Raw genomic sequence first — 72089 nt, 5'->3', positions numbered from 1 at the left:
GCTAGGGAGGATAGCTCTATTCTTTGAGTCACTTGGTATTTATATCTGCTGATCACTATGAGGAACTTGAAAGATGAAAGAACCAAGATTTTTCTCTCAACTACGAGGGGAGGTAAGGAACTGCCATCTAGCTCTGCACTTGATTCACCTTCTGTTTTGAGTAAACTTGCGACACCTACTGCTGCTATTGATTCCGATAGGTCGCATGTTATTGATGCCGCTCGGAATTAGATCATAAGGGAATTTCTATCTACACTGGCACTATAATATCAGATTGGGGGGAGATCGGAATTAGCAATTGATAAAAAAGAAAGGATATGGGCTCGCGTGGAGCTGGCCATGTTTGAAGTCATTACCCTTAACCGTAAGGAGGGGGATGCCTAAGGCTAGGCTTGCGACTGGAGTGAAGTCGTAACAAGGTAGCCGTACTGGAAGGTGCGGCTGGATCACCTCTGCTATGCATGATATTTATGATGAAACTACTTCTATGCTTGATACTACTGTGCCAAGAAAGCTAAAGTTATCAAACCGGCAGAAGACCCGAGAAATCTTGCACCTGAACCGGCAACATCAACTCCTCCCGCTCAATCTGTAGTGCCAGAAGATCCGGCTGTTCATGCTCAATCAAACCCTCCTGAACCGTCAGCTGATGATACCATTGTTAATCCCTCTACTGTCAGACCATCCGGTTCAGCTAACCCGCCAACGTCCTCTGATCATGACGTTCTGATCACTGGCAGCAGATTTGTTATGCCGGGTAATCCGACTGTGCTAGCCAAGCATTCTGCCAAACAGGAGACCTTAGAAAGGTAGAAAGTACAGTTTGACATCTCTCAGTACACTCATCTGAATGCCAATGACATACTTTCAGGCTATCTCAGTCATGTGCATTCCAGCCATTAGTCGGAAATTGAGATGGTCAAGCAACTGGAGCTAAAATATGAGGTATGTTTTCCGGCTTACTTATACTCTGCCAGCCCCCAAGTCTTCAGATGATGACCCTGAATGATCTGTAGACTTTATGACATAGGTTGATGCTTTGTCACTAAGATTTTTCAAAGTCCAATAGAGTAGCGTAAACTTCACCTGTAGTCCCCAAGGGTCGGCTCAATTTATCATAAATGAACCGGTACTTAACTTCATAACTATCTTTTGCTAGTCCCAATAAGTATTGCAATCCTGCTCAATCTTGATAAACTTTCTGAATATCATGAATTAGCCCCCAAGTGCCAAGTGTTTTTACTTTGTAGAACACTTGGAACTTGAAACATATAAGAGTCATAAAAAATTGCTTTGGCAGACATTAGCCCCCAAGTGTCAAGTGGTATTGCGGTGCAAAGTACTTGAGACTTGAACCCTTATAACTTTTAGTTTAAACCTTGACACACCTGTATATGTTTTGTAGAATGCCTTATCTGAATTGGGCTCCCAATTAACTGATGCAAAGACCCGGCTAGCGGATCAAGAGGCAGACATCAAGTCTGCTGACTCTAAACTCCAATTGAGTCTCTCTGAGACAGAAAAATGGAAAACCAGCTTGACTGCAAAGAAGAAATCTTGGGCCGAAGAAAAGACACTGCTGATACAACGTGCTGAAACAGCTGAGGCGGCTCTTGAGGAGGTTACTACAGAGCTCACCGGCTTAAAGAAACGGGTGTCTCAAATGGTCTCCGCCATCTTTGGTAAGTCATCTATATTAATCACTTATACCTTCTTTTGACCCAGAATATAAGCCGCCTGCTGAGCCTTTATTTAAAAAACACTCGTAGGTCCACGAAGCAAAAATCTGAGCCAAGACAGTGTGACCAAATTGAAGGCAGTGTGTACTTTAGTGGAGCAATTGTATACTGGCACTCAACGAGCACTTGCCACCATCTCCCCTGCCAACCAAGGACCCAACCGGTTGAGCGATGTCTTGAAGAAGTTATCAATCTTACCCGCCAGGTTTCAAGAAGTCAAACGATCTTGTGCAAGAGTCGGAGCCCTGACTGCCCTGAGCCGCTCCAAAGCCTGGGTGCCAGATCTAGACCCGGTGGATGTGGCTAAGGGGTACTGTCGGTGTCAAAAACGGCGGATCTCGGGTAGGGGGTCCCGAACTGTGCGTCTAGGCCGGATGGTAACAGGAGACAGGGGACACGATGTTTTACCCAGGTTTAGGCCCTCTCGATGGAGGTAAAATGCTACGTCCTACTTGATTAATATTGATGATATGGGTAGTACAAGAGTAGATCTACCACGAGATCAAGGAGGCTAAACCCTAGAAGCTAGCCTATGGTATGATTGTTGTATATGGAGTTGATTGTCGATGTCCTACGGACTACAACCCTCCGGTTTATATAGACACCGGATAGGGTTAGGGTTACATAGAGTCGGTTACAATGGTAGGAGATCTTGAATATCCGCATCGCCAAGCTTGCCTTCCACGCCAAGGAAAGTCCCATCCGGACACGGGACAGTCTTCAATCTTGTATCTTCATAGTCCTGGAGTCCGGCTGAAGGTATAGTCCGGCTACCCGAACACCCCCTAATCCAGGACTCCCTCAGTAGCCCTTGAACCAGGCTTCAATGACGACGAGTCCGGCATGCAAATTGTCTTCGGCATTGCAAGGCGGGTTCCTCCTCCAAATCCTTCATAGAAGATTGTAAACACCAAGAGTAGTGTCCGGCTGTGCAAAATAAGCTTCCACATATTGCCCTAGAGAGAATAATATTAACACAAATCAAATCTGCTGACGTATTCCGCAGTGCGTCATCACACCACGGCCAAGTCCTTTACTCAAATCGTTTTTCACTTTTCCACCTCAGCGTGTTTTGCGAGGCGGTTTCCTTGGCACGTCTTGTTAAAGCAGAGATCGTGTACCCCCTTTTGCGGGATTCTCATCAATACGGACGTGGGTAACCCAATCATGCCACTTATCGCGGCGCTTGGGAGACAAGCGAGTTTTACTAGGCAGGTGGGGACGCACAACCGCATCCGCCCATATAAGGGGACAACGATCCACCTTTTTACCTACACCTTCTTCTTCCTTTGCCTATCCATCTCCTGCGCACCCGAGCTCCATCGCCCAAGCCCGCACTTCCCACCTCAACCTTCTCTAGCAATGTCCGGAGCGGGAGGCAAGTGGATGGTCTCCTCCGTCACGGAGGGCCATGTCAAAAAGCTAAGGAAGGTCGGATACTTGTCCAAGGACATCGCGCACCGGCTTCCCGAGGAGGGGCAGCTTCTCCCCACCCCAAGGCCCCATGAGAGGGTAGTATTCCTTCCCCACTTCCTCCGCGGACTGGGTTTTCCACTCCACCCATTTGTCCGGGGGCTCATGTTCTACTACGGCATGGACTTCCACGATCTGGCCCCGAACTTCGTCCTCAACATCTCGGCGTTTATCGTAGTGTGCGAGGGTTTTCTCCGCGTCCACCCTCATTTCGGCCTCTGGCTCAAGACCTTCAACGCCAAGCCCAAGGTGGTGCGCGGCAGCCAGGCGGAGTGCGGAGGCGCCATGGCGGGCAAGATGGCCAACATCCTATGGTTCGAGGGCTCTTTTGTGGAGACCCTGAAGGGATGGCAATCCGGGTGGTTTTACATCACCGAGCCACGCGATCCGAAATGGACCGCAGCCCCCGAGTTCCGATCCGGACCCCCCACGCGGCTTATGTCCTGGAAAGAGACGGGCCTGTCGTGGGGTGACGAAAAAGAGGTGACCGGATTGCAAACATGCATCCAGTCCCTGGTGAACAAACCAATCCGGCTTGTTAATGTAATCCAGGTTATGCTCGTCCGCCGGATCCTCCCATGCCAACAACGGGGTTTTAATCTGTGGGAGTTCGACCTAAAGCAGCATCAAACCCTCAGCAGGCTCTTTGACACGACGTACGAAGACGCCTGGAAGATGCTATTCAAGGGCGCCGAGGCTCCCGCATCCGCTTCCGAGGACCACGGATATAGCTCGCAGCATCACGCTAGCGAGGTAAGCCATCTACACCTTTTACAGGATGTTAAGCTTTTTTCATAGTTTGACTCTATGCGGGATCTAAACTCCCTTACCTTTGACAGGCTTGGCGGGCGATGTCCGGACCGATTAACTGTCCGGCTCCGCTGCCCGAAGACCCAGCTCTAGCTCTACTAGTGAAGCTGCTGGCTCCTGCACCTTATGTGGTGCCGGAGAATAAGGCCAAGAAGAAGAAGACCACGGGGACTCGAAAGAGTGCCTGCAACGTGGTAGTGTCATCGTCTGATGCGTCCGAGACGCCCTCCTCCCGTGAAAACGAGGAGGAGGAAGAAGAAAACTCTCCCCCCCAGCGGAGGGAGGAGAGAAGAGGAAGGCCGCCCCAACGGGGGAGGCAGAGGGGTCTAGGAAAAGGAAGACCCCTCCGCCGGACTACGCCCCCGACGCTGAAGAGGGCGAAGAGGAGTGGCCAGACAGGGCCAAGCGTCCGGCGAAATCGTAAGTTTGGATATCAGAGTAACTCATGATGTTCCTTTGTTGCACAGCTTTCCCTAATGTCGAATGTAATTATGCAGTCCGCCCCGGGCCGGACTCGACGAGTCGTCGAGCGGCTCCCTGAATTCATCGGACGTGAACTCAGTTCCGCCCGTTGTCTCCCCCCGCACCGCAGACAACGCCGAAGTGGCGTCGCGACGAGCTTCGGGGCGGGAGGAGGTGGTCCTGCAGGAGCCGCAAGGCGACCTCCCGGGCCCCAGGAGTAAAGGGGACAAGACCCCCCAGGGCTCCAAGTCCGGCTTTGAGCCAGACACCGCACCGGAATCTACAACAGTTCCGGACCGTGGTAGGCGAACTCCTTCCAAGAGGAGTAAGCCCTCTGAGCCGGCAGCCTCCGTCCAACCGGAGGTGCCGGACAATCTGCTGGAGGTGCTTGACGGTGCCTCCATCGACGAGGAGCACTGTACTATTATGAGTACGGTGATCCAGAAGGTTCAGTCCGCCAAGAGCGGACTGAGTGAAGCTTGCGCTAGCCTTCTAACAGGCTTCGAGGTAAGTAAAAAATATGTAAAAATATAACCGCATAGACAGTAACCCCCGATGCTCTGTTTGGCGTTCGGAAAGAAAAGCCGAATAGAGGATCTAATAAATTTCGCAGGAGTCTAACAACAACGAGTCAATATGCGTATGCAGGCTTCGCTGCTAGCCACCGCCGCTCTAACTGCGGAGGTGGGTGCCCTGAAACAGGGCCTCGAGCGGACCGAGCAAGAGCTCGGCCTTGCAAAAAGGCAGCTCGAGGAGAAAGAAGGTAAGAAATACCTTACAGAAAAAGTGCCTATAAAAAGACGTGATTGCAAAAAATAACAGGATTGTACTGCTTATTGTAGGGGCCACGACTGAGGTGGCGACCCTCAAGCAGGCACTGTCCGAGGCCGAAAAGAAAACGGCCGCGGAGTGCACCGAGCGAGAGAAGCTTGAGGCCCAGGTCGGCGAGGTGCAGCGGGAGCTTCAGGCTCTCATGAAAAAACATGAGAGTTTGGAGCTTGAGTCCAAGACGCAAGCGTCCGAGCTCGCGGCAGCCCTTGAGAGTGCCAAGTCTGCCAAGGCCGAGGCCCAAAAGACCCTCCAAGAGTTGGAGGAGATGAAAAAGATAGCGGTGGGTAAGGCATTCTTTATGCAAAGCAGAAGTATAAAAGTAAAGTACTTGTTACTTACCCGAATCCGGAGCTCTCCAGGGGCATTCGCAGATCTTCCCCGCAGCGTATCCGACGCCGCCGCATTCTACCGAGCTGAAGAGGGCAGCTCGACAGAGAAGGTGTTCTGGTCTCAGTATGTTGAGGCCGGACACCCTGTGCCCTTGAGCGACCAGCTGAAACAGCTGGTCGAGCTCCACAAGGCGGCCGAACAGGCCATGAAGGGCTTCATAGTTTGGCTGTGGCCCGGAGAGGCCCTACCTGGGAGCTACTTCGGGCTGGTGTGGCGACTGGTGGAGGCCTGTCCAAGGCTCGAGGTCATCAAGCACTCCGTCTGCATCGAAGGTGCCCGTAGGGCCCTTGCCCGTGCAAAGCTGCACTGGGGTAAGCTGGACGGTGAGAAGCTTGTGAGGGACGGGCCGCCGCTGAGGAAGGAGCATCGCAAGCCCGAGAACTACTATAAGGATGTTCTTGCGGGTGCCCGCCTTGTGGCGGATGAATGTACCAAGGATGTAATTTTTGAATGAACTCGCTCGTGTTTATCCTGTGCGCTGAAAACTTGTCCATATGCGACAAGCAATGCTTGTTGAATTTAAAATATTACTTTCTGTGCGGCCATTTATCAAAAAATTGAGAGATGGCCAGTCGTCGGCTTCTGCCCCCTAGCCACTAGTGCCGGGGTGTTCGGGATAAACCTGAGCGCTCTTTTTCCCATAGTTGGGTCCTTCGAGGGAGGCGCTCACCACAACGAACCAGGCAATCGGACTATAATGCTTGAACACTCTCACTTAGCCATAGAACTCTATAACTTTAAATTTCGGCGAAGCCCCTAGTTCGGAAGACCGAGTTCGGGGCGCTATCCACGCCTTGGCCGGACAAAGCCAGCTCCTCGCTCGAAGTGGCATAAGCCTTTAGGGACTCGAAAAAACCTCTCGAACAGCGACCGGTCTCTCGCCACATCATGACAGTCAGTTTTAGCTTTCTCCACTGAGGTGCTTAACCCAGCTCAACCGGGGCACAATCGCAGTGGTTCTCCTAGTGCTACCTTAGCCGATATAGCGGAACGTAAGGCACCAAAACATAGGAGCCGGGTAAACCCAACTATTGACCCAAATCATGATTCGGAGCCGATGCATATAGTGCTATAAGTTCGGGGTGCCGCACTTGTGAAAGTGTACAGACTTCTCACGCCATATTTGTGGGTACTAAAGCCCCTGGCGTATTTTGCCGTACCACAGTGTACAGGTGCAACATGTCATAAACATATATATGAAAAGATGATAATGCAAAAAATAGACAGGAAGCTATGCATTGTTTATAGAGAGGCTATGTATCAAAGCCGAACGATACAAATAGTGTGGTAAGCAAAAGATATTGGACTATTTAGTATGTCCTGACCAGGGGCAGGCCGCGGAATTGTATTTAAAACAGGTATACCGCTCGTAATAGAGACCACCTGGGAGTTCCATAATGCGGCATGGCTTGTCTGCTTCCATGGATCTTGCATCGTTTGTGCGGCAGTCGAATTGCCGAACAAGTCGTCCAAAGTATGGAGTCCTGAAAGTAAGAAAAAATTAAAAAAAGAATCCGGCAGCCCCTAGTACGTTTTAAGCCGTATTTTGGGCATGCCGTTATTGTGCCCCTTCCCATGTGCCCATGGTATTTCAAGGGCGTAGTTATGTACATGAGGTACTGGTTTCGCTATGTCGTGAGAGCTGGGGTTGGGGCCGTATTGCTACGCTTGTTCGAAGTGTGCCAGGCGGTCCTGCTGTGGGTTACTCCGGGCGCGCTTGGCAGTGTCTGGCTTTTTAACGGCCGGACTGGAGAGAGCGTTCGGTGTTTCCATTGACCGTGATTACTCCTCGAGGGCCTGGCATCTTGAGCTTGAGATATGCGTAGTGCGGCACCACATTGAACTTTGCGAATGCGGTTCGTCCGAGCAGGGCGTGATAGCCACTGCGAAATGGGACTATATGGAAGATTAACTCTTCGCTTCGAAAATTGTCCGGGGATCCGAAGACCACGTCAAGTGTTACTGAGCCTGTACAGTTGGCTTCTACACCTGGTATAACGCCTTTAAAGGTTGTTTTTGTGGGTTTAATCCGTGAGGGATCTATGCCCATTTTCCGCACTGTATCCTGATAAAGCAGGTTCAGGCTACTGCCGCCGTCCATGAGGACTCTTGTGAGATGAAATCCATCGATGATTGGGTCGAGAACCAATGCGGCGAAGCCGCCATGATGGATGCTAGTGGGATGGTCCCTTCGATCAAAAGTGATCGGGCAGGAGGACCACGGGTTGAACTTTGGGGCGACTGGCTCCATCGCGTATACATCCCGTAGCGCACGCTTCTGCTCCCGCTTGGGAATGTGGGTTGCGTATATCATGCTCACCGTCCGCACTTGTGGGGGAAAGCCCTTCTGTCCATTATTGTTCGGCGGCTTGGGCTCCTCCTCATCGTCGTTGTGCAGTCCCTTGTCTCTGTTTTCGGCCCTTAACTTGCCTGCCTGCGTGAACACCCAACAATCCCTGTTACTGTGATTGGCTGGCCTTTCGGGGGTGCCATGTATCAGGCACAAGCGATCGAGTATTCGGTCCAAACTGCATGGGCCCTGAGTATTCTTTTTGAATGGCTTTTTCCGCTGACCGGATTTATAGCCTTTGAATCCGGCATTGACTGCCGTTTCTTCATTGCTGTCGCTGCTAACATGGCGTCTTTGCTTATTCCGACGTGTCCTGCCACTTTTGTCCTTGGTATCCGAATTACCAGGGTTCTTTGATAAGTTGTTACTGCAAGCTAGCCAGCTATCTTCTCCCGCGCAAAAGTGGGTCATGAGTGTCGTGAGGGCTGCCATAGATTTCGGCTTTTCCTGTCCCAGGTGCCGGGCAAGCCATTCGTTGCGGATGTTACGCTTGAAGGCTGCTAGGGCCTCTGCGTCCAGACAGTCGACTATCTGATTTTTCTTTGTTAGGAACCGTGTCCAGAATTGTCTGCCCGATTCCTCTGGCTGCTGAATTATGTGGCTTAAGTCGTCGGCATCCGGTGGTCGCACGTAAGTGCCCTGGAAGTTGTCGAGGAATGCGGCTTCCAGGTCCTCCCAAGAACCGATTGAGTCTGCTGGCAAGCTGTTAAGCCAATGCCGGGCCGGTCCTTTAAGTTCGAGCGGGAGGTATTTGATGGCGTGTAGATCATCGTCGCGTGCCATGTGGATGTGAAGGAGATAATCCTCGATCCATACCGCTGGGTCTGTTGTGCCATCGTATGATTCGATGTTTACGGGTTTGAAACCCTCTGGGATTTTATGATCCATTACTTCATTCGTGAAGCATAGCGGGTGTGCGGCGCCTCTGTACTGGGCTATATCACGACGCAGCTCGGAAGAGCTATGTCTGTTGTATTCGGCCCGGCCGGATTTGTTGTATCCGGAGTGAAGATCATCGTCACGTGCCGTAGGGCGCCTGCGCGATCCGTAGATCGATCTTGTTTGTCTTGCCTTATCCTCCAGTATGTCTCGCAGGTCGGGCGCATTTTCCCGTGCCTTATTTGAGCGGCGTCGGGGCATGGCTTGGGTGGAGGGCCGAGAGGCCTCTCTGTCGCGGCCGCGACGTGGCTGGTCAGCCATGTCATGCGCTGGTGATGTAGGTGCTTCCTCCTCTGATCGGGGTAGCGGCCTGCGCTTCGGGTAATTCTTGGAGGGGCATTCGAGTTCATACTCTTCGGCCGCAAGGACTTCAGTCCATCTGTCAGCTAGCAAATCTTGGGCAGCTCTAAGTTGTTGCTGCTTTTTCTTGAGGCTGCTTGCCGTGGCTAAAAGCCTGCGTTTGAAACGCTCTTGTTCGGCGGGGTCTGATGGTATGACGAATTCGTCGTAATCGAGGCTTGCCTCGTCTTCGGAGGGAGGCATATAGTTATCATCCTCGACCTCTCGGTCTGAAGCTCTCTCATGAGGGCTGGCTTTTCCATCTTCCTGTGCTGAATCTTGCTGAGGTGGGTGTTCTTCGGTACTATCCGGGGTAGTATTATCTCCCGTGCCGGAATCACCGTTTTTGCTTTGGCGGGATTTATAGCGGCGCCACTAATGCCGGCGCTTTGGCTGTTTCTTGGGGGTGTCATCCCCCACTGTTCCATCGCCATCTCCGTCTTTTGGAGTATCCACCATATATATGTCATATGACGAGGTGGCCTTCCAGCTCCCTACAGGTGCTGGTTCCTGTTCGTCTCCTACATCGTCGTCCATACCGTCGATGTCTTCAGAGTCGAAGTCAAGCATGTCGGTTAAATCGTCGATAGTGGCTACAAAGTGGGTGGTGGGTGGGCTTTGAATTTCTTCATCGTCCGTATCCCATCCTCGCTGACCATAATCCGGCCAGCGCTCTCCTCATAAAGAGAGGGACTTAAGAGAATTCAAGATGACGCCAAAAGGCGAGTGCTGAAAGATGTCTGCGGCGGTGAACTCCATTATCGGCGCCCAATCGGATTCGATTGGCAGGGGCGCGGGGGGTTCGGAGTCCGGGGAGGAGTCCGGATCCTCGGAGTCATGGGTCATGCAGAGTGCGGGGCTAGCGTTCGGCTCGATCGCCTTTGAGATCGCAGCCCCCGAGGTGACGTCCAACCGCTCGTCCTCGATTGGCGCAATAGGCTCCCAGTTAGGGGTCGGAACCGATGCGTGTGCGGCCTCCAGGGCACTGCCGGAGGCAGAGCTAGATCATGCCCCTTGAGATAGTGCGGCGCGCTTGGCCGTGGCTTGAACCCGTCGAAGATCAAGTCTCCGCGGATGTCAGCCGTGTAGTTTAAGCTTCCAAACCTGACTTGATGGCCAGGGGCGTAGCTTTCGATCTGCTCCAGGTGGCCAAGTGAGTTGGCCCGCAGAGCGAAGCCGCCGAAGACGAAGATCTGTCCGGGGAGAAAAGTCTCACCCTGGACCGCATCGTTGTTGATGATCAAAGGAGCCATTGGGCCTAAAGGCGACACAGAGGAACTCTCAATGAAAGCACCAATGTCGGTGTCAAAACCGACGGATCTCGGGTAGGGGGTCCCGAACTATGCATCTAGGCCGGATGGTAATAGGAGACAGGGGACACGATGTTTTACCCAGGTTCGGGCCCTCTCGATGAAGGTAAAACCCTACGTCCTGCTTGATTAATATTGATGATATGGGTAGTACAAGAGTAGATCTACCACGAGATCATGGAGGCTAAACCCTAGAAGCTAGCCTATGGTATGATTGTTGTATATGGTGTTGATTGTCGATGTCCTACGGACTACAACCCTCCGATTTATATAGACACCGGATAGGGTTAGGGTTACATAGAGTCGGTTACAATGATAGGAGATCTTGAATATCCGCATCGCCAAGCTTGCCTTCCATGCCAAGGAAAGTCCCATCCGGACACGGGACGTCGTCTTCAATCTTGTATCTTCATAGTCCTGGAGTCCGACTGAAGGTATAGTCCGGCTACCCGAACACCCCCTAATCCAGGACTCCCTCAGGTACCCTACTGTTAAAGAAGACGGGACTCCATTTGACCAAGATGACTTCATTGCCTGTGTGAGGGGAGTTCGACCTCAATCTACCATTCTTGGAGATGAGACCAACTTCGATAAATATCAGCCGGGTTTTGATATGGAGAATAAGAAGATGGCGACTCCCTCTTATAAGGTGAGAGATCTTGTCCCGCCGGTTCGTCAGCACACTTTTGGTCCGGAAGTTGACCCGGCCGGCCTGATTGATGATGAGGCGGAGTTCATTGCTTTGAACGGCTTTGACTGGTCCAAGCCTAGCTTCCAATCAGTAGAAGGAGATGAACCGGCGAGAGGAGAGTCATAACCATCTTGTGGGCTCTCAAAGCCTTGTAATAGATTTAGCTTAAAAACTACATGTGTTGCTTATGCCATCGCACACAGAATGTTGCATGTTACTCTTTGCCAGCACATCTTTGATTATATCTGCAATGTTTTAACTTTGCTCCTAGAAAAAATGAAAGAGCTGGCCAATGTTTCTGGACTGCTGGTTTTCATGATCCGGATGATGAGGTTGATGACCCAATCTTTTTGAGAAGTCAATGCTTCCATACACCTGATGACTATCATGCCTTTGGCGGCTTATTGTCAAATATTCAAGTCGGCTTAAATAAAAACCATACTGATAATTTAAATTTGAGACAATAAAAAACCAGTAAGACAAAATAGCAGATTTCCAACAACATAAATTTGGGGGTTTCTGATTCGAATACGATTAGTAAACCGGACCAAAGGGGTTAAGCAAAGATTCGAATACAATCATATAGCCCCCAGTGGCTTTGGCGTTGCGCCGATCAAGAGGGTACCGACAGCTATGTTCTCTTTGGTTCCAATACGACCTATGTTTGAACAGGAAGCCCCCAAATGACCTTGAGAGGTTTTTAACGACCCTGATTCGAATACGATCCAAGTCGGACCCAAAGAGGGGTTAAGCTATGATTCGGATACGATCAAGAAGCCCCCTAGTGAGTTTGGCTTTGAGCCGATCAAGAGGGTTATGACAGCTATGTTCTCTTTGTTTCAAATATGACCTATGTTTGAATAGGAAGCCCCCAAGTGACCATGAGATTTACAGCTAGATTCAAATATGATCATAAGCTGGACCAAAAAGGTTAAGCTAGATTCAGATATGATCAGCTCCTTAATAGTCATGTAAATAGTGAAAATAGTAAAGATATATGATCTTTGAAGAGGAAAAAGGCAGAGGTCCTGCTTTATTACTTATACGTCAAAGTATGTACATGACGAGAGCCGGTAGCTCAGGTGTAGTATGGCCGAAGCTGAGCAATGTTCCACGACCGGCGGGTCTCCTCCTCTGACTTACGTGAGTCTTTGAGCCCTCGAACGTCAGTGAGGTAATATGACCCGTTGTTTAAATTCTTACTGACCACAAAAGGTCCTTCCCAAGGCAGGGATAGTTTGTGTGATCCGATAGATCCTGAATGAGCCGGAGCACCAGGTCACCTTCTTGAAAGGTCCTGGACTTAACCCGGCGGTTGTGATAACGGCGCAGGTCCTGTTGATAAATTGCTGATCGAGCCGCCGCCAAGTCTCTCTCCTCATCTAACAAGTCAAGTGCATCCTGTCGGGCTTGTTCATTATTAGCTTCAACGTAGGCCGCCACGCGAGGCGAGTCATGATGGATGTCACTGGGCAGCACCGCTTCCGTTCCATAAACCATGAAGAAAGGTGTATAACCTGTAGACCTGTTAGGAGTGGTGTTGATACTCCATAGCACTGAGGGTAATTCCTCTACCCAACAACCCGACATTCGTTGTAAGGGAACCATAAGCCGAGGCTTGAGACCTTTTAGATTTCCTAATTTGCTCTCTCAGCCTGACCATTAGATTAAGGGTGAGCTACAGAAGAAACATCAAGTCGGATATGCTCACGTTGACAAAACTCCTCCATAGCACCTTGGGACAAATTAGTGCCATTGCCAGTGATAATGTTGTGTGGAAAACCAAAGCGAAAAATCACCTTTTTCATGAACTGAACCGCCGTGGCTGCATCACACTTACTCACTGGCTCTGCCTCAACCCATTTTGTGAATTTGTCAACTGCCACTAAAAGATGTCTCTTTTTATCCTTAGACCTTTTGAAAGGTCCAACCATGTCAAGCCCCCAAACTGCAAATGGCCAAGTGATTGGAATCATCCGCAACTCTTGAGCCGGCACATGCGCTCGTCGTGCAAATTTTTGACATCCATCACACCTACTGACCAGATCCTCTGCATCAGCGTGAGCCGTTAATCAGTAAAAACCATGACAAAAAGCTTTGGCCACAAGAGACTTTGACCCAGCGTGATGACCACAATCCCCTTCATGGATCTCATGAAGTATTTCTTGACCTTCTTCAGGAGAAACACAACGCTGAAACGCTCTAGTGATGCTGCGATGATACAACTCTCCGTCAGAAATCGTCATTGACTTGGACTGTCGGGTTATCTGTCGGGCTAGGGTCTCGTCCTCTGGCAAATCACCCCGGGTCATGTAAGCCAGGAACGGTAGTATCCAATCTGGAATAACATGAGTAGACGCCACTAACTGTGCCTCCGGGTCAGGAATGGCCAAATCTTCCTCTGTAGGCAACTTAACAGACGGGTGATGTAAAACATCCAAAAAGGTGTTAGGGGGTACCGGCTTACGCTGAGATCCCAACCGGCTTAAGGCATCGGCCGCTTTGTTCTTTCTGCAGTCAATGTGTTCCACTTGATAACCCTTAAAATGCCCTACAAGAGCGTCGACCTTGCGGCGATAAGCCGCCATGAGAGGATCCTTGGAATCCCACTTGCCTGACACCTGTTGAGCCACCAAATCTGAATCGCCAAGGCACCAGACCCGGCTCAGACTCATCTCTTTAGCCATTCGAAGACCATGGAGCAAGGCTTCATATTCTGCTGTGTTGTTAGTACAAGGAAACATCAATCGCAACCATAACAAAACTTGTCCCCTCGAGGAGAAGTTAAAACAACTCCAGCCCCCGAGCCTTCCAACTGTCTGGACCCATCAAAATGAATCATCCAATATGTGTTGTTTGGTTTCTCCTCTGGCATCTCCAACTCTGTCCAGTCATTAATGAAGTCAACTAGCGCTTGAGATTTGATCACAGTACGTGGCATATACTTCAAACCATGAGACCCAAGTTCAATAGCCCACCTGGCGACTCGTCCTATGGCTTCTCTATTTTGAATGATGTCTCCTAGAGGAGCAGAGCTAACCCCAGTGATTGGGTGACCCTGAAAGTAATGTTTGAGCTTCCAGCTTGCCATGAACACCCCATAAACGAGATTCTACCAATGTGGATATCTTTGTTTAGATTCAATCAGCACCTCACTGACCTAGTAAATCGGCCATTGGACCGGATGTTCTTTGCCATCCTCCTTGCGCTCCACAACAATGGCCACACTGACAGCACATGAGTTAGCAGCTACATATAACAACAATTGCTCTTTCTCAACCGGAGCAGCAAGAACCGGCGGCTCAACGAGCTGTTTCTTCAGATCCTCAAAAGCAGAGTTAGCAGCATCACTCCAGACAAAGTCATCCGCCTTTTTCATCATTTGATACAAAGGCATCGCCTTCTCCCCTAACCGGCTTATGAACCGGCTTAAGGCGGCGACGCGACCCGCCAAACACTGAACGTCATTGATGCACACCGGTTTGGCCAGAGATGTAATTGCCTTAATTTTCTCCGAATTAGCCTCAATACGTCTATTAGACACCAAAAAACCCAAAAGTTTGCCAGCTGGGACTCCAAAAACACATTTGGCCGGGTTAAGCATCATCTTGTAGACCCGGAGGTTATCAAAGGTCTCCTTCAGATCAGTTACCAAGGTTTCCTTCTCTCTGGATTAACCACTATGTCATCCACATAAGCATGAACGTTACGCCCAATCTGACTATGAAGACAATTCTGTACACATTGTTGATAAGTCGCCTGGGCACTTTTTAGTCCAAAAGGCATAGACACATAGTAGAAGGCTCTAAACGGAGTGATGAATGTCGTCTTCTCCTGGTCCTTAATTGCCATCTTGATCTGATGATAACCTGAATATGCATCCAAAAAACTCAATGATCTGATCAATACGAGGGAGAGCAAAAGGATCGCCCGGACAAGCCTTGTTCAAATCGGTGTAATCCACACACATACGCCAGGTGCCATTCTTCTTGAGTACAAGCACTGGGTTAGCCAACCACTCTGGGTGAAAAACTTCAACAATGAACCCGGTTGCAAAGAGCCGGGCCACCTCTTCTCCAATGGCCATGTGCCTTTCCTCGTTAAACCATCAAAGAAACTGCCTGACCGGCTTGAACTTCGGATCAATATTAAGAGTGAGCTCAGCAAGTTCTCTCGGGACACCCGGCATGTCAGAAGGTTTCCATGCAAAGATGTCCCGGTTCTCATGGATGAACTCGATGAGCACGCTTTCCTATTTTGGATCCAAGTTGGCACTGATGATGAACTGTTTGGATGAGTCGCCAGGCAAAATATCAACCATCTTGGTGTCATCAACTAACTTGAATTTCAACACCGGTTCATGCTCCGTAGTTGGCTTGTTCAAAGACATCATGTCTGTCGGGTCAACATTATCTTTATAAAACTTTAACTCCTCTATCGCACAAACAGACTCAGCATAAGCGGCATCTCCTTCTTCACATTCTAGGGCTATTTTCCGGCTTCCATGTACTGTGATGGCGCCTTTATAGGCCGGCATCTTGAGTTGTAGATACACATAACACGGCCGAGCCATGAACTTGGCATAAGCCGGCCGTCCAAATAGATCATGATATGGGCTTTTGATTTTAACCACCTCAAAAGTTAACTTCTCAGCCTTGGAATCATATTCATCCCCAAAGGCTACTTCCAGTTCAATCTTACCAACTGGGTATGCCGACTTACCAGGCACAACACCATGAAAAACAGTGTTGGATTGTTTAAGACTCTTATCAGTCAACCCCATCCGACGAAACGTCTCATAATAGAGGATGTTGATGCTACTGCCTCCATCCATGAGCACCCTAGTGAATTTATATCCACCAACCTGAGGTGCCACCACCAAGGCCAAGTGACCCGGATTATCAACCCGGGGAGGGTGATCTTCCCTGCTCCACACAATAGGTTGTTCTGACCACCTCAAATAACGTGGAATCGCCGGCTCAACGGCATTGACAGCCCTCTTATGAGCTTCTGGTCCCTCTTGCATAAACTAGTGGTAAATATATGGTACTACCACTACAAAAAAAGACACATCCGTGACATTTTGGGCCGAAAGAAATTTTTTTCTGTCATACATATGACACTTCTATGACGATAATTGTGACAAAACCCGGTATCATCATAGATCTGGTGGGCTCCTACTTCTATGACAAAAAATCATGACAGAAAATGGGCTTTTCGTCCTGGGCGGGCCGGAGACACAGCTGCATGACATTCTTTGGGCCGTCCATGACGGAAAAAACCGTGGTAGAAGCGAGGGCGAGGAAAATTTCAGGGAGTTCCCGGTTACGGTGGGAGGTCGGGGGCCGAGCGATGCGCATTTCACTCGTACGCGTACGCGCGTGTGTGCAAGGCATTGGCTCTAACTGAACCCGAGCGAGGCGTTGGGCTCTAACTGAACCCGAGCGATTGCACTGCAGGCTACGCGTTACTGAACCCGAGCAATCGATCGATGGCTGTTAATTGAACCCGATCGAGCGATTCCTTCGCTACTGCTGCTAACTAAAGCCGATCGATGCTGCCTCTGGGATGAACAGTGAGCGTTGCGGGGGGAGGGGGTTGGATGAATAGTGAGCGGTGGCGTTGCCTCTTGATGAACAGGACCCCATGGTGTGGTGGAGGGCTGGATGAACAGTAGACGGTGGAGGGGTGGTTGAACAGGACCCCGTGGTGTGGAGGGCTGGATGAACAGTAGACGGTGGAGGGGTGCCCGTGGAGGGGTGGTTGAACAGTAGCCGGTGGAGTAGCGCGCGGTGGAGGCTGGATGAACAGGAGCCCATGGAGGCTGGAGGAGGTCAACGGTAGCCCGTGGAGGCTGGAGGAGGTCGACGGCGGAGATGAACAGTATCCCGTGGAGTCCCGTTTTGCGGTATGCCACACCCCTCCCGATGAACAGGACCCCCGTTTCGACCGTACCGCTCCAATACAAGTCCGTTTCGTCCGTTTTGCGGTACGCCACACCCCTCCCGAGCAATAGGACCCCCGTTTCGACCGTAGGAGGTCCATTTCCTCCGTTTTGCAGCACGCCACACCCCTCCCGATCAACAGGACCCCCGTTTCGACCCTAGGAGGTCCGTTTCCTCCGTTTTGCGGTACGCCAGACACCTCCCGATCAACAGGACCCCATTCGGAACGTAGGATGTCCATTTCCTCCGTTGTGCGGTACGCCAAGCCTCGTTTCCATCGCCTGTTCCGTCCAAGCCCTCCCGATGAACACGCCCACGCATTCCGTTTCGACCCAGCCGGTTAGCTCCCACGCGTTCCGTTGCCTCCCGATGAACACGGGCATTCCGTTTCCTCCCCATGAACACGACGCATTCCGTTGCCTCCCCATGAACACGACGACGACGATGTTTCTCCGTTCTGACCCAGCCATGTACACGAGCCCTGGCCGTACGTATGCGCAAGTAGGCATTCGAGACCCCGCCCCTATGTACACATACGTGGCCGTATTTTCTTTCTTGCACCCTGGCCGCTGTACGTACGTGTACATGCTACATGCACGCCTCTACTACGACATACGCGCCTCTACTACGACACGTGCGCGCCTCTACATCCACCAGTATATATGTACGTACACGTTCGCGACTAGAATGACAACGCTACGTACGCTTCGACCAGGTGGGTCCCGACTGTCAGGCACTTCCTTGCCTGCGAAGATGTAGCTGGTGGGTCCCAGCAGTTAGGGGGGCGAATCGTTTTTTTTGCCCGGACGCACTTCCTTGCGTGCGAAGATGTAGCTGGTGGGTCCCAGCAGTCAGGGGCAAATGCTTTTTTCGTGATATACGGTGGCCCGTCCGGTGGGTCCCCGCTGTCAGGTGGAGGAATAATTATTTTGCACGTAATAAGGAGGCACTTCCTTGCTGTGGCCGTGGACCCAGCTGTCGGCCTCTCCACGTACAGTCCATGTCCGATGGAAGCCTTTCCTTGACCATGTTGACCAAGCCGCGCCAAGAGCACCAGGGCAGTGTACGATGGTGAGGCCTAGGAAGGGGACGACGCGGAGCCGGGGAAGACGCGGCAGTGGATGCCCACGCGTAGAGGAGTACGATGGTTCACTGTTTCGCTGTGGTGTGAGGTTGCCATCGCCGCAGAACAACAGGGGGTGTGGGTGAGTACAGGGATGTCCTGGCCAGTAGTGGGAGTAGTAGGGGCGGTGAGGCCTCCGCCGCATCGCAGCCGGCCACGGGAAGCAGGAGCACGAGGCACGACCAGCGCTGGTTTGGGCGGCTGGAGCAAGAAGACCAGAGGTTGAAGAAGCACTACGGCCGTTGGATGGACATCGTACGGTCACTGGAGGTAGAATCGTGCATATTGACTAAGTTGACAAAGCCCTCTGTCCCCGTCAACTTAGTAGTCCCACAAGTCAGCCTGCCACTATACTGGGTCCCAGCTAACAGGGGGGGTATTCATTTTTTTGTGCGTAATAAGGAGGCACTTCCTTGCGTGCGAATATATAGCTGGTGGGTCCGAGCTGTCAGCGGCGGTAACGTTTTTTTTGCAAAATACAGAGGCCCTTTCGGTGGGTCCCTAATGTCGGGTGGAGGAATCATTATTTTGCGCGTAATAAGGAGGCATTTCCTTGCGTGCGGCCGTGGACCCAGTTGTCGGCCTCTCCACGTACAGTCCACTTCAGATGCATGTCGGTCATTGACCACGTTGACCAGGCCGTGCCGAGAGCACCAGGGCGGTGGACGACGAGGAGGCCTAGGAAGGGAACGACACGGAGGCAGGGAAGACTCAGCAGTTGTTTCCCATGCGGAGGGGAGTACGACTGTACGAGGGTTTACTGGTTCGTCTGCCGTCGCCGGAGAATAACAACAGGTGTGGGTGAGTAGAGCGATGGCTAGGCCAGCGATGGAAGTACGGTGGGGCGGTGAGGCCTGCGCGGCAGCACGGCCGGCCACGGGGACGAGGGAACAGGCAGTCCCACCGGCACTTGTTTGAGCGACTGGAGCAGGAAGAGCAGAGATTGAAGAAGCACGACGGCCATTCGATGGACATCCAACAGTCACTGCTTGTGCGTCAACCTTTTTTAGGAAAGCCTCAAATCTGTGGAAAACAACATACAGCCCATCTGCCATTATTTCTAATAATTTACAGTCCATTTGCTAATTCTTAAGGTTTTTTTGGAGCCCATATTCTTTCTGTTAGCATTACAGCCCATATTGTGGCCACTGTTAAAAATTTATACGAAATTTTGCATATGTCGGTGCGGTCCGAACTATTTTTAATCCCAAAATTTCTACTCACATTCAAACTGATTTTAAAAATAAATGTATATCAATATAAAATCCAACAAATTCTCCACGCATAAAAATTAATGTAATTTAAAATCTTGAAATGAAATAAAAGATATTTGAAACTAATTGCCGGTTTTATGTGTTTTAAAAATGTACAGCCCATTTCTCATTACTGATCGGCCATTTTCTCGGCCAGCCGAATGAAGCTCTCCTCATCTTGAAAGATTTGCAGCCCAACAGGCCTGACAAAGCGACTTACTTGGCAAATCACAAAAAACTGGGATGTGGTCATGGACCCAGCTGTCAGCCTCTCCACGTACAATACTCTTCCGATGGAAGTCGGTCGTTGACCACATTGACCACGCCGCGCCGAGAGCAAAAAGGCGATGGACGACGAAGAGGCCTAGGAAGGGGACGACGCACAGCGGGGGAAGACACGGCACTGGATGCCCACGCAGAGAGGAGTACGAGGGTTCACTGGTTCGGCTGCGGTGTGAGGCTGCCGTCGCCGCAGAATAAAAGGGGGTGTGGGTGAGTAGAGGGATACCCTGGGCCAGCTGTTGGAGTAGTAGGGGGCGGTGAGGCCTCCGCGGTATCACAGCCAGCCATGAGAGGCAGGAGCACGCGGCATGACCGGCGCTGCTTTGGGCGGCTGGAGCAAGAAGACCAGAGGTTGAAGAAGCACTATGGTCGTTGGATGGACATCGTACGGTCACTGGAGCTAGAATCGTTCATATTGACTAAGTTGAAAAAGCCCTCCATCCTCGTCAACTTAGTAGGCCCACAAGTCAGCCACCCACTATGGTGGTTCCAGTAGTGCTGGGGGAAGAAGACGAGAGATTGAAGAAGAATGTCGGCCGTTGGATGTAAATCCAATGCCTTCTTAGGCTTCGACCTACTGGCCCACATGTCAGCCAGTCCATTTGTTTTTTAGTCCATTTGGTGGGCTGGGTGAAACAATGATGTAGCATCTATGCAGCTCGTTTAAATCCCATTTGCATTTTTCTCGAAATCCGCGGACTTGCTGGGCTGGGTGAAAATATCATGTTGGGCTAGACGGACAAATGTTATAAAAACATAAACACATGATTGCACTTCAGTAAAATCTTTGCAAGCTTATGTACGCAATCACTAGGAGTTAACTTGCCAAGTTATATATATAAACAATTATTATTATTATTTTGTAAGAACTTTCAACTTATGAAATAAAATATCATTTTAATTTGATGAGTTAATAGTACGTGGGGTATTATTAATTTTTAGGCTAGACGTGGGACAGTTGAGTTGGTTCTAGGGGAAAGTAATGGGAGAAAACTCAGTTTACATCGAAAAAGAAAGTGGGAGAAAATTCAGAGACCTGCTGGGTCCACCTGAGGAGGGGAATATGTTGGGAGGAAGGAGATTCAAACCACGGCAGCCGAGTGAACTAGTTTTTTTTACGGACAAGTGAACTAGTTTACATACATAAGCAAATAGCCACTAAAAAAGCAATCAGGTTAATGGGTTCTTAAAAGAAATATTTCGGACAAACAGATAATTACGACACATAGGCTAATGCATGAAACACTCAGATGATAAAGGTTCTTATAAACAGATAAAGTACAACATCTAGACCTTCCTGGCACGCTTGATCATGACGCTGCGGCTGTCCGTGTACTCGTCGGTTACGGGAAGCATACACACCCTCATGTCCAAGATCTGCCTGTACATGTCGTAGCATGCATATGCGTCCTTGGACGCGTAGGTTATGTAGGCTAGATTCAGAGGTACCTCCCACGTCTTCAGGTCGTCTTCTTTCATGTTGGCGTATCAGGGGTCGATGATGGTCTCAACGAGGTCAACCACGGAGTCCTTCTCTTGCCCGTTGCTGATGATCTTGTATTGCTTCTGGATGTCGACAAGCTTGTTGCACCAGATGGACGAATCGTCGCGTTCTTCCTTCTCTCCACTGTAGCGAAGATGCAGTCGGCGCTGCCGATGAAACGGGCGAATGCTCCAGAACCTGGTGCAGCCATAGGACTAAGGCGAGGCAGAACTTCACCGAGTCTGTATCGTTGGTGTACATCACATTCAACTTGGTGCAGCCATAGGACTGAATGGTGAACTCAAAGGGGAACTCCTTGCTAAAGTCCATATCCAGCAGGCTCACCGCTCGGATCGCCCTTGGAGTCTCTTCGAGTGAACGAGTGTGTTGGTAGTGGCAGCAGTTTGTTTTTCAGCTCTTGGGGAACTGGATTCAACAGTAAGCTGAGTGTGTATAGGCGACAACAGTTACTACCCCTCCCTCGTCCGCTGCACGCCCGGCAGAAGATGCACCCTCGGCCACACGTCGGTTCACGAGCGGGTCTGTATTGGTACTGTAATAACAGGAGTTAGTGGTCACTTTACTTAAATTTAATTAGCTTTAATAGAAATTTATACTTAAAACAAGCAATGCATTTGCTCATTCTATCAGTGCCACAGGATCAACATGCACAACAATTAGAATTATTATTCTCAGGACGCACACGATCAGCACATTTGTCGCACTTTCACAAAGATAATACTACCAAGTTTGAACTGCTTGTTATGGTTGTTGTCCTCTGCATCATCATGTCGTGTTTCCCAGCTTGCAAGATTCAGAACCAACAAATAAGATCCAAATATTAAGTACAACAAAGATGCCTACACATCTCATTGATTCCCATCTTGCAAGATTCAGAACCAACAAATAAGATCCAAATAATAAGTACAACAAAGATGCCTACACATCTCATTGATTCCCAGCTTGCAAGATTCAGAACCAACAAATAAGATTCAAATAATAAGTACAACAAAGATGCCTACACATCTCACTAATTCCCAGCTTGCAAGATTCAGAACCAACCCATTAGAGCCTTTTGATAAAGTGAATATCGAGATTAAATCCATCTTGGCTAGCCATGTCATACAATCAAAGAACTTGGCGAATGCTCTTGACCGTCACAACATCTGTAGTTGAGTATTCCTGTTTTCACAGCATGTTTGCACAGCACAAACATGGAGACAGGAGAGCATGATTTCGCTTTAATAGCGGCCTCCTTGAACTCAACATCCAGCTCTGCTTGGATGAGGTCTGCCTGGAGTTCCGTGATTCAATTCATGCGCCTTTTTCTGCAGTTCACCTGAAATGAAGCAAAGATTGCATCATTAAGCTAGCAAGAAGTACTTGCTCTTGTGAGCTGGCAGGTTCTTCTTTAGTAGTTGCACTAAAATTGAGGAACATTAAGGTTGGCTGTCCGGCTCATGTAAAGTGCAACTATAATTTTCTTACCCTTTTGTGCAGTTCCACTAAAATAAAGTGCCATTGTGGTGACAGTGACGGCTCCATCTTGCAAAGGCTAATAAAATGTTGCACGAGATTACCAGCAGAACTTGACGGAGATTTTGGAGACTCCAATCACCATTTTGTGCAGGTCCACCAAAATTGAGAGATGTTGCCCACGTGACATTTTAGTTGAACTGCACAAGATACTCATTCCAAAAAAAAGTGTTTTGTGCAGTTCACCAAAAGGTCACAATAGCAACAAGGTGAAATGGATATCCATATCTGCACAAAAAGATAGAAAGTAAACAGTTGCTGGTCAATAAGAATATACGAAACATATACAAAATGAAAAGAAGCATCTTAATTATGTTCATGGCAATCACGCAAGGACAGTAGAAATTTTAAAACGTCAGCAATGCTTCATGTTACCAGAAGCATTACGATCAACAATGAGATTACTCAAATATGGGATTACTTTAATGGTGGCATTGCTTGTTTACCAAACACGGTAAATCAACAGCAGCTAAAGAGTTGGTTTAACGGCATGGGACTGTGGGGACACCAGGACACTCAGCAGCGTAAAGGAGCAAGTTACTTATCATACTGGGGAAAACAATAGGAGTGCCATTTGTAACTCAGTTTAATTGCATCTTATCACTGGAGGCATTAGATTAACAATAACACTGGTTAGACATGTCCCTAAGGTAACAGTGTGATCACTTCATTTTACATGCGCCCTTACATTAACAACAGCAAAAGGTTGGTATAAGGACATGCGACAGTGGACGCATCAGCACAATGTACCTACAAGGAGGAATAAAGTGGTGATGCCGAGTTTGTTCATGCTATGTGAGGGCAGCAAATATAATCCTGGAGACCTTGTACTATGTGAGGGCAGCAAATCCAATCCTGGAGACCTTTTACTATGTGAGGGCAGCAAATCTAATCCTGGAGACCTTTTACTATGTGAGGGCAGCAAATCTAATCCTGGAGACCTTTTACTATGTGAGCGCAGCAAATCTAATCATGAGACCTTTTACTATGTGAGGGCAGCAAATCTAATCCTCACACCTTTTACTATGTGAGGGCAGCAAATCTAATCCTGGAGACCTTTTACTATGTGATGGCATCAAATTTAATCATGGACATATACTCTGTTGACTTGTCCACCAGCCGCCACTTTCTATCCTTTTTTCAACCAATAATAGATCTGTTCCTTATCCAGTTTGTACTGTGTTTTCCCATTATTTCCCTTTTCAACCAAGAGACCGGTTGGGTATCCGGTCTCTACTACTTTCACCATATTATTTCCTCTTTGAATCAAGTCCTAGATTCATGATACAACTTTCCCCCCTTTCTTCGTTGTTTGAACAAAGTCCTAGATTCGAATGCATGAAGTAGCTTTACCTCTAATAATACTAAAAATTTAGGTGGCTTTGGAAGAGTTGATGGGAGTAGAAAAAGATGCACATGCAGACCCATGGGGAGCTGGGGCAGTAGAGCAAGTCCGCTTTCGAAGAACTTATACCTGAGGGTCGCCGGGATGTCGGCAGCAGCAGGTCGGATCTGTGGACAATACGACAGGGAGGAAGAAGGGTCGGAGGACCTCCCGAGCCGGCGCTGTGTTGGAGAGAACGGCACGGGCAGAGGATTGAGCCCCTCCGGCAGCTGTGGGTTTCCTCCCACGGCGGCGATAGCCGCGTGAACGATGCCTGCGGTTGCCAGCACCGTCTGGAAACGCTGCGTGGTGCGGGGCCACAGGCCGGCGCCTTGGATGATTTGGCACAGCCGACTGCCGCTCGCGTCCATTGCCTCCATAGGTGCTTGTGGCTTCTGGTCACTTGGTCTTGCATTGGAGTGAGCAGTGTTGCGCGGAGACTTGGGAGTAGATGGATTGGAGTGGTGGGGCTATACTAGCAAGTAGTTGTACGTACTAGTACAATAGTGGGCTCACATAGCAATTTTGTCTCATGCAAGAGCCTGGCTATATGCGTGCTCCAATGTTCGCAACTGCAACGTTCGGTTTGCGCTTGGCTCTTCGCCTCTTTGAGAAGACGAACAATGATGTTACTACTACTGCTTCTACAGTGTCGAATCCACTGCTGCATGTCCGTCCAGCACGAGCGGGACGGTAGCTTGTTGTAGAAGTACTACTAAGCAAAAGCATGTCCTCGTTTGCGAGCAACCGCGCGCATGGGTGAGGGAGAAGGCGTGTAGTAAAATCAAGCTTCTCCTCGTTGTACGAGTTGACGCGACACATCATAGCAGTGGCCCCACATGCTTGCCTCTAAACTTGGCTGAAAGACCCGCAGTGTACAATATATTTGCTGCAACCTCTAACATTTACCCACCAAAAATTAAAATATATGTGGCTGTATGCATCGTTCTGATGCAGAGGCCGGGGAGTCCCCCCTTTTCGAAAAAAACAAATTAAAATATATATTCCTGCCTTGACTAGATGAGCGTGCAAACTACAATCACCAGGGTGTCAGGTAGGGCCAGAAGACTATTTTAATTTTTTTTAAAAACTTCGAGACGGCCACATGGCATGGAGCCGACCCCAACGATTTTAAGCTTACAGGCACGGTAAACGCTATCCTAGACTACTCTACACATGAAACTGCCACACGAGCGTCCGGGCTGCGCTTGGCTCTTCGCCTCTTCGGGAAGTCGAACAATGGTGGAGTACTACTGCACTGGAGGAGTACTACAGTACGCTTCTGGCCATCTGACACCGATTGAACTGCTGCATGTCCACTACGTGCGGGAGGGAGAGCGTGTAGCAAAAGCTTCTCCTAGTCTTGCTAGCCACCACGCTCATGGGCGAGGGAGGGACGCTCCTGCCTTTGCGTGTATGACAGGTGGGCCCGACAGGTGTGTGGCCAACCTGTCATACAGCCAAAGGCAGGTGCAGTTAAGTCCGCGAGGGAGAGGATAATCAGACTTCTCGTTGATGTACGAGTTGACGCGACACATCAACGCAAGGTGCTCCAGCTGCAAGTGCCACTGTCGGAGCCACGGCTCTTGCTGTTCGCGGAGGAGGACCGCCGCATGTTTTGCTTGGTCAGCGGCGTGCTAGACATCGGCGCGCCTATCATTGTGTCGGTCATCTGCATCAGAGCGGGGGCGTCCCCACTGCCGCACTACGTGGCCAAGCTGTGGGCAAACAGCCCGCCAAGGGAGCCCAAAGGCACGACCGACGCCGTCAAGGTGGAAATGGAGGTGACAAGCAGCAAGGATCCCGGCGACGTCGACGTGCAGGAGCTGACCTTCTTGACAGTATCGCCCAAGCTGCTGCCGGGGCTAAGCTTGTGTCCCTCCACATTCAAAATGACAAGCTCACGTCCTAAATGTTTCTACAGTGCCTTATGTTTATCTTAGTGATATGCTAATATAGGGATTTCCTTGGTCTACTTTAGCTTAAGAAATGGTGGGTTTTGGTGGCGATGCAGAAATTACTTCGACATCAGATCAGTAATTTCCAACAGTCGAACGGATAAGAAGTACTACTTGTCATCAAAATGGATAAAAAGGAGATGTATTTAGACGTATTTTAGTTCTAGATACGTCCCTTTTTATCCATTTTGATGACAAGCACTCCCTCCGTTCCAAAATACATGACTTCCATTTGTCAAAATATAGATGTATCTAGACATGTTTTAGTATATAGGTACATCCACGATAGAGCCAATCGGATGGTTGAGAACACTACAATTCATAGCTACAGATGCGTGTGTGACTCCCAGATGCAGAGGCCGTGGGTCATCATCCTCCTTTTCATGAAAACACAGACGCGTGTGTGAGAGGACGAGTGCATGCGTGCACCTTTTCTCTTCCTGTATAACGTACTACTAAACTCAGAGTACAAGTTTTTGTGGGTGGCACGATGGTTCGTGCGAGAAGTCCCGAGAGCTAGATTTAATGCGTCTGGAAAAAAGACTAGCCTAGAGCTCGCCATGCGGCTATTCCTGTCGAACGCCTCATTAACCGTAAGATATGTATACAACGGTGCCAGTTATTGCACGTACACAGCAGTACTCCCTCCTTTCCGGTTTATAGGGCTTAATTCAAAAATCTCACCAACCAAGATGGTGAGTGGTGGAATATTTTTTGTAGTTAGCAAAAGCACCTAATTAATGCTCTTGTTTTTCTCAAAAAATTATGTTTATCAATGCATTAATTGCAATGCATGCATGCATAAAGTACATGCATTGGTCAATTTTCTCTTAATACTTGCATGCAATGATTTAATGCACCTTGGAATCTGAACATGTGTTGGGGAACAACCAAATTGAGCCTTATAAAATGGAAAAACTAAAATTTGAATTGCAAATTACTCCACACTATATTGAATTGCAAACCTGTTCACACCGATCACAACCTAAACGGTTTCCCACTTAGGAGCGTATTAGTACCACGCTATATTGAATTGCAAACCTGTTCACATCGATCACAACCTAAACGGTTTCCCACTTAGGAGCGTATTAGTACCACGCTACTCCCTCTGTCCGGGTTTATTAGGCCTAAAGACAATTTCTCTTAGACCAAGACACATAGTAATTTGCTCACAATAATTCTTTCATTTCACTCCCAATGCACTCTCTCACATGCATGCAGCCAATGAAAAAGCACGCATGAAGTATATTAATTTTTCAGCCATGGCACCAACAACAATGTCTTTCAATGCAACCAATGAAATGGTTGCATGCATGCACCTTTCCAAAGCGGGGCCTTACAAAAGGGGAGTATATTGAATTGCAAACCTGTTCACACCGATCACAACCTAAACGGTTTCCCACTTAGGAGCGCATTAGTACTCGCTTATAAATACTAGTATGCCAAGATGACTGCACATTCCTCCTCAACTCCTCATCCAAGAAAGCAAACAAGTCATTCAGCATCCTTCCCTTGCGTCTGCCATGGCCAGCGTGAGTTCTGGGTCGAGAGATTGCCAACAGGGAGAGGCGAGCATGGAAGCGGAAGCACGAGAGAGGTCCCGCCTCACTGCGAGAGCAGCCGACATGTCCCGCCGCACGGAAGTAGCAGCACAGAGGTCCCGCCGCACCGATGAAGCAGCACGGAGGTCCCGCCGCGCTGCTGATGTAGCAGACTGGTCCGGCCGTCCCGCGGAAGCAGCAGAGATGTCCTGCCACGCCATGAATGCAGCAGAGATGTCCCGCCGCGCCGCGGCGGCCTGGGAAAATTTCTCGCGGGCAGGCGATGACTTTTATAGGCGCATGCATGCGATCGTCCATAGCCAGATGGATCAGATCTCCGGCTCGGTGAGGTTGCAGGATGACATGATAGCCTCATTTGAACAGTCTACGAGCGTCATCCGGCAACTAAGGGAGGGCAATGAGAGGCTCCGGGCCGAGCGTGACCTGCTGAGGGAGAAGATCGTCCGAAGTGCAGACTAGCAGGAGGAGACCAGTGCCTTGTTGGAGAGGACCGGCATCATCGTCAAGAAACTTCTGGACGAGAATGATATGATCCGCAACGAGCGCCAAAGGCTTGTGGAGGAATCCGTGGATGTTCTCAAGCAGCGTCTTGAGGACACGAAAGAGCTCATTGCCGCTCGCCGCGGAGACTAGTTTCCTTGTTTCTTTTGATGTAATAATCGGTTTAGGATGTGGATTGTGTCGTCGGTTGTGAAATGTTGGGTTCTAGCGTGGATGTTTGGCCTTTGTTGGCCTCTTGGGATGTTTCGATTTCAATCTGGTAGCTTTTAGTCCTTCGTGTTAGGCTGGAGTTGTGCTGAACTTCTTGTGAATTGTGGTGGTTTTCAGTAATGAAAATAAGAAGGGCAAGCCCTTCTTTGATCAAAAAAAAATTTAATTGTCCTTATATATTCATCAGTCTTGCTATAAGTCGCAGTAGATGCTATATAGGTCCGTCGGATCTTACATCAAGATCCGTGCTTTCAGATTTTCTTTTTTTCTCTCTTAAATCTCAGTCGAGTGAGACATAGCCACGCCATTAAACAGAGGCTCGGGCGCCATTAATGGAGACCTTGGGAGAGAGGTGGATGGCAGATGGAGGTCAAAGGGCTCTCCTCCCGATAAGAACGCGCAGGGGTCTGATCGCAGGCCTCTCGTACTCAAATAGCTACCCTGCACGGTGCCACCTAGCTAATAAAAAATGGGGACGCGTGGCGGCACGTAAATGGTACTAGTAACTAGAACGCCCACGGTTTCAATAATACTTGTGTTTTTGATTGTATCGTGACAACACTTGTTCCAAAATGACTTTGTTGATTGTTAATGTGTGCGCCTTCGCAAATCGGACTGCAAATTTACCACAGCATGTTAGTGCCATGTCATGGCACCAAGCCAAGTTTCATTATTTTCATGCGTGTTTTGGATTTACAGGAATTAAAAAACTAAGATTCTCAATGTTTCCAACCCAGCCACGACGCCCAGAATTTTGAATTTCATTCCCATTTCTTGCATGGAACCTAGAAATTTACCCGAGGACACACATGTGATTTTTCAACCAACTTTGGTGCACTGGAACATGTTCTTGTATTTCAAATTTGAATTATGCACACAAAGGTGACACGTTCCGTCCCAGAACCACGAGCCTTCTTGAGAGAAGCTCTGATTTGCAAGAAGCTTATACCAAAATTTGTTCCTATTCGACCAAATTTTTTTACCACGGCATGGTACTACCATGACATGACACCATGCCAAGTTTCATGATTTTAAAACCAAGTTTCTCAATGTTCTCGACCGAGCCACGATGCCCAGATGTTTGAATTTCATTCTCATTTTTTGCATGGGACCTACTCCCTCCTTCCATCTATATAGGGCCTAATGTGTTTTTCAAGACATCTTTGACTATTGACAAGATTAATAGAACATGAGATGTATACTATGAAAATTATATTATTGGAAGCTCATTTGACATACAAATTTGAATGTATGCTTTGTGTAAGTTGCATGTCATATATTATTGCTCTAACGTTTGGTCAAAGTTAGCCTCAAAAAACACATTAGGACCTATATAGATGGAAGGAGGGAGTAGAAATTCACCCGAGGACACAAATGTGATTTTTCAACCAACTTTGGTGCACGGGAGCATGTGCTTGTAGTTCAAATTTGAATTATGCACATTAAATGACCAAAAACTCAATTAATGTGTAAATAAGGCCAAACGAAGCCGGAATAATTCCAAAATTTAACAGGGCACTCATGTAGTTCTATGTTGCCTTTGTAAATAAACTCAAGGGGGACAACATATATTGTTTCGCACTCAAAGGTGGCACGTTCCCTCTCAGAACCACGAGCCTTCTTGAGAGAAGCTTCAGTTTGCAAGAAGCTTATACCAAAATCTGTTCCTATTCGGTCAATTTTTTTACCCCAACATGGTAGTACCATGACATGACATCCATGCCAGGTTTCATGATTTTCAGATGTGTTTTGGATTTACAAGAATTTTAAAACCAAGTTTCTCAATGTTCTCGGCCGAGACACGATGCCCAGATGTTTTAATTTTATTCTCATTTCTTGCATGGGACCTAGAAATTCACCCGAGGACACAAATGTGATTTTTCATCCAACTTTGGTGCACGAGAGCATGTGCTTGTAGTTCAAATTTGACTTATGCACATTAAATGACCAGAAACTCAATTAATGTATAAAAAACGACAAACGAACCTGGAATAATTCCAAAATTTAATAGGGCACTAATGTAGTTCTATGTTGCCTTTGTTAAGAAACTCAAGGGGGGCAGCGTATATCGTTTCACACTCAAAGGTGGCACGTTCCCTCTTAGAACCACGAGCTTCCAAATCGGCCCAATTTTTTACCACAACATGTTAGTGCCATGGCATGACACCATGCCAAGTTTCATGATTTCTAGGCGAGTTTAGGATTTACATGAATTTAAAATCAAAGTTTCTCGATGTTCCCGGCCGAGTCATGACGCCCAGATGTTTGAATTTCATTCTCATTTCTTCCATGGGACCTAGAAATTCAACCATGGACACACATGTGATTTTTCAACCCACTTTGGTGCACCGGAGCATGTGCATGCAATTCATATTTAGATTATGCACATTAAAAGTCCAGAAACTCAATTAATGTATAAAAAGGCCAAATGAACCCGAAATAATTCCAAAATTTAACAGGGCACTCATATAGTTCTATGTTGCCTCCGTAAATAAACTCAGGGGGAGGCAGCGTATATAGTTTCGCACACAAAGGTGACACGTTCCCTCTCGGAACCACGAGGCTTGTTGAGAGAATCTATGGGTTTGCAAGAGGCTTATACCAAAACTTGTCCCAATTCAGCCAAAAATTATACGTATGAAAACAAGGTTTAGATTATCACAAACATCTCGCTACCTAGACCAATAATGTACTATGATTTGAATTCAACATAAAATGGATACAAATATTTGAATTGGAGAGCGCATGGTACATGTAGTTCATAGTGAAATATGATTACTGCTATATGTATGTTTTTTATTATCAAGATAATATTTAAATTATTGTATAACTTGACAACAATCGTATTCAAAAAAGGAAAATTGATTCAAGTTTAGTCCATATGGTAGACACAATATATATGTTCACATGGTGGAGTAAAATGTTCATATATGATGGAAGATCAAAATGTACGACTACATCAATTATAAACCGCAAGGTCACCTAACGATATATTCGAATTCAACATAACGTGGATTCAAAAATTGAAATTTGAGATCATGGCATCTGTAATCATATAAAAAGGGACATTACTCTTTCTTTGGTGGGAATTGATTTGTTTTTTGTTGTTGTTGAAGGAAGTGCGAACCGATTTGGTATTGTGCAGGGTAATCTTGTTCTCCCGAATTTTTTACATTTTTCTTGTAGTTTTTTCATTGGCATCTATAGCAATATAGTAAAAGGGGACATGACTCTCTTGTGTCTTGTATTAATTGTTTTTTTACACATTAAGTTTGTTCTGCCGAACAAGGAATCCGCACCATGTTATGCCGAAATTTTCAAGCTCGAGTATCTTTTGTCTCACCTGCTTTGAAACTCCCGCTTCTTCAAACCGCGCCGCGCCTTGTTATCCTGAAATGTGGACGTGCGCGAGAACTCCCTCCTCATCCGAAATCGCTCCCGCAACCCAGACACGCGAAATCACCCTTCTACCCCTCAGCCGGAAATGAAGCTCCACATCGCGGTGTCAAAACCGGTGGGGGTACGCTGGTAACTCACCCTACATTTCGGACAAGCGCGTCCCTAAGCTTGGCTCCCCCTCCCCCTTCGCCCCCCATTCGTACACCGAGGCCGCCAAAACCCGCGAAACCCCACACTCCTCCATCAGCCTCCCGACCACTGCCCAGCCGGAGACCCTTCCCCGACTACGTCGTCCACCGCAACAGCTCGCCGTCCCTCATCCACTGCACCGGATGAGGATCTGTTGTCGATCTCGTCGTCCCGCCGGATCAGCCGCCCCGTCCTCCACCTCCAAGGAGCTGCCCCGACGTTCGCCTCGTCTATCGCGCCACCTCAATCCCCACAGCGCCATCTTGACCTGCCCCACCGGAACCGCAGCACCCTCACCAATTCCTCCAATGAAGCCGAGGCCAACTCGGTGCCATCAAGGAGGTTCTGCACTCACCGCTGCATTTTATCTTTTATTCGATCTCACGGGGCTGCCGGTGCTCGATAGCGAGCAGACATGGCGTGTCTCCATCGACGGCGCCGTCGCCGGCCACATCATCCACCGCGTCTCTCCCCCATGTCATTGCTTCCTCAGTGGCGACTTCCACAACGGCACTAGCTGCAGCTGCTCCGGCTCTCGCTCGCGCTGCGGCTCTGTTCTTGCTGTTGATCGCGCTACTGCACTGCTCCTGCTTTCGTTTGTGCTGCTGCTCTGCTCTTGCTCTTGCTTGCGCTACTGCTGCTGCTGCACGACCTCCGGCAACTACAGGAGTTGCTGCTTTAGCACTCGCTCGCAGTGCTACTGCATGACTTGCCCTCTGCTAGTGCGTTCCCTGCTCGAGCGTCTGCTGATTTAGATCACTACTTCTCTGCTACTAGTGCTCGAACGCCCTAAACATCTATTGCAATGATTTGTTACTAGTTCAATCAGTTTCGACGGTAAAATTCAGTTTGGACTGTGAAGTTCATTTTCTTTAGTTAAGTTCAGAGTGAACAGTACTTACAGCATCTGTCGGAGCGGCCGTGGCGCGGCTAATGTGCTTTACATCTAGCACTTTTTGGTGATGTATTTTGCATCATCTATTGCAGATGATATTAGGGTCCCACTTCCGATTAACGTTGTCTGTCTTGTCATGCTTCAGCCTCATCGCCGTACACCTTAGCGGAGCTGCTCCAACGACGGAACCATCCATCACAGCAGAGCAGTACCCTCGGCGTCGTTTCTAGATGCCTCGGATCTTCTTCCCCGCCTCCGACAGTCACACCAGCATCATCACCATCCTCCACGTCCAACCCAATGATGATGAGGTCCACAAGGCTATGCCAAAGAGGTTTTACACTCGTCGCATCACTTTGTTTCTCCATTCCTCTGTTGTTCCAATTCATGTGAGCCAAACACCCAAGTTGACTGAAATCCTATGTTTCCAAATGCTCTGTTTTGCACGTGCATTCCTATCCTATTCCTGTGTTTTTCCTGTCCCTACATTTATAGAATCCTCCAATTCTAAGGAGCCCTTACAGATTTACTTCATTTTTAGATAGGCGTCAAAGAAAACTCTGTGTTATGTCCTGTTCCTGCTGTGTCATCATCCACCCCACCTGAGGTGCACCATCGACAGAAGCGTTCACTGCAGCAGAGATCCCCCTGCAGACTTCCTTTCGCCGCCTCAGATCATCTTCCCCGTTGCCGGCAGCCAGGCCAACTGCATTACCATCATCGACTAAGCAGATGAACCTGAGGACTACACAGTTCCGGAAGAGAGGTCGCAGTCTTTCGTGTTTGCTTACGTTATACATCGCTTATTATTACCTGCTACTTTATCGTTCAATCTTGAGTTTTGAATTGCCCATGGGTCTCATATCGAGGCAGCAACGAATAGTATCTGTCTACTATCTGGTTCATCTGGGGTCTTCTATGTGGTTCATGTTGGGTGGGCAACAAACAATAGATGATCCATTGTCTATCTTTTTAAACTGAAGCTATAATCTACCTGCTATCATTAGTTTTGGATCCATCCACTCGTTTGCTACCATCAGTCTTGATTTTTGCATGCACCCCTTAGGCCTTACAAAATCTAACTATTTTTTTATTATGCATGTCAGATATTGTACACAATCATACTGAACATGTAGAGAAAAAGAGAAGACCGTTGCGTGCAAATATAATGTCATGCAGACGTTGCTCCATGGTGGGCGAAGTGCCCCCTCCTGCATTTCCAGATTGTCTTCCAGAGGAAGATAACTGTTCAGATGGAGATTCAGAAGGAGCCAACCACGCCTGCTTACCACCTGAGGTGTTTGCTCTAACCTTGCATGCTGATGTTGGTCATATCATGCATATGGCGCCTTGCATTGCTTACATTATACATCTTATATGTCATCAGCTTAGTTTAGATTTGCTTTGTGTGAAGGCCACCTGCTTGGTTTCTATATCATACTCCCACCATTCCTAAATATTTGTCTTTTTAGAGATTTCAACAAGTGACTACATACGGAACAAAATGAGTGAATCTACACTCTAAAATATGTCTATATACATCCGTATGTGGTTGTCCATTTGAAATCTCTAAAAAGACAAATATTTAGGAACGGAGGGAGTATATGGGAATTATACAATGCCATCTTCTTTAGCCAGGCATCATATACATGAATCATGCAATGCCATCCTGTTTAGCCAGTCATCGTATATGTGAATTGTATCGTGCCATATTTTTTTCCATAATGTATTCCATTTGTCAACAATGTTTATACATTCATCTACTCTTCCTGTGCATCAGCCATTTGAGTCAGTCATGGGAAAATCTGGAGTGAAAACAAGGTCTTCTGAGCAGCCAGTGCTACCTGTCGATGCAGATTTCTGTTGGTTACAGATAGCTCCACAGAGGAGGATTCAGAGAGAGATGACCAGTCGTATTCCCCCCCCCCCCGAGGTGCATGCTCTAACTTGGCTGGGTTATATTTCTCATATCATGCATATGGTGTCTTGCATTGCCATGCCATCTACTTAGATTAGACATGCTTTGTGTGAATGCCTCCTGTTTGCTTTCTGTATCAGATATGTGAATTATGCAATGCCATGCATTTCAGCCAATTATCATATATGTGATTTATGCACCGCCATGGAGCCAGGCATCATATATGTGAATTATCTCATGCCATATTTTTTTTCATTACGTATTCCATTTGTCGACAATCTGTGTATATTGAACTACTCTTCATGTGTATCAGCCATTTGATCCGGTTATGGAAAAATCTGGAGTGAAAACAAGGTCTTCAGAGCAGGCAATGGTACCTGTTGAATCATATATCTCGATGGTTACAGGGAGCTCCTTAGAGGAGGATTCAGAGACAGATGATTAGTCCTATATCCCACCTGAGGTGTATGCTCTAAGTTGCAATGTTTATATTTATCATATGATGCATATGGTGTCTTGCATTGCTTAGTTTAGACATCATATGCACAATATTGAATTCTATCTGCTTAGTTTAGAGATCATATATGCGAGTGCCAGCTGCTTAGTATATGAATCAATTATGTCAATTATATCATGCCATCATGTATACTTAGACAACATGTATGTGAATTATTTCATCCCAACCTATTTTAGAAAGACATCATATAGTTTTGTCATGTCATCCTGTTTAGGTACTCATCATATGTTGAATTATGCCATTATATCCTGTTAAGTTATCCATCATATATCTGAAACTCTGCCATGCTATCATGTTTAGTTAGGCATCATATATGTGAAATTGTGTCATGCTATCTTGTTTGGTTAGGCAACATATATGTGAATTACCACATCTGTCTATCATACAATGTCTGTACGTTCAATTTTTTTTCTTGTTTATCAGCCATTTGAATTGGAGGGGGTGATGGCAGTATCTAAGGGAGCAAAACCCGTTCTTCACAAAAGACAGTGCTACCCGTCGATGCAGATAGAACCATGGTTGTACTGGCCCACAAACTAGCCCCACCACACATAATCGAGACTCTTCCAGATTGCACACTTACATCGTTGGGCAGAGAACCAGCTACAACCCATCTAACCGCAAACCCAGCGGATAGTAACCCACTTATAGTTGACAAAGCACCATGTCCACCATAGAGTACCCCCACACGAGCAGTTTGTAAAGCTACTGCAGTGCCCAAAGCACGAAGAACACCACAGCTAACCCAAACTCCACATTTAAAGCAGAAGAGCAACTGTTCTCAGGTCAGATTCCGTAGCTATGGTCCATACTCCTTTGCTGTTGCATCACTGTATTTACTCATACCAACTACTTTTGAATTTGAAGGATCCAATTGAAACTCCAATAGCGCAACAGGTATGTTTTAAACCTATTTCTTTAACTGGATTGCTGTTCTAACTTCTTGCTCTATGTTGATTTCAGTTTAAGTTGTATAAACAGTTATGTTGTCATGTGATGCACATTACAAGTGCTGCCAATGTTGTGTAGTTAGTTTCTCACACTTATATTCTGTCTATGTTGTTGTGTCTTGAAAATATATGAGTTGAACTGTGTCTCTATCTTGATTAGGGAACATAAACTAGAATGATATGTACAATACAGTGACGATAGTACATAGATATATGTTTGTTTCATGCTGTTATCCTGTCCACCTTACAACTGAACTGGTTTACCAAAATGAGTTTCGTATACTACAAGCTAAACATGTGATGTATCTGCTTGTTTCTCTTGTAGTATGCAAACGGAATATTGGAGAAGAGCACCCCACTATGCAATGGTAGAGAAAGTAATGCAGATAAGGTTCAAGATAGCGAGACAACCCAGTTGGTCTCCAAGAAAGGTGATAAAAACGATCTTGTAGACAGTGGGAAAACCCCACAGTCCTGCGTTGATGTAGTGTTCGAGTTACTGGCTAGTACCGCTGGCACAAGCTCTTCGAACTCGCTGCCTGAATCACTTCGGCTTCTTCAGTCTCAGCTACAAGCTGAAAGGCATCAGCCAGCTATGCTGCGGCAAGAAGCCGAAGGACTGAGGAAGTCCCTGTAGAATTCAGATGCGTACTTTCTTGTGCAACAGCAAGCGCTGGAGGATTTAAGCGCCAAACAAGAGAAAGTTAATAAGCTTGCTAAGCATCTTGCCAGCATTATGAGTACCCAGGATATTGTTTCTTGAACTCTTCTGAAGTGGTTTCAGTTGTGGACTTGTTTTGCTGCGGCGTTTATATGCTGCTTTGTTCCCTATATTTGCACTGGTGGCGAATTTTGATGCCCAGTGGATGTAATATGTGTAATAGCCATGATAGGCTAGCATAAGTTGCTTGCTTATTTATTTCCTTGTTGTCTTGTTTATTTGTTTGCTTGTAGTCGGTGCAGTTCTTTTTCCGAGGTTTGCTAGTGGCTGCAATAACCTATTTTTTAAAACTAGGCCACAATAACCATGGGCTAATATTTACTGTAGTGACACTACGCCTCCTACGGGCTGTAGAAGCAGTGGTCCTTCTACGGGCCGTAGAAACAGTAGGCCTTCTACGGGCCATAGAAACAATGGACCTTCTATGGGTCGTAGAAACAATGGGCCTTCTACGGGCCGTATCATCAATGGGCCTTATACGGGTCGTATGATTGATTGGCCAAACATGGGCCAATAACAGGCCGCATTATGGCCGTAAACGGGCTAGAGTTGGAATCGTCCGTTCATGGGCCGACCATAACGGGCCATCGTTAATAGGCCGTATTTGATGACGCTATGAAAATGGCCCAACGTATTAACAGACCACAAACGGGCCGACTGTAACCACGGGCTGAATTTGGCCCACAAGCAGAAAATGACAGTAACGGGTCGTAAGTAAACGAATGCTGGAAATGAGCCCAAGAATAAATGGGCTCTGAGAAGGCCGAAAGATAACATGGGCTGGAAACGGCCCAACGGAATAACGGGCCGTTAATGGGTATAAAGTGATACACTGTTCATTACGGGCCAGTTTCACCACGGGCCGTTAATGGGTGTAAAGTGATACACTGTTCATTATGGGCCAGTTTCACCATAGGCCGTTAATAGGCCAAGAGTTACACAGGGCCTCATATGGGCCGAAAGATGTCATGGGCCAGTCATGGGCCAGAAGTGAAAACGGGCCGGAATCATATTGGATGGCCCAGATGACGCTACTGGGCCTAATTAGGATAGGGCATAACGGGCCTTGGGTTAGCGAGCTGTAAATGAGCTATATGTGAACATGTCGTTAACAGGCTTTCCATGGGCCGGCTCGCCACCTTTTGACCAAGTCAAACGGGCCGGCCTTTTCACAGGAATGGGCCTTTGTTGGGCCGTGCCACGTGTCGACGTATCATAGGAGCCTTCTGTCCAATGAGTGGATGACATCTGTCCCAACGATGAGCCGACACGTGTTTCCTCCAGCCAATGATGATTTTACATGTGGAAAATCCCCATTGGTCGGGGCTGTTAACGGGTTATCGGATCCAAAACCCGACCCGATAGCTTAATGGCGTTCCGTTACGGTGGATGCCACGTGTCGGTCATCCTTGACGAAAGCACTTATGTGACGCACGATTTATCATCATGGAAGTGCACACTTCCGCGATGATAATTTTGGTAATGTCATGGAACTCTTCTATGACAGCACAAGTATGACTATCTTGATTCTGTCATAAAATCGTCATGGATGTACATGCATGACAAAAAACACGACCTACTGTGACAAACACGTATCATCACGGAAGTGTATTTTTTTGTAGTGTGCCCACTATCCAACTGTTTTGGGTTGCTCTGATACCTGGACTGTTGCTGCTGATTACTTTGGCCGGGTTGCTGATTGTAACCATCCTAGTTACCCGGATGGCCCTGACCGTGAAAACCGCCTCCGCCTGAACCGGCGCCCGGCCATGAAAGCCGCCTCCGCCTGAACCGGCGCCCGGTCCGTGGCTACCATCAAACATGTTGGAACTTTTAAATGCCTTCATGATCGTATAGTCCTTCCACAGATGGGTAGCTGGCTTCTCCCGGGTGCCGTGTCTTGGACAAGGTTCATTCAGAAGCTGCTCGAGGGCGGGACCTGACCCACCTGACCGAGGAGGTGGACTACCCTTGCGGCGTTGGTTCTTGCCCTGTGTATTGGTGTTAGCCACAAACTCGTCAGCCTTACGTTTATTACCTCCTTGATTCGCTAGGTTATGCTGGTGACCCTTGCCGTTGCCATTCTTCTTTCCTTTCCCTGTTTTTTCTTCATCAGACACGGGATCCTTGGTACTGTCAGAATCAGCATATTTGACCAGGGCCGCCATCAACTGGCCCATGTCATTACAGTCACGCTTGAGCCGCCCCAGCTTCTATTTCAGAGGTTCAAAATGGCATTTTTTCTCCAACATTAAGACCGCCGAGCCGGCATCCATCTTATTAGATGAATGTATTATCTCCTTGACCCGGCGCACCCAATGGGTCGTGGACTCACCTTCCTCTTGCTTACAATTAGTCAGGTCCACGATTGACATAGGTTGTTTACATGTGTCCTTGAAGTTCTGAATGAACCAGGCCTTTAACTCCGCCCATGAGCCGATGAAATTGGGTGGCAACCCTTTCAACCAAGTGCGAGCCGTTCCATCCAACATCATAGTGAAATACTTAGCCATTGTTGCATCGCCGACCTCCAATAGCTCCATCGCCATCTCATAACTTTCAATCCATGCCCTAGGCTGCAAGTCGGCCGTGTAATTAGGCACCTTACGAGGCCCCATAAAGTCTTTTGGCAAGCGCTCATTACGTATAGCCGGCACCAGGCAAGGGACACCTCCTGTTCTTGTGGCTACTCCTGCCTCAACAGAGGTTGCCGGATAAACCGGAAAAGCTTGATGAGCCGCCTGCTCAGCTGCCAGTTGAGCCGCCCGCTCAGCCTCTTGACGGATTCTCTCCTGATCCGCCAAGTTAAGGGCTCCACCCTGCGCCAGCTAATGCCTACGCAGTTGGTTACGATGTTGAGCGTTGCTCGACATAGCGGCTGAGTCCATATGCCTGCTATAGCTCAGGCTCCGGCTTGGGCGAGGGGTTGAATGGATTCTGTCTCGACTGTAAGAGTACACATCCTGCTGCGCCAGAGCCGTCTGAAGAAGTTCTCTCACCCTTCGTGTTTCAATTGCTGTCGGAGAGTCGCCTTCCATCGGGAGAGCCGCCAAACGGGCCGACGCAGCAATGAGATTCTCCAAAGGGTTAGAAAAGTGACCCGGTGGTATTGGTGTGTAATGAGGCGGAGCGGTATTCATACGAGGTGGTTCCATGGCCCGTGGTTTTACCGGCGCCCCAGCCCCGGGCGTCGTAATTCGGTTTGCCTCCGGTGGGTTACTTGGACCAGCCCCGGGTGTGTGGAAAAGGTTCCTAGGATCGTACGTCAGAGGTAGACGTGACTGAGTTTTGTGGTGCCTTCTCCTCATGACCTCGTTTGACGCGTTCAGATCCACCAAGAGCCAGAAAGTCTCCGCTTGAAGCTGATGAGTACGAGCATCCAAAGCCGCCCGCTCCACGGCCATCCTGACCTCTTCTGCTGCTAAATTTTCCTTGGCCTGTGCCATCTCTTCGCGTAGCCCTGCTACCTCCGTGTCATGCTGAGCCTTATCCACCGGCTCCACCATAGCAGTCAACAGAGCCGTCAACTTATCCATGAGGTCCATTAGCATCTGAGCCGGGGGCGCGCGGGGTCTCCTGACCCGGCCGCTGCCGACCCGGTGGTTATTGCTGCTGCAGCCGTGGAGTTCTGCCCAGGTTGAGTGCCAGCCATGAAGACTCTGGTTCGATTCTTCGGCTCAAAGGGGTCCGGAATACTGTTGTCATCTGAACAGCCCCCAAGCATGCCATCTTGCAGCTGATACAAAGAATCTGTCTCGCCTGTTGATGATGTAGCGTCAGAACAGATGGCCATCTCACCGCCATCCACTGATCCTTTAGAGGATTAACCTCCATGGATGCAACCCACAAAGGCATGCCTCACGGCAGGTTGAGCTCGGGCGTATCTCGCGCGCTGCGCCATCTCGATGAGGTTGGTGTAGATGTCCGGCTCAGGGTCTGACTCGCCGATCCGGCCGATGAAGACATGGATTCCGCCAAAGGGGACCCGGTACCCGTACTCAATTGAGCCGGCCTCGGGGCCCCAGCCTTCATCGTCGATGTAGAGCTTGCCGCGACGACTCTTGGTCATCCGGCCCACAGCGTATCCCTTGAGCCCTTTGAAGTTGCCCTTCAAGAACTCAAATCCACCATGCGCTGGCCCCACGGTGGCGCCAACTGTCGTTGAATTGTCACGGAAGATGTCCTAGCAAAAGGACTTAGTCGTAGGGCCATCGCAACTAGGAAGCTTAAAGGGGTTAATTAGGACAAAGGACACGAGAGGTTTATACTAGTTTGGCCCCTTACGATGAAGGTAAAAGCCTACGTCTAGTTGTGTTGGAATTGTTGGGGTTTCGATGGCGAGGGAGCGAATCCACTTTGCCTGGCTTCGAATTGTTGTTTCTTGCCCTAAGCTACTGCCGGGTCATCCCCTTATATACACGGGTTGATGCCTGGCGGCCTACAGAGTCCTGGCTGGTTCATAAAATGTGTCCGTCTCGATGACTTCTTTATATGCCTTTCTTTACAAGTCTTCCTTTACATAGGGCGGTTTATAATATTGGGACTTAAGCCGCCTTTGGGCTTATGCCCTCTACAAGTCTTTAATAAACCATCACCTTGAATATTACTGGGCTTCTTTTGTAACCCGCCATTGAGGTTGACCCGGCCCCTCCTGGGCGGGTCATACCTGGTAGCTATATCCCCAACATTGATGAACTTGCTAAGGCTAGAGAGAATGAAATTATTGAAACTGATAATATTGATGAAAAGTGATGATGAAGATTCTCCCGCTAGATATGAATTGCCTATTGTGCCTGAGGGTTATGTTGTGGATGAAGAAACTGCTAGAGACTTCTTAGCTTGCAATGATAGATCTGATCTTCAGAAATTATTAGCTAAGCTTAAAGAAAAGTCTTTGAATGCTAGAATGAAATATGACCCTTCTTTTGCTACTTCACCTATCTTTATTACTGATAAGGATTATGATTTCTCTGTCGATCCTGAGTTAATTACTTTGGTTGAATCTGATCCTTTTATGGCTATGAATCCGAAACTGTTGTGGCACATCTTACTAAATTAAATGATATAGCCACCCTGTTCACTAATGATGAGAAAACTCGCTATTACTTTATCCTTAAGTTGTTTCCGTTCTCATTAAAGGGTGATGCTAAACCATGGATTAATTCTCTTGATCCTGGTTGTGTGCGTAGTTCCTAGGATATGATTTATTACTTCTCTGCTAAACATTTTCCCTCTCATCAGAGACAAGCTGCCTTAAGGGAAATATGTAATTTTGTGCAAATTGAAGAAGGGAGTCTCCCACAAGCTTGGGGGAGGCTTCTCCAATTACTTAATGCTTTTCCTGATCATCATCTCAAGAAAAATGAAATACTTGATATCTTTTATAATGGACTAACCGATGCTTCCAGAGATTACCTGGATAGTTGTGTTGGTTGTGTTTTCAGGGAAAGAACTGTTGATCAAGCTGAATTGCTATTGAATAATATGTTGACAAATGAAAATAATTGGACACTTCCTGGACCGACTGCTAAGCCAACTCCGAAGAAAAGGGGTAGTCTATTTCTCTGTCCTAAAGATATGCAAGAGACAAAGAAATCTATGAAAGAAAAAGGTATTAAAGATGAAGACGTTAAGAATTTACCACCTATTGAAGAAATACATGGTCTTGATAACCCGACACAGGTAGTAAAGGTAAATTCTCTCTATAGATTTGATGAAGGTGATATTCCTCGTAATAAGTCTGCTAGCCAATGCTTAGATGAGTTTGATAATTTTATTTTTAAACAAGAAAACTCCAATGCTTATGTTGGTAGGCAATTGAAACGCAATGCTGATATGCTTGAACACTTGGGTGATTATATGTCTAGAGTTAAAGGTGAACTTAAACTTATTACTAAACATGCTTCTATGGTTACCACTCAAGTAGAGCAAGTACTTAAGGCTCGGAATGATTTGCTCAATGAGTTAAATAATAAGAAGAATGATAATGTTGTCAGAGTTATGACTACAGGGGGTAAAATGACTCAGGAACCCTTGTATCCTGAGGGCCACTGAGCGAGTCCTGGATTAGGGGGTGTCCGGATAGCCGGACTATAACCTCTGGCCGGACTCTCGAACTATGAAGATACAAGATTGAAGACTTCGTCCCGTGTCCGGATGGGACTTTCCTTAGCGTGGAAGGCAAGCTTGGCAATATGGATATGTAGATCTCCTCCCATTGTAACCAACTCTGTGTAACCCTAGCCCTCTCCGGTGTCTATATAAACCAGAGGGTTTTTAGTCCATAGGACGAACAACAATCATACCATAGGCTAGCTTCTAGGGTTTAGCCTCTCTCATCTCGTGGTAGATCTACTCTTGTACTACCCATATCATCAATATTAATCAAGCAGGACGTAGGGTTTTACCTCCATCAGGAGGGCCCGAACCTGGGTAAAACATTGTGTCCCCTGCATCCTGTTACCATCCGGCCTAGACGCACAGTTCGGGACCCCCTACCCGAGATCCGCCGGTTTTGACACCGACATTGGTGCTTTCATTGAGAGTTCCGCTGTGCCGTCACCATCAGGAAGGATGCCTCATGCCGTCTTTAAAGACGGCACTATTGCTAAGGGAGCTTTGGCTGTCGGCCAAACTCTCCGACTAGGTGGTTTCCTCATGACCGCCTGTTCGGCCGCCGTGCTGACGATGACTTCTCGGGTCATCAAAAACAATCTTCACATCAACTCGGAACGCGCCGAGCAGTTAGATCCAATGGAGATCTCTTCCCTAAACGAGCTCTTGGATCGCATCGCCGCCCTGGGAGTCGCTACAGACTATGATCAGATTGGGCCTAAACCCGATCTGAGAGAGATCAACTCTACCCAGGTCACCCATCACGTTGCAGTGGTGGAGGAACAACGCGGCGACCCTTCATCTATCTTAAGGTCTAGCTATGTCCGGATTCCCGATCCCTCCAAGCTGGATATTCGCAGAGGGTAGACGTCACTCAAGACCTAAACCTAGAATCAGGCAGCGGGCTAGATTCAGTGGAAAACATCCAAGAATCCAAACTTCCGAGTTCGGAAACTCCTTGGCCCCTGAGTCTCAGATTGGGTAAGGTTTCGGATTCAATTCCACCCACCCACCCAAACATAAGCGATCTATCCCAAATTAGGCAAGGGCCCGAAGAAATAGTACACCATTACTAGGCCAGATTCCTCCTGGTCATGAATAGGATAAAGGACTGCCGCGAGGAAGACACAATTTCATTCTTCTGTAATAATTGCACGGACAAGGGAATCCTCAACGCCATAAGTCGTCATGAAATTACACGATTTGCTGACTTGGAACATCGAGCCCCTCGAACCGAGTAATAGAAAGCGCCTGGAAAACCGAAATAAAATTTTATTTTAGTATGAATGTTCTGTGTGATGGAAAGCGCCTGCAAAACCGAAATAATATTTTGGGACAATCTGGCCCTGAATACAAACCCAATCCGAAATAAAAGGGTGTATTATCACCAGACACCCAGGTTAAACACCAAAAAGCAAAAACCCTCTACAAGGCATGGAACCGTACTGGAGGGATGGCTCAATGGACCCTGTAAATTTCACAGAGCAGAGGGCGCCACACCAACTCATAGCCTTAGAGCATGTTGGATACTTCGGCAGGTGGCCAAAAGTGGCAAAGATCTTCTAACCCCAGAAGCCACAGAGCACCAGCCCGGGGATACCAGTACGGTATTAACAGTCTTCGAGACTTTCGCATCAAATAATATGCGAAAACAAACACTCCGCAGCCTTGCCGAAGTCTACCACGTGGCAACAATAAACCCATGGAGTGACACGGCTATTACTTTTAATGCCAGTGACGAATCTAAATTCCGAACAGCCCGAGCACCAGCCGCATTGGTCCTCTGTCCAATAATGGACGGCTTTTGACTCGCCAAGGTACTCATGGATGGTGGCAGCGGATTGAACCTACTTATGAGGAAACTCTTCGAAAAATGGAAATAGACTGGAACCGCATTGAGCGAAGCAGCACAACCTTTAGAGGAATAATCCCAAGTCGGGAAGTGCGCTGCACAGGAAAAATCACACTAGATGTGGTGTTCGGCACGCCGGATAATTACAGGTCCAAAGAGGTCACGTTCCAAGTGGCCCCGTTCAGTAGCGGATACCACGCTCTATTAGGGTGGGAGGCGTTTACAATCTTCCAAGCCATACCCCATTATGGGTACATGAAGCTCAAAATGCCCGGGCCCAACGGAATCATCACTCTTGCTAGTGATTCGGACATAGCACTCCGCGCCGAAAATAACACAGCCGCACTGGCCCTCGAGGCACTATCCGAAGCCCTAGCGGCCGAGGAACTGACTGCGCTGCACTCCACGGTGAACAGGGACGACGTGATACTCGATAAAAGGTCCAAGTCCACCTCCTTTAAACCGGTGGACGAAATAGTCAAATTCCAAGTCCATCCAACGGACCCTACAAAAACAGCTTCCATCGGGGCACAATTAAACCCTCATGTAGACGCCGCACTACGAGAGTTCCTACGCGAGAACTGGGACATTTTTTCCTGGCACCCTTCAGACATGCCAGGAATCCCACGCAAGCTGGCCGAGCACAGCCTAAATATCCTAAAAGGATTCAAGCCAGTCAAGCAGGCTCTTCGGCGTTTCTCCGAACCCAAGAGACAAGCCATGGGAGAGGAACTAGCCAAGCTATTGGAGGCTAGATTCATCAGAGACATAAAACATCCGGACTGGCTAGCAAACCTGGTGATGGTACCAAAGAAAGACAAATCCTGGTGCTTGTGCGTCGATTTTAAGGACCTCAACAAGGCTTGCCCAAAGGATCCCTTCCCCCTCCCCCGCAACGACCAAATTATCGACGCTACCGCAGGACACGATTCATTGTGTTTCCTCGACGCATAATACGGCTACCATCAAATTAAGATGGCAGAGCCAGACCAAGCCGCAAAGGCATTCATCACACCATACGGCCCATTCTGCTTGAACACAATGCCCTTCGGGCTCGAAAACGCCGCCGCAACATATCAGCGCATGATTTAGACATGTCTGGCAAACCAGATCGACAAAACAGTGGAGGCATACGTAGATGACATGGTCGTCAAAACCAAGCATGTTGAATCTCTAGTAGACGACTTGAGGCTCACATTCGATAACCTCCGAACATACGACATCAAGCTCAACCCGAAAAAATGCGTTTTCGGCGTACCAGCCGGAAAGCTCTTGGGTTTCATTGTATCCGATAGAGGAATTGAAGCAAATCCAGCCAAGATCCGAGCTCTGTCACAATTGGACATCCCAAAGGACCTCAAATAAATATAAAAATTGACCGGTGCGTGGCGGCTTTAAGCCGCTTTATCTCCCGCTTAGGAGAAAAGGCATTACCCCTTTATCGCCTCCTCCGGCGCACCAAAAACTTCGAGTGGACGGATGCCGCCACGGTCGGACTCGAAGAAATAAAAACCATATTGGCAACAAACCCAGTCCTGGTCGTGCCAAACATTGGCGAACCAATGCTATTATACATTGCGGCAACTCATCAAGTTGTAAGAGCAGTGCTCGTCGTCGAACAAGAGGCGGACGGACACAAATTCCCCCTCCAAAAGTCGGTTTACTATGTGTTCACTGTACTTACTCCATGCAAGTCACGGTACCCGCATTATCAAAAGATAGCGTACGCGGTATTTATGGCATCCCGGAAGCTGCGACACTACTTTCAAGAGTGTTCGATAACGGTAGCCTCGAAAGTACCACTTAACGATATTATAAACAACCGCGACGCGAGGGGCCGGATTGCCAAATGGGCCATTGAGCTCCTCCCATTCGACATAACTTACAAGCCACGGCGAGCTATTAAGTCGCAAGTTTTGGCCGACTTCGTCGTCGAATGGACGGAAGCCGAACTCCCTAAAGAGTACGGCACATATTCCAACTGGATCATGCACTTCGACGGCTCCAAAATGTTGGCTGGTCTGGGAGCTGGCGTCGTTTTGAAGTCCCCAACAGGAGATACAGTTCAATACGTACTCCAGATAATGTATACGGACTCCAACAACGCAGCCGAATATGAGGCCCTTCTACATGGTCTCCGGACGGCAGTATCCATGGGCATTCAACGCCTAGAGGTGCACGGGGATTCGAACCTCGCAATATCTCAAATAAACGGAGACTTTGATGCCAAGGATCCGAAAATGGGAGCTTATCGCAACGCCGTCCTAAAATGTCAGCTCGGTTCGAGGGGCTCGAATTTCACCATATAGCCCGGGAAAACAATCAGGCAGCAGATGTCCTGGCACACATCGGCGCAAAACGCGACGCCGTCCCCCCCAACATCTTCTTGGAGGGGCTGTTCAAACCATCCGTAGTATGGGAAGGGGAACCCGGAAATAACAGCCCAGACCCAACTGCACTGCCCGACATCGAATATTCTGATATAATTAGAGGCTCTGCCAACGAAATAACATCTTCAACCCACGTAATAATGGCAGTCATCGCCCCATGGACAGAACCATTCCTATCCTACCTAACTAGGCAGGAACTTCCTGAGGACCAAAACGAGGCACGCTGTATAGTGCAGCGATCTAAAGCCTATAAAGTCCATGAGGGAGAGCTTTATAAGAAAAGCACCACCGGAGTCCTTCAAAGGTGCATCTCCGAAGAGGAGGGGCGGAATCTTTTGGCGGAAATTCATGCCGGACTCGGCGGTCACCACGCTGTAGCCCGGGCGCTTGTAAGCAAGGCCTACCATACAGGCTTTTATTGGCCAACGGCCCGGGCAGACGCCCAGGACTTAGTCCAACGTTGTGTTGGTTGCCAGCTTTTTGCAAACCAAAGCCATATGCCACCCACCGCCCTTCATAATATCCCCATCACCTGGCCCTTCGCGGTCTGGGGGCTTGACATGGTTGGACCCCTTAAAGGAGGAACCCACAAGCAAAAATACTTACTGGTCATGGTGGATAAGTTCACCAAATGGATAGAAGCCAAGCCTGTTAAGACGGCCGAATCCGGACCGGTGATAGACTTCATATCCGATGTCGTACACCGTTACGGCGTCCCCCACAGCATCATCACTGATAACGGCATGAACTTTATGGCCGACGAGGTAAAACTCTGGTGCCGAAACATGGGCATCAAGCTCGATTATGCTTCAGTCTATCACCCACAAACTAGCAGTCAGGTCGAGCGAGCAAATGGTCTTATCATGAGCGGCATCAAACCCAGATTAGTGCGGTCCCTCAAGGAATCTAACACGCATTGGGTAGAGGAGCTCGACTCCGTACTCTGGGGGCTGCGGACCACACCGAATTGCACTACCGGATACACACCATTCTTTATAGTATACGGCACAGAGGCGGATCTACCCTGCGACATAATTCATGACTCACCTCGAGTGCGCATGTACGAAGAAAGAGAAGCCGAGCTCGATTGGCAGGACAGTTTGGACGACTTGGAGGAGGAGTGTGACGTGGCAAAAGCCCGTTCCGCATTCTATCAACAGTAGGCTCGAAGATACCAAAGCAGAGAAGTACGGGCCAAAACCTACAATGTTGGCGAGTTAGTTCTACGCCTGCCGGATAAGAAAAAGGACAAACTCAAGCCCAAATGGGAAGGTCCATTCATCATTGACCAAGTCCTGACTGGTGGAGCGTACCGTCTGCGGGATGCATCGGATAACCGACTCGAGCCGAACCCATGTAACGCAACCCGACTCCGAATATTCTACGCCTAACGCCGGACTCTGTGTTCGTCTCCTTCCTCTGTCCATTTTTATACACTATCTATCTTATATTTTTCCCCTTCTCCCTTTCTTTTCTCTCATAGCCTTTAGGGGCCCATTCGTGCCTTGTTTGCACACAACTGACGCGCTATCCGCGCTCATTATACCTGGGGGCTTCTTTAACAGAAGCTTATTAATACGGGCTTTATGCCCAACACATGTGTTCTCCTTCTGCATGTACCCTTTATTCACCATTATATGCGCCGATATGACTTAAGTTTTGGCCAAGCTGGGTTGCCTAGCTCTTGTATTTATGCCCTACGTTCCCGTTAATTCGGCTAGGACATAAGGGGAGCACCTCTGCGATTGTTACTGCCGGGTCAGCCGGATGTGTACCTCGGACTGGGTGAAGCCGAAAGCTAGCGTTCTTAAGGGAATATTCGGTCGGTGAACTAAAGATGATTTTTCACTTATTTACTTATCCGCCCCCAGATGTTTTTTCTGCGTCTCTTCTCGCAGTCCAGACATGCACTTTAGGGCATGCCTCCCAGGGAAAGGAACCCCTAACAGAACTATTCTCCCTGGAAGATGTTTCTTACTAACCATGTAATATAACATAACTAGTTGGGCACTTGTCTGTTCAAGCACTAATGACCCCTATGCCTGATCTCCATGCGCCCCAGTTCTTACATAACCGAGAGGGTATTCGGATACACTCCAGACCGTCGGGTCCCGAGGTTGAAGCGAAAAGGTCCGCCATGACAAACGATCTACAATCTGGCTAGAAGGCATTATACATGTCACTTTAAATTACATAGTCAATTTGACTGGTTGAATTCCTCTTCAATACCATCCAATAGGCTGTCTAGTCTACAGTCCTGTTGGGAATACTTTGCGGCCAATTCTACTTGGCCGTACACTAAGCTCACAGGGATCTCCTTCCCATCGGGCCCCACAGGTCTGACCTCGGCCATGTGGTGTGGGTCAGCCTTCGTGTACCGCGTCTTCACCATGGCCCAGGCTTCCCTGGCGCCCTGACGGCAGGCCGATATCTTCCATAATCGGAAGCGCCGTCGCGCTCCCTTCAGCTTCTCTGCAAGCTCTCCAAGGCCTTCGGGCATGGAGACTGATGGCCACAAGGCCTGGGCGACGCCTTGCATCACCTGCCGAACTCGTTCGTGCAGTTGTGAGAGCTCGGGAAGAAGGTCACCCGTAGAACCGGGCATTTCCTCTGTAGGACAACCTGTTAGCATGCCTACAGACATAACTCTGTCAGCCAACTTCCTCGCTGAACTCTTTTTCAAAGTTCGTTCAAGCACTTACTAAATATGCCACATCGAAGCTGCCGATTATCCTTAACGGAGTCCGACAGTTGGGCACGAACATCCTTTAGTTCCATGCCCAGCTTGGTGTTGGCATCTAGGAGATCATTCTTCTCCTGCCTCACCCTCGTAAGCACGCTCTCACCGGCCTTTAGCTGGCGTAGGAGTTGTTGCTTATCCGGATTTACTCCAGCGTCATCTGCAATTTTACCGTCAGATCTGCATATACGCCGCACTTTATATGATACTTATCATTTGACGGATATATTACCAGAGGGGGTCTCTTTGGTCTCCCCTACTGCGGCTAGTGTGGCCTGAAGTTGGGCTTTGCACCCTTCCAGCTCCTAGGACAGTTGGGTATTCTTTTCTGTAAGAACCTGTATAACAAATGATCCTTAAATCAGTTATTCTAACTGTTTCAAGTCTGAGGGGCTACTGATATATATAATCACCAAATTTTCTCACCCGTATGTCTTTTATATACTGCTCCGTGGCTCTGGCTAGACCATTTTGAGCGGCACGGAGGTACGCATCTCCCGAGTTGAAGGCATCCAATGCCTCTTGGGAGAAACAAGCGTCACGAAGAACAGTCCGGCGACGCCTGTGGTTCATGGCACTTTCCACCTCGGAATGGGTGGCGGACAGTCTATCCGCATCCTCTATCGGAGGAGCGCCCGGCGCACGCCTCGTATTTGTTCCCGCCTCCGAATCCTGCCTTGGAGCCTGGATGGTGGAGGCGCGATTAGTAGCCTCTCCGGATATAGTCCGGCGAGCGCTCTTTTTCCTAAAAGGAAGGCATGGGCGTTAGTATGCCTCCGAGAATAATGCCTTGGAATAAAAACGGCGTGCCGTACCGCTGCACCGGTGTCTCAATCCGGACCGCGTGTCTCTTCAGCCTGCCTGGCCTCGTGGCCCCTTGTTGGCTCGTCGCCGCAGGCTCGACCTTCCGCCTCGAGGACCTCCCCTGCAAAACACGGTTGTTATACGGTAATCAAAAACATGCAAGGACGGATCCCTTTTCAAAGTACTGGGACTTCGGTCTCAATTACCTGTGAGGCTGGAAGTAGCCCAGGGTAATCAGCCGTAATGGCCACCAAGGCGTTGTCATTGCTCAATTGGTAAAATACCCCATCGATCAGCTTCACAGATATGTCCGGGTCCTCTTGGGAGGCCGGGTCAAGGGACCGTTCCGGGTCCTCGGGTTGTGGAAGAGGGATGTTTATCTCCCTTACAGCATGGCGCAGCTCCTGCGTTGAAATCGCTAGACTGAATACTTAAACTATGGGAATATGAAATGGATGGGCGAGAAAAAGTGTCCGCTTACCCAGCTCAGAGGATTGTACATAGAAAATCCGCCCTGCGGGTTGACGCAGAGGAATTCCTCCTCTTCTCCCTTGTACAAAGTGGATAAAATCTTTATTAGATCAGCAACCGATTTCGGCCCTTTACGGCCATAGCGGGTGGCGTCATCCTCCCCATTGAAATCCCACATGGGGTGGCCTCTATACTGAAGCGGCTGCACCCCCCGCATGATACATGTGGCCATGACCTCGATCATGGTCAATCCGGATCGAGCTAACAAACTTATCCGGCTCATTAGGTAAAGAACGTCCCTGTCATCGTCCTCTTGGGGACTCCGTGGATGCCAGCTCCGGCGCTTCTTCAAAGGGGCGTTGTCGAACTCAGGGAGGCCGATTTGAATAGGGTCCGGGAGGGGGACATCTTCTATATAAAACCATTCTGAAGGCCAGTCTTCGGACGTCTTCTTTGGGGTTCCGGATAGATATCCGTTCCCGGCAATACGCCACACTTCGGCTCCACCCACTTGATATATTGACCCCTCCTGAGAACGGGGCACAAGGCAGAACAACTTCTTCCACAGCACGAAATGAGCCTCACAGCCCAAAAACAGCTCGCAGAGGGCTACGAAGCCCGCGATATGCAATATGGAGGCAGGCGTAAGATTGTGCAACTGGAGGCCGTAGAACTCCAGGAGCCCCCGGAGAAACGGGTGAATTGGAAATCCGAGCCCTCTTACCAAATGAGGGACAAGGCATACCCACTCTCCCTTGGAGGGATTGGGAAGGCTCTCCGCTTGCTCTCCGCCATTATAGGTGGCGAGCCTGGCTCGAACCGGGACCATATATGCTGGGGGAAGAAATCCCTTCACCCAAAGCATCACTAATTTGTCGTGCGGGACGGAACATTTCTCCCAATCTCCGGGCTTGGGGCTAGGGGAGCGAGAGGAGAAGCTGCGTCGACCGGCCATGTTGGAATGGATCTCTGTCGGATGCGCTCCGATGAAGGCTTGCCAAGGGAGGATGGTGTGATTTGGATCTGAATCCTCGTCTCTTTAATAGGCAGCTCATTCGCACAGCCAGGGGGTAAAAGTAAAAACACCCTGACTCTTCAGATTCGCTTGACACGTGGAAAGTGGCTATTGTTGGGTGTGGAAGCCAAGGAGCGCAACATTCACAAGGAGCCGGACACTATTTAAATAGGTACACGGAATCTAGAGAGGAACCCGCCTTGCAATGCTGAAGACAATATGCGCGCCGGACTCATCGTCATTGAAGCCTGGTTCGGGGGCTACTGAGGGAGTCCTGGATTAGGGGGTGTTCGGATAGCCGGACTATAACGTCTGGCCGGACTCTCGGACTATGAAGATACAAGATTGAAGACTTCGTCCCGTGTCTGGATGGGACTTTCCTTGGCGTGGAAGGCAAGCTTGGCAATATGGATATGTAGATCTCCTCCCATTGTAACCGACTCTGTGTAACCCTAGCCCTCTCCGGTGTCTATATAAACCGGAGGGTTTTTAGTCCATAGGACAAACAACAATCATACCATAGGCTAGCTTCTAGGGTTTAGCCTCTCTGATCTCATGGTAGATCTACTCTTGTACTACCCATATCATCAATATTAATCAAGCAGGACGTAGGGTTTACCTCCATCAGGAGGGCCCGAACCTGGGTAAAACATTGTGTCCCCTGCATCCTGTTACCATCCGGCCTATACGCACAGTTCGGGACCCCCTACCCGAGATCCGCCGGTTTTGACACCGACAGCCACCCTAAGAGAATTGAGCAAGATTCTCAGAGAACTAATATTAATGCACCTAGTCCTTCTAAGAAGAAGAAAAAAGAAAAATGATAGGACTTTGCATGCTTCTAGCGAACCTGTTGTTGACACACCTGAGAATCCCAATGATATTTCTATTTCTGATGCTGAAACACAATTCGGTAATGAACATGAACCTAGTGATAATGTTAATGATGATGTTCATGTTGATGCTCAACCTAGCAATGACAATGATGTAGAGATTGAACCTGTTGTTGATCTTGATAACCCACAATCAAAGAATCAACGTTATGATAACAGAGACTTTGTTGCTAGGAAGCACGGTAAAGAAATAGAACCATGGGTTCAGAAACCCATGCCTTTTCCTCCTAAACCATCCAATAAAAAGGATGATGAGGATTTTGAGCTCTTTGTTGAAATGATTAGACCTATCTTTTTGCGTATGCGTTTGACTGATATGCTTAAAATGAACCCTTATGCTAAGTACATGAAGGATATTGTTACTAATAAAAGAAAGATACCGGAAGCTGAAATTTCCACCATGCTTGCTAATTACACTTTTAAGGGTGGAATACCAAAGAAACTTGAAGATCCAGGAGTACCAACTATACCATGCTCCATTAAAAGAAACTATCTTAAAACTGCCTTATGTGATATTGGAGCCGGTGTTAGTGTTATGCCTCTCTCTTTATATCGTAGACTTGATTTGAATAAGTTGACACCTACTGAAATATCTTTGCAAATGGCCGATAAATCAACTGCTATACCTGTCGGTATTTGTGAGGATGTGTCTATTGTGGTTGCAAACGTTACTATTTTAACGGACTTTGTTATTCTTGATATTCCCGAAGATGATAGTATGTCCATTATTCTTGGAAGACCCTTCTTGAATACTGTAGGGGCTGTTATTGATTGCGACAAAGACAATGTCACTTTTCATGTTAATGGTAATGAGCATACGGTACACTTTCCGAGGAAACAACGTCTAGTCCATAGGATTAATTCTATTGGAAAATTTTCAACAATTACTATTGGAGGTTTTGAATTTCCTCTTCCTATTGTCAAGAAGACATATGATATTTTTATTGTTGGGGACATGCATATCCCCGTTGAGGTAACCTAGTGTTATTCGAAAATTCTCCGGTTTCATGTTATTCGAAATGAGTTTGTTAACAAGACCTGATCAACCTTGTTAGTGGATTCCTTTTGATGAGCATGAGATGGATGAATTTAGAAAACACAACTCTCTGTATCCTTGTCGGTGTCAAAACCGGCGGATCTCGGGTAGGGGGTCCCGAACTGTGCATCTAAGGTGGATGGTAACAGGAGGCAGGGGACACGATGTTTTACCCAGGTTCGGGCCCTCTTGATGGAGGTAAAACCCTACGTCCTACTTGATTTATTCTTGATGATATGGGTGTTACAAGAGTTGATCTACCACAAGATTGGAGAGGCTAAACCCTAGAAGCTAGCCTATGGTATGATTGTATGTTGTCCTACGGACTAAAACCCTCCGGTTTATATAGACACCGGATGGGCTAGGGTTACACAAGGTCGGTTACAAAGGAGGAGATATACATATCCGTATTGCCTAGCTTGCCTTCCACGCCAAGTAGAGTCCCATCTGGACACGAAACGAAGTCTTCAATCTTGTATCTTCATAGTCCAACAGTCCAGCCAAAGGATATAGTCCGGCTGTCCGGAGACACCCTAATCCAGGACTCCCTCAGTAGCCCCGAACCAGGCTTCAATGACGATGAGTCCGGCGCGCAGTATTGTCTTCGGCATTGCAAGGGGGGTGCTTCTCCAATTTCCAAGTGTTTGTAAGAAGTGTCCGGCCCCATAAATGTTGATCCTCTTGGCTTCTGTGCCCAATAAGGGCTATCTCTCATGCGTCGAATGAATACGAGGCGCCAGGGCATTTTTACATTTGCCCCCCTAGCCAGATAAATAAATTGTCTATTAAAGGGATAGGGATTCTTAGATCCGATCCACACCATCTTCCCCTCAGCGAGAATCCATCAGAGTGCGTTTCGGAAATATCCATTCCAGCATGGTCGACCTCCGCAGCTCCTCCTCCCGCCCCCGTAGCCCTAAGCTCGGTGATTGGGAGAGGTGTTCAGTCCCACACAGTCGATTTGTCGAACTGCAGACCAAGGGATTTCTCCCTCCGGCGTATATGGTGCCCGTTCGAGCCGGGCTTGCCACCTACAATGGCGGGGAGCAAGCGGAGAGCTTTCCCTGTCCCTCCATGGGGGAACGTGTCTGCCTTGTTCCTTACTTACTAAGGGGACTCGGATTTCCAATTCATCCGTTCTGCCATGGGCTACTGGAGTTCTACGGCCTCCAATTACACAATTTCACCCCTGCCTCCATTCTACATATCGCCGGCTATGTTGCTCTCTACAAGTTGTTCCTGGGCTACGAGGCTCACTTCGAACTGTGGAAAAGGCTATTTTGCCTCGTCCCTCGCATATAGAGGGAATCACTTTATCAAGTGGGCGGAGCCGAAATATGGCGCATCACTGATACCAGATACATGTCCGGTACCAAGAAGAAGCCGTCCGAAGACTGGCCTTCAGAATGGTTTTATATGGAGGACGTTCCCCTTTCGGACCCTGTTCGGCGGGGTCTTCCTGAGTTCAACAATGCTCCTCTGAAGAAGCGCTGAAGTTGGCACCCACGGAGCCCCTAGGTGGAAGACAACAGAGAAGTCCTCTATCTGACGAACCGGATCAAAGCACTGGCTCAATCAGGATTGACAATAACCGAAGTTATGTCGATTTTCATAATGCGGGGAGTGCAACCACTTCAATACCGTGGGCACCCCTTGTGGTGTTTCAATGGGGCAGATGACGCCACCCGCTATGGGCATAAGGGTCCGGGCGATGCTGCCGCTTTAGCAAAAATTCTGTCTGAATTGTTCAAGGGAGAGGAGGAGGAGTTCACCCGCATCAAGCCACGGGATGGATTCTCCATGTACAATCCTCCAAGCTGGGTAAGCTATATCCCCTTACTTCCATTTTCCCGCATTCTTTGTCGTAAGTATTCACCTTGCCAGTTTGTGGCAGGAACTGCGAAAATCCATAAAGGAGGTCAGCAGCCTCTCTCCAGAACCGGAGGACCCAGACCGGGCCCTCGACTCCGGACATGAAGAAGATCCGGTTATCTCCGTGGAGCTGATAGACCGGTAGTTCTATCAGTTAAGCTACGACGGTGCCATGGTGGCCATTACGGCCGACTATCCCGGACTGCTCCCTACATCGCACGTAAGAAAAACCAAAAAATCCCAACTCCAAAAACTAGGATCCCCTTTTAGACACTTCACCCACCATATACACATGGCATTTTTTACGGGGAAGGCATTCAGGACGCCCTGCCGAACCCGCAGCAACTCGCCAACAAGAGGCGTCGAGGCCGGGTAGGCCAAAAAGGAAGGCAGTCAGGACGGAGACGCCGGCGCAAAGGTATGAAAACCCCGCTCCGTGGTTGTCGTCTTTCTCAAAATGTAATGACACCCGCGTTTCTTTAATAGAAAAAACGCTCGCCGGAATATGTCCAGCGATGTTGCTGATCACGCCTCCACCAGTCGGGCGCCAGGACCGGACATAGAGGCGGAAGCTGATATGGGGCAGGCGCCGGATAATCCCCCTACAGAGGATGCGGATAGATTATCCACAACTAACTCGGAAGTGGAAAGCGCCATGAATCATAGGCGCCGTCGGGCCGTACTCCGTGACGCTTGTTTCTCACCAGAGGCATTTGATGCCTTTAATTCCAGAGAGGCGTACCTTCGTGCTGCTCAGGATGGTCTAGCCAGAGCCACGGATCAGTATGTAAAGGATGTACGGCTAAGTAAATCTGGCGATTTATATGTATCAGTAGCCCTTGAGACTTGAAACAGTTAGCATAACTGATTTAAGAATCATCTTTTAATGTGCAGGTTCTTACAGAGAAGAATACTAGGCTATCCCAGGAGCTGGAGGAATGCAAGACCCAACTGCAGGCCACTGTTGCCGCATTGCAGGAACAGAAAAAGCCTCCCGCTGGTAACATTTACTTTAAAGAATGATGGTTACCATATAATGTGCGGCGTGGCTGCAGATCTAACAATAGATTTTGCAGATGAATCCGGAGAAAATCCGGGGGACCAGCATGTCGTGTGACAGATAGAGGCTGGCAAACGCGTGCTGACTGAGGTTAGGCGGGAGAAAAACAATCTCCAAGACGCCAATGTCAAGCTGAGCGTGGAACTAAAAGACGTTCGAGCCCAGCTTGCAGACTCCGAGAAGGAGAAAAAGCGGCTTCGGCGCGGCATTTTCAGTAAGTGCTTGAACGAATCCTTTTGAAGGAGTTCGGCGAAGAAGCCGACTAACAGCGTTATGTCTGTAGGTATGCTGACGGGTCGTCCTGCGGAGGAAATGCCCGGGTCTGCAGGTGATCTTCTATCTGAGCTCTCGCATCTGCACGAACAAGTTCGGCAGGTGATGCAAGGTGTTGCCCAGGCCTTGTGGCCATCTGCCTCCCTGCGAGAAGGTGTTGCAGAGCTTGCGGAGAAGCTCAAGGGAGCACGGCGGCGCTTCCGATTATGGAAGATATCGGCATGCCGACAAGGTGCCCGAGAAGCCTGGGCCATGGTGAAGACGCGGTACACCAAGGCTGACCCAAATCACATGGCCGAGGTCGGACCTGTGGGGCCCGACGGAAAAGAGATCCCCGTTAGCTTAGTTTATGGGCAAGTAGAATTAGCCGCAAAGTATTCCCAACAGGATTGTAGGCTAGACCGCCTGTTGGATGGTATAGAGGAGGAATTTAGTCAGTCTGCATGACTATGTAATTAAAGTGACATGTATAATGCCTTCTAGCCGGATTATAGATCATTTTTCATGGCGGACCTTTTCGCTTCAACCTCGGGACCCGATAGTCCGGAGTGTATCCGAATACCCGCTCAGTTATATAAGAACCGGGGTATGCGTGGAGACTAGGCGTAGGGGTCATTGGTGCTTGAACGGACAAGTGCCAAACTAGTTATGTTATATTACATGGGTAGTAAGAAACATCTTCCAGGGAGAATAGTTCCATTAAGGGTTCCTTTCCCTCGGCAAGCATGCCCTAAAGTGCATGTCTGGACTGCGATAGGAAACGCAGGAAAAAACATCTGGGGGCAGATATGGAAAATAAATAAAAATCATCTTTTGTTCGCCGACCGAATATTCCCTTAAGAACGCTAGCTTTCGGCTTCACCCAGTCTGAGGTACACATCCGGCTGACCCGGCAGTAACAATCGCAGAGGTGCTCCCCTTATGCCCTAGCCGAATTAACGGGAACGTAGGGCATAAATACAAGAGCCAGGCAACCTAGCTTGGCCAAAACTTAAGTCATATCGATGCATATAATGGCGAAAAAAGGTACATGTGGAAGCATAACACATGTGCAGGGCACGAGGCCCAAATAAATAATCAGGCTTCTGTGAAAGAAGCCCCCAGGTATGATGAGTGCGGCTAGCGCAGCTGTAATGTGCAAACGAGGTGCAAGTTGGCCTTTGAAGGCCTGGAGAAAGAATAAAAGAAATAAAGAAAAACAAGATAGATAATGTATAAAAAATGGACAGAGGAAGGGGACGAACACAAGGTCCGGTGCTAGGCGTAGAATCTTCGGAACCTGGCTATGTTCCATGGGTTCGGCTCGAGTCGATTAGTCGATGCATCCCGCATTCGGTACGCTCCACCGGTCAAAACTTGGTCAATAATGAAGGGACCTTCCCATTTGGGCTCGAGCTCGTTCTTTTTCTTATCCGGCAGACATAGAACTAGTTCGCCAACGTTATAAGTTTTGGCTCGTACTTCTCCGCTTTGGTATCTGCGAGCCTGTTGCTGATAAAATGCGGAACGGGCTTTTGCCACATCGCGCTCCTCCTCCAAGGTGTCCAGACTGTCCTGCCGATCAAGCTCGGCTTCTCTTTCTTCGTACATGCACACTTGAGGTGAGTCATGAATTATGTCACAGGGTAAGACTGCTTCTGCGCCGTACACCATAAAGAAGGGTGTATATCCGGTACTACGGTTCGACGTGGTCCGCAGCTCCCAGAGTACGGAGTCGAGCTCCTCTACCCAGTGCGTGTTAGACTCCGTTAAGGACCGCACTAGCCTGGGTTTAATGTCGCTCATTATAAGACCGTTCGCGCGCTCCACTTGGCTGTTGGTTTGTGGGTGATAGACTGAGGCATAATCGAGCTTGATGCCCATTTTGCTGCACCAGAGTTTTACCTCATTGGCCGTGAAGTTCGTGCCGTTATCAGTGATGATGCTGTGGGGGACGCCATAACAGTGTACGACCCCGGATATGAAGTCTATCACCGGTCTGGATTCGGCTGTTTTAACAGGTTTGGCCTCTATCCATTTGGTGAATTTATCCACCATGACCAGTACGTATTTTTTCTTGTGGGTTCCCCCTTTAAGGGGTCCAACCATGTCAAGCCCCCAGACCGCAAAGGGCCATGTAATGGGGATTGTTTGGAGGGCGGTGGGTGGCGTGTGGCTTTGATTTGCAAAGAGCTGGCAACCGGCGCAACGTTGGACCAAGTCCTGTGCATATGCCTGGGCCGTTGGCCAATAGAATCCTGTACGGAAGGCCTTGCTTACAAGTTCCCCGGGCTGCGGCGTGGTGACCGCCGAGTCCGGCGTGAATTTCCGCCAAAAGGTTCCGCCCTTCCTCTTCGGAGATGCACCTTTGAAGGACTCCGGTAGTGCTTTTTTTGTACAATTCTCCCTTGTGGACCCTGTAGGCCTTAGATCGCCGCACTATGCAGCGTGCCTCATTTTGGTCCTCCAGAAGTTCCTGTCTAGTTAGGTAGGCCAGGAATGGTTCTATCCACGGGGCAATTATGGCCATTATTACATGGGCTGAAGGTGTTATTTCGGTGGCGGAGCCTCTGATTGTGTCAGGGTGTTCTGTATCGGGTATTTTGGTTGGGTCCGGGCTATTGTTACCAGTGTCCCCTTCCCATACTACGGATGGCTTGAACAGCCTCTCCAAAAATATGTTGGGGGGGGGGGACCGCGTCGCGTTTGGCGCCGATGCAGGCGAGGATATCCGCCGCCTGATTGTTTTCCCGAGCCACATGGTGAAATTCGAGCCCCTCGAACCGAGCTGACATTTTTAGGATGGCATTTCGATAGGCTGCCATTTTCGGATCCTTGGCATCAAAGTCTCCATTTATTTGGGATATTGCGAGGTTTGAATCCCCACGCGCCTCCAGACGTTGAATGCCCATGGAGACTGCCATCCGAAGACCATGCAACAGAGCTTCATATTCGGCTGCATTGTTGGAGTCTGTGTACAGTATTTGTAGTACGTACTGAATGGTATCTCTGGTTGGGGACATCAGGACGACGCCAGCCCCTAGACCGGCCAACATTTTAGAACCGTTGAAGTGCATGATCCAATTGGAGTATGCGCCATACTCTTTAGGGAGTTCGGCCTGCGTCCATTCGGCGACGAAGTCGGCCAATACTTGTGACTTAATGGCTCGTCAAGGTTTGTATGTTATGTCGAACGGGAGGAGCTCGATGGCCCATTTGGTGATCCGGCCCGTAGCGTCGCGGTTGTTTATAATATCATTAAGTGGCACTTCCGAGGCTACTGTAATCGAACACTCTTGAAAGTAGTGTCGCAGCTTCCGTGATGCCACAAATACCGCATAGGCTATCTTTTGATAATGTGGGTACCGTGATTTGCAAGGAGTGAGGACTGTGGATACATACTATACTGGCTTTTGAAGAGGGAATTTGTGTCCGTCTGCTTCTCGTTCGACAACGAGCACTGCGCTGACAACTTGATGAGTTGCCGCAATGTACAACAACATTGGTTCGCCGATGTTTGGCGCGGCCAGGATTGGGTTGGTTGCCAAAATGGCCTTTATTTCTTCCAGTCCAGCTGTGGCCGCGTCCGTCCACTCGAAGTGTTCAGTGCGCCGAAGGAGGCGATAAAGGGGTAAAGCCTTTTCTCCTAAGCGGGAGATAAAGCGGCTTAGAGCCGCCACACATCCAGTTAACTTCTGGATTTGTTTGAGGTCTGTTGGGGTAGCCAACTGTGACAAGGCTCGGATTTTGGCCGGATTAGCTTCAATACCTCTACTGGAGACAATGAAACCCAGGAGCTTTCCGGCTGGTACGCCGAAAACGCATTTTTTCGGATTGAGCTTGATGTCGTATGTTCGGAGGTTGTCGAATGTGAGCCTCAAGTCGTCTATCAAAGAGTCGGCGTGTTTGGTTTTGATGACCACATCGTCTACGTATGCCTCTACTGTTTTCCCGATTTGTTTCTCCAGACATGTCTGAATCATGCGCTGATATGTTGTGCCGGAGTTTTTGAGCCCAAAAGGCATTGTATTAAAATAGAAGGGACCGTATGGTGTGATGAATGCCGTTGCGGCTTGGTCGGACTCCGCCATCTTGATTTTGTGGTAACCGGAGTATGCGTCGAGGAAACACAATGACTCGTGTCCTGCGGTAGCATCAATAATTTGATCGATGCGGGGGGAGGGGGAAGGGGTCCTTTGGGCAAGCTTTATTAAGGTCCTTGAAATCGACACAAAGGCGCCAGGATTTATCCTTCTTTGGTACCATCACCAGGTTTGCTAGCCAGTCCGGGTGTTTTATTTCTCTGATAAATCCGGCCTCCAATAACTTGGCTAGTTCCTCTCCCATGGCATGTCTCTTAGGTTTGGAGAAACGCCGAAGAGCTACCGGCTTGAATCCCTTTAGGATACTGAGGCTATGCTCGGCCAGCCTGCGTGGGATTCCTGGCATGTCTGAGGGATGCCAGGCGAATATGTCCCAATTCTCGCGCAGGATCTCTCGTAGTGCGGCGTCCACGGCGGGGTTTAACTATGCCCCGATGGAGGCTGTTTTTGCAGGGTCCGTTGGGTGCACTTGGAATTTGACTATTTCATCCGCTGGTTTAAAAGAGGTGGACTTGGATCTCTTGTCGAGTATCACATCGTCCCTGTCCACTGTGGAGCGTAGCGTGGTTAATTCCTCGGCCGAGAGGGCTTCGGATAATGCCTTGAGGGCCAGTGCGGCTGCTTTGTTTTCGGTGCGGAGTGCTGTGTCCGGATCACTGGCAAGAGTGATGATTCCGTTGGGCCCAGGCATTTTGAGCTTCATGTACCCATAATGGGGTACGGCTTGGAAGATTGTGAACGCCTCCTATCGGGGATATACCCTGCGGTATGACCCGGCTGGAGTTGTAAACCGGCTGGGACTTGGTAAACCGACGGATGGTAAACCGGCGGAGAGTTAAGACAGAGAGTCAAGATAGATGGCTAAGACAGACGGTAAACCGGCTGGTGTTAAACCGGCAGACAATGTTATACCGGCAGACGTTAAGAAAGTCAAAATAGTTTAAGTTAAAGTCCGAGTTGGACTCCACATGTAACCCGCCCCTTCAACATATATAAGGAGGGCAGGGCTCCTCAAAGGGGGACAAGCAAGAAACAATCTCTAGGGCTAGACACAACTAGAGGAGAGCCGGTTTACGGCGACTCTCTTGTGATGATAATGAGATCTAACCTCAAACAGCATATAGGGTTGTTACCAGACGATGTTTCTCGGGGCCCGAAGCTGTCTAAACCCTTGTCTTGTGTTGTGTCTCTCGATTCCGCTCAACCCCTCTCAAGTTACCACATAGATGTGTTGGCCTCGCGACTAAGTCCTCACACTAAGGACATTTGACATGTTAATTCCACGACAAATAGCGCCCACTGTGGGGCCTGCGCACGGTGGTGTTGAGTTTTTGAAGGGATCTCTCTCAGGGATCGAGGAGTTTACAATTCTTCGGATAAGAAAGACTTAGCCTTGTGGTTACTGGTTTAGATTTTACAATCCAGAAGATTCAAGTCAAAAAAGAGAAATTAGGGTTACGGTGTGGTCTGCCGCCGCTGCCAAATCCAAGTTGTCAATTGTGAGTTGCCTCCACGTTAGATCAAAGGAAGAGATGTGCTCACATCCATCAAACCGTAGTTGTTTGCTTCAAATCCCGAGATCAATAGCCGATTTGTTTGCTCTAGCAAACCTGGTCATCATGATGGACTAGCTGAAAGGTGTTCTGTTTGCACCAGCTTCAAGATGCGAGTTGATGTGAATAAAAAAAGAAGAAGACCATGTTCAGACTAGCCAACTGCACCATGAGAAGAAAGATCATGAGGGCGGTTTAAGATTTTTTTTGCTGAAAATCTAACGACGACCCGGAAGAAGATGCTAGCTGCATGTCTCTGGCCTCAGGTTAATTTGATGCGCCAGGTCGCCTTGACCGCCGCTGCCGAGTCGCCTGTCTTCACCATCACGAGGGAGACCCGGATTCGAGGCTTAATTTTTTTTTCCTCTAAGAATACGACAAGTGCCACGAGGGAGACCTGGATTTGGATTCGTCAAGAAAGGTCACGGCCCCAACTCCGCCTCGCCACTGCTGCGGTGTGAGCGCCAAACTGCCCCTGTATAATCCCGCTTTCTACAGTAGGCCGATTAAAGTGGGCCTTGCGTCAACCAAATCGCTGCAGCAGCATCATCGTCGTCGGGGTTCGCCTAAAACCTTGAGTTGTTGCCTCCGAATTGACTTCAAGCCGCCAACGTCGATGCTAGCAAGTTCTGTTGACCGCAGCAGACACATCAAGGCAATTCACGTGGATACAATTGCTAAAGAAACCGCACAGTCAAAATACGACCTGGAACTAGAGCCAGTGACGACCCGGACTTCGTCGCCGATTCGCGCCTCAGATTCGCCGACCTTCTCCGTCGCCGCGGTCGCCATAGACCGCCGTCCGCCTCAACGGCTGCATCCGCGGCCTCCTATGTTACATGGTACGGGGATAAGAGTACAGAGATACGGATACGGCGATACGGGAAAACGGCATTCTCTGGAAATAGGCATACGGGGATACGGCGAGTATATGTATGAATGCATAAAAAAAGCAACAAAACACAAATTTTTAGAGGATGAGAAAATTGATGTTTATGAAGTAACCTGATCTTTTTCATTCAGGGTGATCTGAATAACTCCCTGGGAAATCGCCATCACAAACCTACACGTCATTCCCTAACATTGGAAAAATAGATAAATAGATGCACTTCGTTCTCCCCTAAATCCTAATCCATACCATGCTTAAGAACAGAAAACTTGAAGCAATGGATTGAAGCTTAGTAGCTTACTTGCGTACAGACTAAGGATGGGGAAGACTTGCCGACTTGGAGTTGGAGGACGGAGGCAGGCAGCGAGCTGCGAGGTGCCGCCGGCGCCGGCGGCGGAAGGGAGTCTGGAGATGCGGCTCGAACCCTCACGATTTGGCAACTGCAGGTGACGGCAGGATGGACTCCAGCGATTAGGTTTATTTACCCATCGCGAGTAGGCCTTTTTTGATGGGCTGGAGATCGAGTGGTAACAGGCCTAACGTATCCGTGGTGTATCCCCGCGTGTCCCAGTCGTATCCCTATTTTTTTCTCTTTATTTTAATTCGCAAAAACGTGATACGTAGGGATACGGGTATCCCACGCGTATCCGGACGTATCCCCGTCCTAGTGCAGTATCCTGCACCGATACGGCACTTATGTGACGTATCCCTGCAACACAGGCTATGGCAGTGCTGAGCCGGCCCTGCCGCGTGATTAAGCCGCCGGGTGGAGCGCTGTGTTGCCAACCTCGGCTTCTGCTGCGTTTCGCGACTCCAAGTCGCCCCGGTGCGGCAAAATCACCACGAGCCGACCCTGTTTACTTACACGGCCGCGCTCCTTTTTTTCCTTTGAGTTGCTTGAGTGGCAATCTCTGAATGTGGTTATCTCTAAATATGGCCTGCTTGCGTGTTGACTGACCAACGGGGCTGGAAGAGAATTACTGAGAAAATCCATTGGTTGGACTGGTTCTAAGGTAACACTTGATACTATCCAGAAGGCATCGCTTGGACAAATTACTATCGATACTAGCCCGATGTCAGTACAACTATTACATCCACCCGGAATAAATCTATGGGCATGGACACCAGCGGGGAACAAAAGACTATTTGCTCAGTCTACGTTCGTCCCACAAAAATACCAGGTGCTTTCTGCCTTATCTATATTTTAGTATATATTCATTTTAAAAGTAATTACTTTGGGTTGGAGGTATTTCTCTCGCAGAACCACTATTCATTACAAAGGTGTTGCAAAGGGGCATGTGTCATACATTATGTTTGCACTAGCGCTTATCCATGTCGTGCTGCTCGATGAATATGTGTGCAAGTCGCCGCTCCTGCCACATCAACATGACGTGGTTGATTCGCCCATCTGCGCTTGCGATTGACTCGCCCGTCCTCGCTGACTCATACTGCCACGGCCGGCTCACCCGTGATTGATGTTAGCTTCACCATGGTGATCATCAACTCTGTTGGGAAACGTAGTAATTTCAAAAAAATTCCTACGCACACGCAAAATCATGGTGATGCATAGCAACGAGAGGGGAGAGTGTTGTCTACGTACCCTCGTAGACCGAAGCGGAAGCGTTGACGCAACGTAGAGGAAGTAGTCGTACGTCTTCCCGGTCCAACCGATCCAAGCACCGTTACTCCGGCACCTCCGAGTTCTTGGCACATGTTCAGCTCGATGACGCTCCCCGGGCTCCGATTCAGCAAAGCTTCGGGGAGGAGTTCCGTCAGCACGATGGCGTGGTGACGATCTTGATGTTCAACCGTCGCAGGGCTTCGCCTAAGCACTGCTACAATATGACCGAGGTGGAATATGGTGGAGGGGGGCACCGCACACGGCTAAGGAACGATCACGAAGATCAACTTGTGTATCTATGGGGTGCCCCCTGCCCCCGTATATAAAGGAGTGGAGGAGGGGAGGGCCGGCCCTCTCTATGGCGCGCCCTAGGGGAGTCCTACTCCCACCGGGAGTAGGATTTCCCTTTTCCTAGTCCAACTAGGAGTCCTTCCATGTAGTAGGAGTAGGAGACAAGGAAGGGGAAGGGAGAAGGGAAGGAAGGAGGGGGCGCAGCCCCTCCCCCTAGTCCAATTCCGACTAGGCCTTGGGGGGGGGGAGGCGCGCGGCCTGCCCTAGGCAGCCCCTCTCTCTTTCCCGTATGGCCCAATAAGGCCCAATACTTCTCCTCCCGTATTCCCGTAACTCCCCGGTACTGCGAAAAATACCCGAACCACTTGGAACCTTTCCGATGTCCGAATATAGTCGTCCAATATATCGATCTTTACGTCTCGACCATTTCGAGACTCCTCGTCATGTCCCCGATCTCATGCGGGACTCCGAATTCCTTCGATACATCAAAACTCATAAACTCATAATATAACTGTCATCGAAACCTTAAGCGTGCAGACCCTACGGGTTCGAGAACAATGTAGACATGACCGAGGCACGTCTCCGGTCAATAACCAATAGCAGAACCTGGATGCTCATATTGGCTCTCATATATTCTACGAAGATCTTTATCGGTCAGACCGCATAACAATATACGTTGTTCCCTTTGTCATCGGTATGTTACTTGCCCGAGATTTGATCGTCGGTATCTCAATACCTAGTTCAATCTCGTTACCGGCAAGTCTCTTTACTCGTTCCGTAATACATCATCTCGCAACTAACTCATTAGTTGCAATGCTTGCAAGGCTTATGTGATGTGCATTACCGAGAGGGCCCAGAGATACCTCTCCGACAAACGGAGTGACAAATCCTAATCTCGAAATACGCCAACCCAACATGTACCTTTGGAGACACCTGTAGAGCTCCTTTATAATCACCCAGTTACGTTGTGACATTTGGTAGCACACAAAGTGTTCCTCCGGCAAACCGGAGTTGCATAATCTCATAGTCATAGGAACGTGTATAAGTCATGAAGAAAGCAATAGCAACATACTAAACGATCGGGTGCTAAGCTAATGGAATGAGTCATGTCAATCAGATCATTCACCTAATGATGTGATCCCGTTAATCAAATAACAACTCTTTGTCCATGGTTAGGAAACATAACCATCTTTGATTAACGATCTAGTCAAGTAGAGGCATACTAGTGACACTCTGTTTGTCTATGTATTCACACATGTATTATGTTTCCGGTTAATACAATTCTAGCATGAATAATAAACATTTATCATGAAATAAGGAAATAAATAATAACTTTATTATTGCCTCTAGGGCATATTTCCTTCAGTCTCCCACTTGCACTAGAGTCAATAATCTAGATCACATCGCCATGTGATTTAACATCAATAGTTCACATCACCATGTGATTAACACCCATACTTCACATCGTTATGTGACCAATACTCAAAGGGTTTACTAGAGTCAGTAATCTAGTTCACATCGTTTATGTGATTAACACCCAAAGAGTACTAAGGTGTGATCATGTTTTGCTTGTGAGATAATCTTAGTCAACGGGTCTGTCACATTCAGATCCGTAAGTATTTTGCAAATTCTATGTCTACAATGCTCTGCACGGAGCTACTCTAGCTAATTGCTCCCACTTTCAATATGTATCTAGATCGAGACTTAGAGTCATCCAGATTTGTGTCAAAACTTGCATCGGCGTAACTTTTTACGACGAACCTTTTGCCACCTCCATAATTGAGAAATATTTCCTTATTCCACTAAGGATAATTTTGACCGCTGTCCAGTGATCTACTCTTAGATCACTATTGTACTCCCTTGTTTATCACAGTGTAGGGTATACAATAGATCTGGTACACAGCATGGCATACTTTATAGAACCTATGGCTGAGGCATACGGAATGACTTTCATTCTCTTTCTATCTTCTGCCGTGGTCGGGCTTTGAGTCTTACTCAATTTCACACCTTGTAACACAGGCAAGAAACTTTTTCTTTGACTGTTCCATTTTGAACTACTTCATAATCTTGTCAAGGTATGTACTCATTGAAAAAACTTATCAAGCGTCTTGATCTATCTCTATAGATCTTGATACTCAATATGTAAGCAGCTTCACCGAGGTCTTTCTTTGAAAAACTCCTTTCAAACACTCCTTTATGCTTTGCAGAATAATTCTACATTATTTCCGATCAACAATATGTTATACTTATCAGAAATGTTGTAGTGCTCCCACTCACTTTCTTGTAAATACAGGCTTCACCGCAAGTCTGTATAAAACTATATGCTTTGATCAACTTATCAAAGCATATATTCCAACTCCGAGATGCTTGCACCAGTCCATAAATGGATCGCTGGAGCTTGCATATTTTGTTAGCACCTTTAGGATTGACAAAACCATCTTGTTGCATCATATACAACTCTTCTTTAATAAATCCATTAAGGAATGCAGTTTTGTTTATCCATTTGCCAGATTTCATAAAATGCGGCAATTGCTAACATGATTCGGACAGACTTAAGCATAGATACGAGTGAGAAACTCTCATCGTAGTCAACACCTTGAACTTGTCGAAAACCTTTTGCGACAATTCTAGCTTTGTAGATAGTAACACTACTATCCGTGTCCGTCTTCCTCTTGAAGATCCATTTATTATCAATGGCTTGCCGATCCTCGGGCAAGTCCACCAAAGTCCACACTTTGTTCTCATACATGGATCCTATCTCAGATTTCATGGCCTCAAGCCATTTATCGGAATCTGGGCTCATCATCGCTTCCTCATAGTTCGTAGGTTCGTCATGATCAAGTAACATGACCTCCAGAATAGGATTACCGTACCACTCTGGTGCGGATCTCACTCTGGTTTACCTACGAGATTCGGTAGTAACTTGATCTGAAGTTACATGATCATCATCATTAGCTTCCTCACTAATTGGTGTAGTAGTCACAGGAACAGATTTCTGTGATGAACTATTTTCCAATAAGGGAGAAGGTACAATTACCTTATCAAGTTTTCTACTTTCCTCCCACTCACTTCTTTCGAGAGAAACTCCTTCTCTAGAAAGGATCCATTCTTAGCAACGAATGTCTTGCCTTCGGATCTGTGATAGAAGGTGTACCCAACTATCTCCTTTGGGTATCCTATGAAGACATATTTCTCCGATTTGAGTTTGAGCTTATCGAGATGAAACTTTTTCACATAAGCATCGCAACTCCAAACTTTAAGAAACAACAGCTTAGGTTTCTTGCCAAACCATAGTTCACACGGTGTCGTTCAACGGATTTAGATGGTGCCCTAGTTAACGTGAGTGCAACTGTCTCTAATGCATAACCCCAAAACGATAGTGGTAGATCGGTAAGAGACATCATAGATCGCACTATATCTAATAAAGTACGGTTATGACGTTCGGACACACCATTACACTATGGTGTTCCAGGTGGCGTGAGTAGTGAAACTATTTCACATTGTTTTAATTGAAGGCTAAACTCGTAGCTCAAATATTTTACCTCTGCGATCATATCGTAGAAACTTTTATTTTCTTGTCACGATGATTTTCCACTTCACTCTGAAATTCTTTGAACTGTTCAAATGTTTCAGACTTATGTTTCATCAAGTAGATATCCCCATATCTGCTCAAATCATCTGTGAAGGTCAGAAAATAATGATACCTGCTGCAAGCCTTAATATTCATCGGACCACATACATCAGTATGTATGATTTCCAACAAATCTGTTGCTTGCTTCATTGTTCCGGAGAATGGCGTTTTAGTCATCTTGCCCATAAGGCATGGTTCGCAAGCATCAAGTGATTCCAAAAGCCCATCAGCATGGATTTTCTTCATGCGCTTTACACCAATATGACTTAAACGGCAGTGCCACAAATAAGTTGCACTATCATTATTAACTTTGCATCTTTTGGTTTCAATATTATGAATATGTGTATCACTATGATCGAGATCCAACGAACCATTTTCATTGGGTGTGTAACCATATAAGGTTTTATTCATGTAAACAGAACAACAATTGTTCTCTAACTTAAATGAATAACCGTATTGCAATAAACATGATCAAATTATATTCATGCTCAACGCAAACACCAAATAACACTTATTTAGGTTCAACACTAATCCCGAAAGTATAGGGAGTGTGCGATGATGATCATATCAATCTTGGAACCACTTCTAACACACATCGTCACTTCACCCTTAACTAGTCTCTGTTTATTCTGCAACTCCCGTTTCGAGTTACTAATCTTAGCAGCTGAACTAGTATCAAATACTGAGGGGTTGCTATAAACACTAGTAAAGCATACATCAATAACATGTATATCAAATATACTTATGTTCACTTTGCCATCCTTCTTATCTGCCAAATACTTGGGGCAGTTCTGCTTCCATTGACCAGTCCCTTTGCAGTAGAAGCACTTAGTCTCAGGCTTAGGACCAGACTTGGGCTTCTTCACTTGAGCAGGAACTTGCTTGCTGTTCTTCTTGAAGTTCCCCTTCTTCCCTTTGCCCTTTTCTTGAAACTAGTGGTCTTGTTAACCATCAACACTTGATGTTTTTCTTGATTTCTACCTTCGTCGATTTTAGCATCACGAAGAGCTTGGGAATTGTTTCCGTTATCCCTTGCATATTATAGTTCATCACGAAGTTCTACTAACTTGGTGATGGTGACTAGAGAATTCTGTCAATCACTATTTTATCTGGAAGATTAACTCCCACTTGATTCAATTGATTGTAGTACCCAGACAATCTGAGCACATGCTCACTAGTTGAGCGATTCTCCTCCAACTTTTAGCTATAGAACTTGTTGGCGACTTCATCTCTCTCAACTCGGGTATTTCTTGAAATATTAACTTCAACTCCTGGAACATCTCATATGGTCCATGACGTTCAAGACGTCTTTGAAGTCCCGATTCTAAGCCGTTAAGCATGGTGCACTTAACTATCAAGTAGTCATCATATTGAGCTAGCCAAACATTCATAACGTCTGCATCTGCTCCTGCAATAGGTCTGTCACCTAGCGGTGCATCAAGGACATAATTCTTCTGTGTAGCAATGAGGATAAACCTCAGATCACGGATCCAATCCGCATCATTGCTACTAACATCTTTCAACACAATTTTTCTCTAGGAACATATCAAAATAAACATATGAAAGCAACAACGCGAGCTATTGATCCACAACATAGATATGCTAATACTACCAAGACTAAGTTCATGATAAATTAAAGTTCAATTAATCATATTACTTAAGAACTCCCACTTAGATAGACATCCCTCTAATCCTCTAAGTGATCACGTGATCCAAATCAACTAAACCATAACCGATCATCACGTGAAATGGAGTAGCTTTCAATGGTGAACATCACTATGTTGATCATATCTACTATATGATTCACGCTCGACCTTTCGGTCTCAGTGTTCCGAGGCCATATCTGCATATGCTAGGCTCGTCAAGTTTAACCTGAGTATTCTGCGTGTGCAAAACTGGCTTGCACCCATTGTAGATGGACGTAGAGCTTATCACACCCGATCATCACGTGGTGTCTGGGCATGACGAACTTTGGCAACGGTGCATACTCAGGGAGAACACTTTTATCTTGAAATTTAGTGAGGAATCATCTTATAATGCTACCGTCAATCAAAGCAAGATAAGATGCATAAAAGATAAACATCACATGCAATCAAAATATGTGACATGATATGGCCATCATCATCTTGTGCCTTTGATCTCCATCTCCAAAGCATCGTCATGATTTCCATCGTCACCGGCATGTCACCATGATCTCCATCATCTTGATCTATATCAATGTGTCGTCACATGGTCATCTCGCCAACTATTGCTATCGCATAGCGATAAAGTAAAGCAATTATTTGGCGCTTGCATCTTATGCAATAAAGAGACAACCATAAGGCTTCTGCCAGTTGCCGATA

At 48.0% G+C, this 72089-nt stretch overlaps 1 long non-coding RNA gene across 2 annotated transcripts; it reads right to left on the bottom strand.

Moving 5' to 3' along the window:
• Positions 1-22240: 22240 nt before the first annotated feature.
• Positions 22241-64769, bottom strand: LOC125556298 (uncharacterized). 2 transcript variants are annotated; one of them, XR_015602399.1, is made up of 4 exons: positions 64506-64769; positions 64321-64392; positions 23001-23184; positions 22241-22759 (listed from the first exon to the last, which is right to left on the bottom strand). It is a non-coding gene; the product is annotated as an uncharacterized LOC125556298 (long non-coding RNA). The 2 variants fall into 2 exon arrangements; XR_015602398.1 differs by lacking the exons at positions 22241-22759; positions 23001-23184 and adding an exon at positions 30638-30867.
• Between the last annotated feature and the right edge of the window lie 7320 nt (positions 64770-72089).

The sequence above is a fragment of the Triticum urartu genome, chromosome 5A (genome assembly GCF_056163025.1).
Source record: "Triticum urartu cultivar PI428250 chromosome 5A, HENAU_Tu73, whole genome shotgun sequence".
In the NCBI taxonomy this organism is placed as follows: Eukaryota; Viridiplantae; Streptophyta; class Magnoliopsida; order Poales; family Poaceae; genus Triticum; species Triticum urartu.
The sequence above is the reverse complement of the archived record's forward strand: the minus strand, read 5'-3'. Positions and strand labels throughout refer to the sequence as shown.